This window comes from Ochotona curzoniae, unplaced genomic scaffold (genome assembly GCF_017591425.1).
Source record: "Ochotona curzoniae isolate NIBS_2020 unplaced genomic scaffold, NIBS_Ocur_1.0 contig_3498, whole genome shotgun sequence".
Classification (NCBI taxonomy): Eukaryota; Metazoa; Chordata; class Mammalia; order Lagomorpha; family Ochotonidae; genus Ochotona; species Ochotona curzoniae.
The window spans coordinates 28390811-28447067 of record NW_024465885.1 but is presented as its reverse complement, the minus strand read 5'-3'; the positions used below and the strand labels follow the sequence as shown (position 1 = coordinate 28447067).

At 40.3% G+C, this 56257-nt stretch overlaps 1 protein-coding gene across 2 annotated transcripts; it reads right to left on the bottom strand.

Moving 5' to 3' along the window:
* Positions 1–17180: 17180 nt before the first annotated feature.
* RBM11 (RNA binding motif protein 11) lies at positions 17181–37479 on the bottom strand. Of its 2 annotated transcripts, none has more exons than XM_040980857.1 (5): positions 37394–37479; positions 22348–22520; positions 20950–21022; positions 19939–20035; positions 17181–17486 (listed from the first exon to the last, which is right to left on the bottom strand). In XM_040980857.1, the coding sequence occupies exons 1-5, from the start codon at positions 37477–37479 to the stop codon at positions 17181–17183; spliced, it is 735 nt and encodes a 244-aa protein (XP_040836791.1). The 2 variants fall into 2 exon arrangements, with proteins under 2 accessions (XP_040836791.1, XP_040836792.1); XM_040980858.1 differs by having other exon boundaries at positions 17181–17465.
* Positions 37480–56257: the final 18778 nt, after the last annotated feature.

Genomic DNA, 56257 nt, shown 5'->3' with positions numbered 1-56257 from the left:
TGTAAGTCTTTCTGCTATTAACTGTATCATGGCATTGTAGGTATAGGCAAAAGTAGACCATCAGGAAGAAAAGTTGGTCTCTTGAACAAATGCTATTGGTATAATTGGATATCCACTTGCAGAAGTAAGAGAAAAGACCCTCGCTTTTAACCTTAAACATAAATCAGCTCTAAGTGAACCAAAATCCTAAATTTGCACCCAAAAACCATCAAATTATTGAAGGAAAACATAGACAAAACTCCATAAGATATAAGCATAGGTAAAGAGTTCTTAGAAAAGACACCAAAAGCATAGAGTTTAAAACAAAATAAACGGGGGTGGTGCTGGAGTCCAATGGCTATATCCTCAGCTTGCAGCCCCAGGATCTTATGTGGGCACTGGTTCATTTCCTAGCATCCCTGCTTCCAATCCAGGTCCCTGCTTGTGGCCTGGAAAAGCAGTAAAGGATGGCCCAAAATCTTGGTACCCAGCACTCATGGTGGGGGCCTGGAGGAAGCTCCAGGCTCCTGGCTTCAGCTTGGCTCTGACTGTTTCAGCCACTGGGGGAGTGGGCCAACATATGGAGAATCTTTTTCTCTCTCTATCCTTCTCTCTGTGGATCTGTCTTTCCAATAATGAATAAATGAATGAATGAATGAATAAATAAATAATCTTTTAAAAATGCAAAGTTAAGCAAATGTAATTACATCAAACTAAAATGTTTCTATACAGCAAGGGAAATGACTAACAAAATGAAGAGAGAGCCTACAGAATGGGAGAAAAATCATTGCACACTACACAATAAATTGGGGACTAATAGCCAGGAGTTACAATTTTTGTTTTTTAGGAAATTTAGGATAGCTCACATATAGTAAGTTTTAAAAACACTCAAAATACAAGTCTATTTAAATGCCTGTTATTATCCTCAAATTATTTGTCATTACACACATGGCTTAGATAATAAATATTATAAAGAATAGATAACCCATCTATTTCATTCAAAGGTCTGTATGTCCTCCCCCAAAACAGCAGTAACCCAAAAGATAGCTTTTCTTTAGGATGCAAGGCTGCAATTAAAAGAACTCATTAGTAGTAATGTAATTTTTGCAAGATGTTCACTGTTTCTGTTTAAATTAATTGTGCCATTGTACATATTTAAATGCTTTCTCTCGTAAGAGATTATCTAAATGGCAGAATATTTCAGTAGTTTAAATTCTCCTCAGGGATAATTTGAAAACAAAATCAGTCTTCCGCATGTGATTTCTTCTCCACCTGCTTGCTTTAATTTTCTTTATAGACCTCATGAATAACATTTGATTGGTTACTAACACTTTGTCTTTTTTTATGACTAATTCATTCGATTTGCTATAGTGAATGCAGACAACGTAAAATAGCAGTCATCAAAGTCAACTTGCCTGAAACAGGGAAAAGTTCTATGAGTTGTTAGATTGATGGAAGTGAGCAACTAATCAGTTTCCTCGGGTATAGGCAAGGCCTGCTTCCTCCATGCTCTCTATTTTATTCCTATTTTGAAACTTGCAGATTTTCATCAACTAGAGGTCTTTGCAGCTCTTCCTCTATTTGCAAGAAGTTATTTATCATATGAGCATCTCCATCCTAAGCCGTCCTTCCTTGCATTAAATTAGACATACAAATTTCCCTCATGTAAATGGAAGAGAATATGAAGATACCTTAAAAATAACTGATGGTGATGGGTGATCATTTTCTGCAAGTCATAATGTATACAAATGAAGTATTAAAAACAGAATTGGGACCAGGAAGACCTCCTATCATGGTGAACATTAAGAGTAAAGGTCCATGTGTTTTACTTGTTGTCGATGTTAAAAACCTGGTTGGAGAATGCAGACAACTCCATTTCATTTCTGCAGGGACAAAAAGATGCAAGATTGAGGTTAACAAAGGACGCATGCACTCCACAAATGCTCCTGACAGCAATCTGACGCAAGAAGCATCAGACTATGGGCATAGTTCATTACTCATTCAGTGTAGCTTTGTAAACATTGGGGTGAGTTCTTGTGTAAGAATGACTAAACTTCTAGAAGAGCATATATTAAATGTATGATAGCAGCAGTCTTTTAGAACAGATTATAGTAAAATGTGTGATAACAGAGAGCAAATCATCATGAGATTTTACAAAAGGGGCGGAGATCACTCACTGCAAGAAATGGGCCAATGAGCATTTATACACTTTTTAGAACACAATATGTATGAACCTTAATTAAAAATGGGCAGCAGATGCAAAAGAAAGTACAGGTTGGGATGAAATTGAAGGAGATCTGATTTTGTCAGATGAACAAGGAAAGGGATGATTTTATGGAGCCCATATGTGAAGTAAAACAGAGGAAGGAGAAGAATATTTGGTGGCAGATTCAGAGGCCTCAAATCAATTTATTTATAGTTTTAACCTTAGAAGTGATTGTTGGAATGCTGGGGTTCCTTTCTCTCCGTGTATTTTGAGACCCCCTATACGTAGACACTTCAGTCTCTAACATGGAGCCTCAATACTTCAAACATTTGTGTTCTGAAATGTGGAAAAGACAAATATTATTCTTTTGTAGCTGGAGTCCAGAGACCTGTGCAATATCAAGCTCTGTATTCTGTCTGCCAAAGCACTAATGAGACCATTCAGATAGGGGACACATTCCCCAAAACTCCTTGGAAGGAATGTCAAACACACTACTGTCATTGTTACTGTGTCATGGTCTTTTGATTACACACAAACACACAACATACTCAGTCCTCACCCAGGGCTCTGAGTTATCACTACATAGTAGCAGTGTACGCAGGCTGGCTCCCAGAAGTCATCACCCAGTTCAGTCTCTTCCACTGCGTTAGACATGGTTTCCCTCTATCTGCTAAGCTGTGAATTAAGAATTAAGTTTTTCTAACCGCACACTGTACTGAGAGGCACAGCAGCTACTTAAGTGCCACAGTGTAAAGAACCAGAGACAATGTGCCTCAGTGAGAAATTTTGTTTGTAAGAGTAATGAAATATCATTCAGCCTGAAAGAACAACGTTGTTTTACATGTTGATGCTGAACCTTTAAAAAAAGATATATTGATTTTTATTGGGAGGGTAGATCAGATTTACTGAGAAAAGGAGAGGCAGAAAGAAAGATCTTCCATCTACTGGTTCACTCCCCAAATAGACACAATGGCTAGAGCTGAGCCTATGCAATTCCAGGAACCAGAAGCTTTTTCCTGGTCTTCCATGTGGGTGCAGAGTCCAAAGGCTTAGGGCCATTCTCTATTGCTTTCCAGGCCATAGGCAGGGAGCTGGATGAGAAGTGGAGCAGTCGGGACACAAACTGGTGCCCATACGAAATCCCTGCACTTTCAAGGAGAGTATTCAACATTTGAGCTATCAAGCCTGGCTCTGTGGTGGAAATTTGATCGCATTATTCTAGCAACATAAGCCAGACACAAAAGCATATATACCATATTGTTCTACTCCCACTAGGTACCTAAAAATAAGAAACTTCATACATGAAATTGATTAGAGATTATGAGGTATGGGAATGCAGGGATAATGGAGACTGACTCCTCAATGCACAGAAAGTCTGTGTGCAACGACAAAGCACTTTTGCAAATACCTGGTCGCGATTGCTGCAACAACAATGCCAACATAACGCCATTGAATTACACATGTGAAAATAGTTAAAGTGGCAAACTTTGTGTTCAATATATATCACAAAGATAAAGTGTTTTAAGGTGGAGATTAAGCTATTCTCACATAACAGGAGTCTAGAAATCATCTCCAGCTGAGATGTCAGCTGGCTGAAATGAGAGGATGCTAGACTCATGCAAATCCACATGAAGAATTAAGGACTGCCAATTAAAAATACACAGATAAATACAGAAGGTTCTGTAAGTAACATTTTTTGCCTTTAATTTAATTTAATTTCAAAGACAACTGTACAAAGCAACAATTGTTTAAACTGCATTGTTGGGCTTATATAATATGAAAAACCCTTTTGGAAAAGATGTGGTGGTTGAAGCTTTGTGCATGGGGTTGGTGTTTACGCATGCAGCACCCTAGAGAGAACAGATAATTCTGTCCCATTTGGTTTGCTCCAGTTTCTCCATTTTTGAACCTGTAACTTTCATATACCTCTTCACTTGCAGGACAGTTTCTGTAAATGCTCACCTATGTTACAACCACCTGAATATCTTCAGTAACATTCAGTATTTCTACTCTCGTGCCAGAGGTCTGGTTGTACGAGTGGCACAGTAGGGTTTTTTGGTTATCTGAGTCCTCTAAGGTCTCACCCATCAGCTCTCTCCAGGACACAACATTTCTTGCACTGATGGACTTCTGAGGGTTAGGGTTTATTCAGGTGTTTTTAAAAGTATGAGAGTCAATTCTTCTGGGAATAGAGTGGACATGTCTTTATAACTAGTAAAGAATTGGTAGGAAAAAAATAACTCTTCATGTCACCATAGCTATCAGTTAAAAAACTAGGTTATTCCTTTTCCTTGATATTTATTTTTAATAATTTATTCATATGTATTTTCAAATACACTAATTCTGTTGTATCTTCTTCACCTTGAATAACATTGACTTAAAAATGCCCATCAGCAGAAGATTGGATAAGAAAGCTTTGGTTCATCTACTCCATGGAATACTACTCAGCTATTAAAAAAAAACAAAATGCAGTTCTTTGTGGCTAAATGGGCCCAACTGGAAACTATAATGCTAAGGGAAATGAGCGAATCCCAAAAGGTTAGATACCACATGTTTGCCTTGATTTAACCTGTAATTTTTGTTTGGTTGTTTGTTATTTTTTTGAACCTGTCATTGATACTGTCTCAACCCAGATGTTTTGAAGAATTGAACTTGCATTATTTTTAACATATTGGTTACTCAATACTATGTCAATTAATTCCATAATGTTGTATATTGATACTGAGGTTTTGCTGGGGCTTTTAACTGACCGGAACTTTACTCTGTTAGCCCTATCTTCAGACCAGAGAAGGTCTCCCCAAGAGGCCACTGAACTTATCTGGACAATAAGATGCTGGACTTTATGCTAGGTATATGCTTGCAATGAAGGAATCTCAACTGAACTTGAACTGTGGTTATGCAGCAAGGTGGAGGAATCCACTATGGGGGGAGGTGTGTGCGAGGGGTGGGGGGAATCCCCAGTGCCTATATAACTGTATCACATAATACAATGTTAATAACAATAATAAAAAAAGTAATATTATTGTGAACAGTATATCTTAAACTGTCACAAGAGGGCAGCCTTTTCATATTTTAAAACAAATTTTGAGGCGTAATTCAATGTGGTAGATACTTTACAAATTCTAATAAAGAATTTAATAAAAACAAGGTCCCTCATGGTGATTATTTTTAGATGCTTTTTTTGAAAATGATATGGTAAGTAGGTCTTATGTGAAAGCTATTCTGTTTCAGAAATAATTAGCAGAAATTTCTAATTGCAATTCCATTTCCGTAAATGATTTAAGGAGATGCTACAGTCTTTGGAAATAGTACATCTTACTGTAAAATCAGAATAATCAAAACAGTAAAGCATGGCTTTAACTACAGAGACTTCAATGGAATAGTACCGGAAATTAGTAAGCAAGCATTCATTACATTGTGAAGAAATCATTACCAGTAAATTATTCAGAGAAAAAAAATATGACTATATCTTTAATTGAAACCACACAATAACATTTATTCTAAATAGATTAAGCATATAAATATTTAATGTTCAGTGAAAGACAATATGAAAAACCAGAGATCATCAAGTAATTTAATAAATGCAAAGCTTCCTGAAGATATCACGTAACACAGAAACAATAATGAGGGAAAAATATTTGAGTACAAACTCCAAATTGTCCAAATCAAAGATATCTAAATAAAATTGGCAGCAAATAACAAACAGGATTAGAGTATTTGTTATGAATACAATGGCAGAGTTGTTACTCCTCTACAAATACCTTTTTTTTTCTTTTTGATATTTTATTTTTATTGGAAAGGAAGATTTATGGAGAGAAGGAGAGACAGAGAGAAAACTATTGCATGAGCTGGTTTACTCCTCAAGTAGCTAAAACGGCTGGAGCTGAGCCAGTCCAAAACCAGGAACCAGCAACTTCTTCGAGGTCTCCAACGCGGGTGCTGGGACCCAAGGCTTTGGCCCAACCTCGAGTGCTTTCCCAGGCCACAAGGAGAGAGCTCGAAGGGAAGTGGAGCAACTGCGAGCTGAATCGATGTCCATAAGGAATCCTTGTGTGTGCAAGGCAAGGACTTTAACCACCAAGTTGGCTGGCTGGTCTGTATAAATAATTCCTAAAAATAATGCAGGAGCTGCTCTTGTGGCACAGTGCATTAAACTACTGTTTGTGGTGCTGGAATCCCATGTGAACATGGATTAAAGTCCCAGATGTTCACATTTTGATCTGGTTCCCTACCCGTACATCTGGGAAAGCTGTAGTCTCTGGGAGCTCCTGCCACCCATGTGAGAGAGACCCATATGGAGTTTCTGGCTCTGAGCTTCAGCCTGACTCATACTCAGCCCCTGCAATCATTTGCTGACTAATACAGAAGATGGAAGAAGGTTTGTCTCAATTTTTTCTTCCCTCTCTTTCACTCAGCCTTACAAATAAATTCTATGAAACTTTGAAAAATATTAGTCTCAAATAGAAAAGAAAGATAGACAAATGAATTAACTTACATGGAACATCTGGAACCTGAGGTGGGTGGGAAACGGGGTGGGGCTTCTCCCTTAAGATCCCCTTTTACCTCAGATATATGAAGGAAACTATGGAAATAATAGTCTTAGCCACTTTCCTATAACCCTTGAACCTTTCCCCCTAAATTACTATGTAAAGATTATAAAAAATACAATGAAAAAATGGCCAATACAAAAGAAAATATGCAGTTTTCCCCTTATAAGTTTCTGTCAGCAAGACAACTTACTGGCTTATTGGGTTGTTGGTCAATAAATGCTGGAGACATTTGAATATCTGGTAAGGCTGTAGGTAAGTGATGAAAAATGAACTGCAATATACACTTCTGGTATAATTTTTGAAGAACTGGGTTGGATATGGTGGCAAAGTGGATTAAGCCACTAATTAGAATGCAGTCATCTCCTGTCAGAGTGCCAGTTTGAGTCTGGGCTGCTCAGCTGCCCATCCAGCTTCCTCCCCATGCACCTCAGGAGCAGGAGATGCTAACTTGGCTAGTTAGTTAGTTGAATTCCTGCCAACCAAGTAGGAGACCTGAATGGATTTCGAGGGATCTGGCAATCTGGCATAGCTTTAGCTGCTCAAACAGCTGAGGAATGAATATGAAGATGGAAGATCTTTCCTTTCTCTTTCTTTTGGGCATGTAGTCTCTCTGTGTGCCACTTGGCTTTTCAAAATTAATGACTTCTTTAAAAAGAAGGGAGAAAACCCAAGATGTACCAAATTTAAAGCTCAAACCATGGGCATGCAAGGACTTGAGCCATCTGCTGCTCCCTTGGAGAATTCACCTTAGCAGGAAGGTGGAATTTGAAGTAAATTTGAACCTGTGAACCACAGAAGAGACACAGTATCCCAAGAAGAACCGTTACTGTGCCAAAAGCCAGCTCCCAGTACTATGATCTTTCTGAAAAGAAAGACTTGCAGACTGGGTAGGACAGAATCCACAGATTATTACCAACTGGGCTGATGATCATTATTTATAACAGAAGTTCTGATTTAATGAATATATTGTTTAGAATTTAAATCAAAAATTTAATAAAAGAAGTGCTGCTGTGGTATCTGTCACTGCAACACCACACCATTGTGTCAAATGGTTTGCTGTGTCTGTCAATCTCCAGGTACCCCTCTGCTGTTGTTCTGTCTTCTCCTGACTGCTAAAATGTGCCCCCTTTGCTTCACACTGGTTAATGTTGCTCCATCCGTGTAAACTTGTCCTTACCCTATTCCACCATCTTGATTGTCTTTAGATGTGCATGTGAAAAAACATCAAGTGACATATAGAGGAATGGCAATTAAGCTCACAGGAGACCTCTCACAGGAAACTCTACAGGCCACAAGACAATGGAGTGACATATTCCAGATTCTAAAAGAAAAAAGAATTGTTGGCCCAGGAGAATGCACCCAACAAAGCTTTCCTTTGTCTTTGAAAATAAAATAAAATTCTTTCACAGTAAAGAAAAGTTGAAAGAATATGTCTGTTCCAAACCTGCCCTATAAATAATACTTGGAGGAATAGCACAACCAAAACCAAAAGCAAATGCGAAGAACATCCCATTAAAATAACAACAGAAGACTAAATCAATAAATAACCCATTGCTAAAATGACAGGACCAAATTACCACCCACACAGATTAGCCCTGAATGTAAATGTCTTAAACTCATTAATTGAACCTCATAGATTAGTAGACTGGAATAAAAAAACAAAATCAATCTATCTGTCGCCTGCAGGAGACATATTTCACTAACCAAGATCAACAGAAACTATATCTCATGGATTTTAATTATTTTTTGTGAGTTTCATCTCTTCAAAACACTTTTTTCTCATTAAATTTTTCACTGACTTATAGGTCATATAGTAACATCATTTTCTTCAAGAAGATTCTTGATTTTCTTTGTCATTTCTTCAGTAACATACTAGTCATTCAGTAGCATGTTATTTAACTTCATGGTGCTGTTAATTTCTTTTTTCTTTCTGTTGGTGATTTTGTTTTGTGGCTTATCATTTAAGGGGATGGATAATAACTGTGTAACGGAGACTATTATATCCAGATGTGAGGATACAATGCAGTATGCATTTCTGCTTACAGACTAAAGATGGATTCCCAATAAAACTGTTCAGTATATCTTCACAATAGGATGCTGGACTCTCTGCCATCATCCATGCCTACAATGATGGACATATGACTATTTATGAAGAACCATACTATAGTAATAATATAGGGGAACCCCGGGAGGGGAGACAAAGTTGGGGAGGGGATAAGGCAAATCCCAGGGCATATAGAACTGTATCATAAAATGATAATAATAATAATAGTAAGTAAAATTAACAAAAAAGAAAATAAGTGGTAATTTATTATAAAAGTACCAGGTTTTAGAAATGCTTTAACTGCTTACTACTCTTTCTGTTTTTCTGTGCTTGTCTGCATTAATCCATTCTGTAATAAATTTCATAAAACGTGTACAAGCAAACTAAAAACTAAATGATGGAATTTAAAAATTGTGGCATATCATTGCCAGTCATCAATGAGGAAGTGGCTAACTGCATCTATCAAGAGGGAATTTAAGTTTCACCCTATTGTTTCTCTTTAATTTGAAAATCAGAGACAAGGGGAGTGGGGGAAGAAGAGAAAGAGAGGAAATCCCCATCACTGCACACTTTGATTGGGACCAGGGCCAGGCTGATGCTAGATGAATTCCAAAGCATTCTAATTACTAACTTAAGAATCCCTGATTAAAGAGACAAGGCAATTTTTTCTGAAAAAAAAAGTATTGTACAGGCAACTTAACCATTTATTAGAAGTGTGATATATGCCTACATGCAGCACACGAGTGATTGTTAATTCAAGCAAAATGCCTTAGCTTATCCTCCTAGCTAAAAGTTCAGTAAATTAAGAAAAATCTTTTTTTATTCAATGTTTATTACTAAAGTCTTTACATAAATATAAATCGTCAAGTATATTTGCTATTGAAGGGCCCTGTGGTGTTCTAGAATAACAGTAGCAGTGATTTCCTTTAAGCATTTTAAAAATTCATTTGAAAAGCAGTGAGACATAAAAAAAAAAAGAGGCAAATCTTCCATTCTTCCATTCCATGGTTCAGTCTCCAAATATCTCTAACACCTAGGACTGAGACAGGCTAAATCAAGGAGCCAGAAACTCAATCCAGGTTTCTCAGATGTGTGATAGGCACTCAAGTTCTTCAGCTTCACCTGCAGCCTCTTCAGGTATGTATTAACAGGAAGCTAGAAGTGAAAGCTGAGCTAGAACGCGAACCCAGGTTTCTCTCTACATGGGATGTGGGCAGACTAAGTGATGAAAGCCTTCCTAAAGAGTACTACAAAAAAAGATTGGAACAAAAAATAGTTATACAAATACATCTTAACTCAACTTCCTTTTCTCGCTTAAGCCAAGCCTTCCTAACACAACAGCTGTTGTAAATAAACCTCTGAGGGACTTTCTTGTTTATTAAATTCCTTTTCTCAGCACTCAGATATGACAGTTCAGGTCCCATAAATCAGTCTTTTGGGAAGCCTTTCGCCGAGAATATTGTTCATCAGTACTGAGACAAAAACTGTGTAACAAAGACCAATACAAACTCTAATACTCCCCAATGAAGCTTGACCTTCCTTCCTTTGTTGAGCTGCCAAGTGAAGCCTCTCTCCTAGCTACTTTGTTTGGAGTACCCCACACATAAGTGAATTAACTTTCGATCCTGTGTGATCACAAAATTTGTGGCCACCTCACTTGACCACATGGAACCCAGATACTTAGTCAAACATTCTCTAGTTGGTTCTGTCAGAATACCCTGGGACCTATTTGCTACTTAGATTAACTGAGTAAATTAAGCTGCCATTAATCAGTGGGGGAAGGTGAGATCGGAACAAAGGTTGATCATTCCTCATACATGGCAGAATTCTTCCTGGCTGGGTGGCTGAAACTGCGACTTCAGGTTTCAAACTGGAACCATTCCGTCACATTTCCTGGGTTTCCAAATGGCAACTTTGGGATTTGATTTGTTAGTCTTCCTAACTGCCGATCCCCTGTTATTTCTTTGTCTTTATTTTGCCCTCTTCATCATTCCTTCTCCCTACACACACACACACACACACACACACACACACACACACACTCTCTATTGGTTCTCTATTTGTTGTTTCTGGAGAACCCTAACACATAGCGTGAATTAATCTGTTGCTAAGCAATTTGACCAGCTGTAAATAATTTGATGTAAGAAAACTGTTCCTTCCAAGCCTTTTTGAGAATAAGGATGCGATAGTCAAGACTTCTTGCTCATTCTGAAGATTGCATTTAAGCTTGTGTGCAGTTGCCTCAGATATCTCCCAAATTGGTGGGTCAGTTTCCTCACTTGCTTCCCTTATTGCATCAACAATGTGAAGAGGCAACTGAAAAAACGTTTAAAATAAAAAAAGAAGGAAGGAGGGATGTGACGGAGTTATGTATGATTATCTTAGAACTGTACCTACGAAATACAAAAAAAAAAATCTGTTTTCTTTAATAGTAATAAATATGTAAAATATAGATTAATTACAAAGTACTTGACAAATAAGGTATCAAAAAAGAAGATATTTTGCACAGCTTATTATTATCAAAAAATGTCAAAAATTTTAAAAATGATGTTCATAGATTGGAAAAGTTATGGTAAAATTAATATGTCATTTAAATAATAAAATTTTGAAAAACTATAGTATACAGTATTGATGAGCTCTACAGTAGTCTGTACTCATGACGTAGACATTTCCATTTACTAATTATCCATTATACTGTCCCAGAAAATCTTGTTGTCCTGCAACCTCCAGTTATGTTAAATGCTATATACAAGTAGATCATCTTAATAAATTTTATGCTATACCTTTACTGTATCTGCTTGACTTAGATATACAAATATCATTGCAATACAATTACCAAGTGTATTTTACATGATAGCCTGATTAAAAGTCTTTTAACCTCAGGATACATTCACCTAGTATATTTTACATAATAACTTGCTTTATAGGTTGTTAGCCTAGGAGCAACAGAACTTAGGTACATGACACACTATTCCATCTAGACTGGGTCTGTATAAGCTAGTTTTACGATGCTTTCACAATACCAAATTACCTTGCTATGCATTTCTCAAAATAAGTGAGGAATGACATGTCCAAATTTATAAATACATTTCTCTGGGGAATCATGATTAATATACATAATAACTGCTTATCCATAGTTTTCCAACATGAAGCAGTTAGGGCATGCCTCTCACACACTATAAAATCTGCTCAACTCGCAGAAGCAGTTGTTACTAGAGTTTCTGCTTATTCTGGATGTGCTGTGCATTCTGTCATGCTGCTGACACAGTCTGAAGGTCTCCACTCTGTGATAGGCTGCATACTGAAGAATCTCTCTGAACGCTCAAGGTATTCATGATGTCCTATGATAAAATTCAGGAAAATATTCACCTTAGCACAGAGAAGTTGCAGGATCTGCTAAGGGAACATAAAATAGTGCTGATCTTTGCTTGCCTTCTTCGAGATCAGAAATATAGGCGAGTGGACTTGAGATTTGGAGAATACTGGCTAGGTAACAGTGCCAACTTATCTTTGGAAAGCAAAGCAAAATCCTCCTCTGTGATTTAGTTTCCTCCTTGTTCTCTGCATGTAGTCTGACAGACACATGTGGAAAATGGAAATACCAAGATGCCTACACAACTAATGACATTGGTTATGAAATCACTGAATCCCAACCCAGTGTGTGATAGGCTTGACTCTCTTCTTGTCTAAGAACAGCATGGATTTATTGTTTTAAATGACAATAAAGTATATAAAATGGTTCCATCTAAATGAACAGAGCAATGCAGACTCTGATACCTGGCATACGTTTTCTCAGCAGATATTCCATATTAAGTATTAAAAAATTGAAAAACTTGATCTCCTTTGTGCATAAAATAACACAGCATGTATGTCACAGATGCAACATTAGAGGAAACTTACTTGCAGACAAACAGCATGAAGTTTTATTCAGTAATGTTAATCACGTTTCTGAGTATGTGAACTTAATGAATTAGAAATGACACTTTTAAGCATTTACACAGGAAGCATTCAGTCTTGTCTATAGACCTGAAATGCACTCAGAAGTTAATCACTTAGCCTCTAACATCCTTTAAGATAATCATATCCATGTCAATGGGTATTAAAACCATGTTCCATCTAACTAGCTCAACTGTCCAGCCTTCACGGATGTTGTTGGGTGACTAGCAAGCCACCCCAGCCCCTACCCTAGTTTTCCTGCCCTTCAGTGGGGAGTGGTAACCCAAGAGAGAGGAGCCCACTATTTCCCCTCAGGCCACTCCCACTCCCAGATTATGCACTCTCCAGGTGGATCTGTGGTTGAATTTGACAGAACTAGCCCCCAGTGCCAGCTTCCACCAGCTGATGCTGCGGCTAAGCCCCAACAACCATCACCCACTCCAATTGTAGATTGCACCAGTAGGAATAATCAGCCCAGCCTGATTTTTCCCTGATCTGGTCCACGTGAGGTGCACAGGTGCTATCGCCCTGCCTAGTCCGGTCTGTCCCTCATGCCAACACACGTGCTCCAGTGGGAGTAGCTGTGCAGCAGGGGAACCACCCCTTATTCCCCTGCTGGCTCTGCCCCTCCGTTCCTGATTCTCATGCGTGCTGGTTGGGTGCTGCGGTCACATCTAGCACACGCAACCTCAACTTGGCATTCCATGTTGTGCACTGCTTTTGATGCGACTGAACCTGGCTCGGCCCACACTCTGCTCCAGTGTTCAGATTTGCCAGTGGATGACGTGAACTGATTCAGCCTGGTCGGCTTCCGACCCATGCCAAATGTATGCCAGTCAGACACTTTCCATGACCTCTTCTGGGCTGTTTCCATCCATGCTTCTTGTGCTTACTTGCCAGGTTTGTGTCCTGTCAGAGGAGTTGCCCAGGTTCCCCCATCAGAACCCATCCGAGTGCCAGGTTTTGCACATTGCGGTAGGTCCATGAGCCAGACTGGACTAGTCTGCCACACATACTGGCAAACCAGGGCAGGGGGCGGGCCTGGTGAGGGTTATAGTGGATCACTTCGACTAGGCTGCAGCTCCCACTGGTTTATGCAAAGGCCGAGTATGTGCTGGGCAGAACCAGGCTGGACTGCAACACCCATTGGTTCCAGTGGAAGACAGGGATGGAAACAGAACTAATCCAGCAATTGCAACCAGCTGATCCAGGCAATGGACTGTGCCGGGCCCTGTGCTTGCTAGTACATACAAGAAACTGGTCTGGGATCACCTCAGACAAAGTCACTTTGGGGATCCCCCCAATCGAGCTTCCGGACTCAGAACCCTAACTATCAAAAGACAGAGGACAGAACAAGTCAATCAACCACCTCAGCTATATATTGGCAGTGAAAAACTAGGCAAACGGAGACTCTATGATGGAATATGTCAATCAGTGGATTCTTAAACAGCCTCATCATGCTTGGAGTGGTGAGAGTGGCAGCAATTCAGAACTGTTGAACTATCAAAACCACTTGAGCAAGACCCTCGGAGCATACCCCACATCCGGGACCTGGGGTGGGTGGGAGACTGCATGGGGCTTCTCCCTTAAAATCCCCTTCTACATCAGATATATGAAGGAAACAATACGGAACTAATTGCCTTGCCCATCTTCCTATAGCACTTGAAGCTTTTTACCCTAATTATGGCAAGATTGCTAAAAAAAAAAAAAAAAGATAATCATATCCAGGATACCAAAACATGCAAAAGAGCATCTTGGACCATCATTGGAGAGATAGAAAAAGAGTTTCCCTCTGCTGGTTCACTCCCTAGATGTCATCCTCAAGCTGTATACTTCTCCCCTTAGACTATTACAGATCTACATGCACAAACTTCTCAGGACCTTCTCCCAGATATCTAGTTTGCAAATCAAGACCAACATGTCCCTCAATATAATCTGACTTGCCTCCAAAACCTGTTTCTAGATATACTCAATAAAACTCTTATTAGAGTTACATAGACTCTATTTTCTTTCTCAGTATTAGCCAGTGCAGTGGTGCAGCAAGCTAACTCTCTGCTGTAAGTGCTAGCATCCCATGTGGGTTCCAGTTGTGGTCCCAGCTGCTCCACTTCTGATCCAGCTCCCTGATTATGGCCTGGGAAAGCAGCAGAAGATGCCCCAAACCCTTGGAACCTTGCATCCACATGGGAGAAACAAAAGCAACTCCTGGTTCCTTGGGTTCAGGTCAGTTTGATTCTGGCTATTGCAACCATTTGGGGGTGTGAACCAGTAGATGAAGGGTTTTTTTCTCTCTTTATATGTAAAATCTTCCTTCCAAATAACAATAAATAAATCTTTTAAAACCTCAATGAGCAATCAGTATGAGGATAGTTAGCTGACAGCTCTGCCTTCAAACTACATTCAGAACATGAAAGCTTCTTATACTTGCAGTTTTATCACTTAGATCCAAGCAACTTCCCTTGTCTGGAAGATTTCAATGACCTCAATAATCTGAACCTTGACTCAGCCTCACTACATATTCCCATTCACAAAGCTCCCTAAGTGTATATATGTGTTAAAGTTTTCTCAATGAAGTCTAATGATGTCATTCTCTTAAAATTTCTTCTTTCCCTTAATCAATTCCTTTAGTCATGCTGGCTTGCTGGCTTGCCTCATGCGAAGCTGGCTTTTTCGATAACATCTGCTGTTTGATCTGTTTACAGTGTTCTTAACCTCATCTAGCCCCATGGATGACCTCTCCTAGTGTGGCTCTTCCATATATTTAATTTTAATTTTACTCGAAAACCACAGAGACAGAGAATGGACCAGATCAGAATTAATAGCCAGAAACCAGATCAAAATCTCCAACCTTAGAGGCCAACACCTGCTGCCTCTCATTAGGATGTTAGTTACACAACAGTAAATATGAGTTTGCTTTTCTTCCTATACCCCAGGGCCCTGTATTGCTAAGGCGATGAAATTATACAGACCGGTCCCAGACCATTTTACTCTGAGCTGCTTAAGACTTGAAATACCTTGAAACAAAAGAGGAGTACTGAAAACTGTCGAGAACAGTAGAGATTCAGTACACAAAGCTGTGGAACTTTCGGCTTTTTGCTGCCCCCAGACTTCATTTTTTTGAGAGCTGGAGCTTCACATTCACTCGTTTCACACGTTGTGCTTACTGCAATCATTACGTTACAGCAGTGTGCTGAAATCATCTTCTCTTTGTCTTTTCTCTTTGCAAATGTGACATTCCAATAAAAATAAATACATCTTTAAAAAAACACAAAAACATTCTCCTCCAACTTAAATTCTTATACACTATAAAGTTGCATAAACGATCACATTTTATTATGATCAAATTAGAAGAAACTAATATTTGTTTCAAATACAAAAGAATTAAACTCAGTTTTATATGGAAGAATTAAACTCAGTTATTCCATTTGTTTAAAATGTCTCTTTAAATAATAAACACTTATAAAGTATCATGAAACATGCAAAGAAACACTTAATCATAGTATTTCAGCAGGACTTGGTTGTTAACTTCATGACACAATCAGCTTTAGTAAACATGATTTTCCTCATTTCAGTTTACAGTGAGTGTCAACAATAATTGTTAAATTTAGATGCATTATTTTATCTTTTAAAATAAACAAGCAGAAACTGAGAAATAATTTGGACAAATTATTAAATAATCACACATTAATGGAATAGCACTATTTCATTTACATATTCACTATCAAGTCTTAAATGTTAAATATATTTTCTTAAATTGTCCTTGCAGGACAAGTCAATATAAATATGACTCAGCTAATTTCAATGGTACACAATTACTAAGAAGAGATATATATGCCTGTCTATATAAAATCAAGTGAAAAGAGAATGATGTAAAGCTAATCCTGTGCTAATTATGTCTCCTGTGGTGTCATAGTCTGAGGTCCCAGTTTAATGGAGAAAAAAGGCTGAAGAAAATGAAGGCTCAGAAACAACACACTTAAACTTAAAAAGTAAGCATTTTTAACAAAAGGAACAATCTGATTATTCTATCTCCATAAGAAACAACATGTGACTTTTAAATATATGCTTTTGTTTGGCAGAAAATCCACTGACCCACAGCTATTTTCAATATATTTGTAGCTGAGTATTTTATATGACAATTTAGGAAGGGCAATTCCAGGTTTGCAAGTGTACTTTAAGCATCTTCTGGATAATAGTTCAGTAAATTTTTATAATCCATACTAAAAATGTTGCAAAGTATATTCCTTGTTGATAATAGGACAAAAATCACAGCAAATACAAAATGTAATACATCACATTATCTTTAGAAATCTTTAGACATTCAGGGAAAATGTTGAATAGTCTTTCGGATATGTCATATTGCTATTTATTTTTTAAAATGACAAAGACATCCATGAAATTGGTTATTTGGCAGAATATTGTGAGAACTAAGATGAGGGTTGATAAGGCTCATTTTATGGTAATACTAATATTTTTTCTTTTTCTTATACTTCCGGAACTTCTGGCTGTATTCACTTCCTCTATTTTCTGTGCTGCTGTCACTATCACTCGTTTGCTTTTGCCTCTTTCGTTTATTCATCTGGTAAAGGTCAGAGTCACTTGGTTGCTGATGAGTCCATTCGTAAGAGCTGGGGCCAGCCTCCAGGTCTGCGGCATGATCTAGAGAGGAAGACACCGAGGCAGTACTAGAAAGAGGAGCTGTCATCTCATAGTAAGGGAGCTGAGGCACTGGACTGTGCGCATACCATTGCTGTGAAAAGAAGACATCCATCTACCAAAACAAATCCAAAACATTAAAAAACAAACCCAACATATAACATAGGTCAGACAAACAGCTACAAGTAAACCAACATGTAATTTTGCATGGTAGTGATGTGGAAGTTTCCTTAAGTAGTTAACATAAAGATTCAACGTAGTGTACAGCTTGAGCCAATATAGATTGGCAGTAGCAGAAATAATTGAAAAAAATATATCTATACCCATAGTTTGAATACTTCCATTAGCTACAAAACAATGGTAGAAGGAAGCATCAAATATTGTCATTTTAATATGTAACTAATATGAAATTATGATAATAATTATCTTTAAATTTTTCATTTACTTATTTTGTCTTCAGTTCTGGTGTATATTTTAATATGTTTAGCACATTCTAATTTGGACGTTAAAAATTGGTTAAACGTGAAAGGAAAGTTGCAATTGAGCTGAAGATAGATTTTAAAATTTTAATTTGAATGAACTAAAATTATATAAGAATTAAAAACTCAACCTCAAAACTGTATACATGGTCCCATTGTTACTGGCTGTTAAAGCAATAGGGATGCTTCCTTTTCCCAAAAATAAGCTGTTACGTCAAATTTCTAACTACTCAAAGTAGATCAAAAGTTTAATTCCAGGAAAATTCCAGGAAAATTCCTTCTCTACTAAAAGGTACAAAATGCTAGGAAGAAGTCAGTGACAAGTTTCAGGTCGAAAATGTCTTTCTAAAAATATTTCTGTTTATTAGATTTTACTATAATTCAAAACACCAAAAAGGTTAACTATTATCTTACCAGAAAATTTGTTTAAACATTGAAAACAGCACTAAAAAAATGTAAAACTCATATCTATAAAATGAAGCGCTGAAGCAAAAATAAAAAAGAAGAAAGTTCTTGCTTAACAAGAAACCTTATTATGACTTCATTCTCTGATATAAGGCAACCTTCATGTAAAATACAAGATAAATAGATATATACTCACACACATATCTATGTATATATATATATATACGTATATATATATATATATAGACACATATACTCTCGTAGATGAGCTGTATAACAGAGACTAGCATACTGGGAAGTGAAGATACATTGCATGTATCTCTATTCGAAATGAAACTGTTTAGTATGTATCTCTATTCCAAATGAAACTGTTTAGTATACCTTGACAATAAAATCCTGGCCTTTACACCATTGCCTATATCCACAATGACATGATACACTTAAAACAGCAGAAGGTTGGAATTGTAAGATTTGCTGAAGGACTACACTATGACAATAATATAAGGAGAAAACAGTGGGAGAGGCAAGGTAAGAATAGAAGAGAGGAAGTGTGGAGAGGAATCCCTATATTGTATCATGGAAAATAACACAAATAAATTAATAAGTAATAATAATTAATACTTAATAATTAAATAATAATTATATAACCATATAATTATATATTTTATATTTATTAATTATATATTATATAATACAATTATATATATTATATTATATAATTATGCAATATAATAATTATATTATAATTTAATTAATAATTAAATAATAATTAATAATACAAATAACTTAATAATTGCAATTTCCTTGGGCAGGTGCTGCGATGCACACATTCCTTTCCTGGGGGATGTTCTGAGTTCTGCCTACTATACGCTTTCCATCCAGGTTCCTGTTTTGGGTACCTTAGAACCCCCCAATTGAGTTTCTGGTGCTGGCTTTGATCTGGCCAGGCCGTTGTGGCATTTGAGGAAGCAGCTGGCGGATGAAGCTCTCTCCTTTTCTCTCGTGTGCTTGTTTTTCTTTCTCTTTCTCTGATTGTCTCTCTTCCCCTCTCTCTGGATTTCTCTTTCTCTCTCTCTCCCTCAGCTTTTTATATACAAACATATAAAATTTTAAAAATAAGTAAACTTGTCTTTGAATTGTTTTTTTAGACCAGAACCAATTTTTGAGATTCATTTTAAGTTAAATCCAGAACTGGTGACACAATTTTGCCATTAGTTAAATATATATGTATATAATGAGTGTATATAATATATGTGTGTGTATATATATATATATATATATATACATATATATATATATTTGTTTTAAGTAATTCATGTCCAATAGCAGTCCATTTTGGTTGATGATAAAATGTAAAAAGACTTCAATAATGTTGAATTGTTAGATTCCAAAACCATCTTTTAGAGCTGTCACTGAAATGAGAATTCTCAAGTATCACTTGCACTACAATATAGAATCCCCGCCATCCGCCCCATTTCCACTGACGCACTGGCTGTTCGGTGAGGTACTGTATCTTGGGAATGAAGTGAATGGGTAGAGCAGTGCATCACTGAAGCACAGTGTTGGGGCATCATTCACGTTCATGGTAGATGAAGATTTGAGTAGCAGATATTATAAATAGTGATGGTGTTCATCAGAGTTTGCACCACATTATGTACTAGGTCAAAGGTATATCAAACTTACCATCTTTTGAAAGAAAACGGGCTCCTGAGACACAGCAGCATTGCTGATCGGGAAGAATGGCACCGGAAAGGATGATCTGCCCAGCGTTTCTTCACTCCTTTATGGAAGTAAAAGAACAAGCAACACAATCTTAAAACTCCTAAGTACAAATATCATTTTCTCTGGAGAAAAAAACTTTTCATCTGTCCAAGCAGAGACAGATTTTATTATATATAAAAAAGTTTTTTTATATAAAAAAGAGCATTTATTTAAGATTAAATGACTTTGATGTAACATACCAATACATTACATTGATAAGATGCCAACATAACAACATTTGGATTATTTACCTAATTTCTGGGTACTGGAATCTCAATATTAACAGCCACATTTGATGGGGAAAATGTTAGACAGTGCTGCATTTGTATTAAAATAATGAATACTAGTTATCAGTGGAGAAAACTGAATCATTAAGAATCACTAAAGGGACACTGATCTTTTCTAGTTTGCCAGACAGAATACTTTGAAGTTAATATTGCTTCAAGAAATCAGGCTTTGCAAACGTCTATAACAGTCTGAAAAGGCACAGAGGAGCTCTAAAAATAGTGAATAGTTTGACAGCCTCGTTTCAGAAGGCTTAGTTTCAAGGCTGGCATGGCATCCTCCATGTGACCTTGAGAACTGATTAACATTTGCATCCGTATGGATGTACTCCAATGTAAAATATGGATAAAAGTATTTCTATAATCCATCACAGTAAGACCTTGTATGCGTAAGTGATTTGGTAACTATGAAAAGCATATGAGAAACTATAAAGAACACAATGACTGTAAATCTCTCCTGCTTACCACTGAAAATATTGAGGATGAACTTTAAACCCAAGTATTTTTCTGTCATTTTTCATGAGTTCAGAAAACAATGAATTCCTTAATCTTATCCAATATCTAAATAGTAAAGCTTTATAATAGCTCAGGATATATATCAATATATCGATTTGTTTTACCTTTATTTAAAAATGAATTTTTAAAGTACCTGTAGCTATGTGAACATATCTTAGCACAGTTCTCAAAACTTTGGTTAGCTGGTTCAGAAGAGCGTGAACTTCCTTTAAAAGAGAAAAACACAGGACATTTTGTGGTGAGATTTTTGGTATTATAATAGAAAACTAATTAACTAAATTAAATCATTTAGGGTATAGGATTGATTTAAAATTAACAAAAGATGCATGCAAATTAGAGTTCTCGACTAGTGTTTTCTTACTGTTTATATTTCTATAAATGAATTGATTATAATCAAGTTTTATCCAATACAGTGGGCTAGTATAAGCGTCCACAAGAATTATGATAATCTGGGTCTATATGAATATAAGATACATGGAGTAGGCATGTTACCCATATGGCACAACGGTGGTGAAAACCTGTATTATTTGTGCAAAGTGCAGATCTGAATTCTCTACACTGCATACACAAAAACCAATTCCATTTTTTAAAGGATGGATTAGAATATAGTATGTCCTTACTGATTTCTACCAGCCCATTTGAATTAACCAGTCAGTACCAGACAGCATGATAGAATCAGACTTTTTTTTTTAGGCAAAGAAAAGCACTTTTTTTTTTTTTTGGCAGAAAGCATTGTTTTTATTGTTCTTACATGTGCTTTGTTTTGTTGTAATATAGCACGAGTAATGATAAGTAAGTGAGTGAAATACGCAAATAAGCCTGGACTATTGAGGGGAGATGGCGTAAGTATTACAAGGCACTAGCGGGACTGTTATCAGTCTCCCCAGATGTTAAAGAGTGGGTATCCCTATAACATTGTCAGGTCATGTGCTCACAGATGATCAGTTCCTGCCATGTGCTCAGGAGCAGGTGTCTGAGGCCACTCACGTCAGGCCACTCAGGCTACAGATGTTTTTACTGCTGCCTTTGGGTAACAGGTATAGGACTGCTTCCACAGAAGATGGAATCATACATCTATCTTATTTTCCAGATACCTGACATTTCGTATCATACATTAACAGACACAAACTATCAGCAGTCTTTTTATATAAATGCTAGAGTTGCGTATCCTAGATCATTTACATGTGTTCAATTTATAACAGCCAAGAGCAGCTATCAAAGCTACTTGCTGGCTGATACTAAAATGCAGCATTGTAAATTTTAATCTACAAGACATTATATAGTTGTAGCAAAGTATTTACAATATTAACTATGTAATATTATGAAATATATACATGAATTTACAGTATGTCACACACCATTATAAAATTATGTAATAGTATGTGTTCAGGGAAACTTGAACAGTGAGTGACCACAGAACGATCTTTTCGTTGGGGAGGGGTGGTGTCTTATGGAAAGCAAAAATGCCCAACTTTGGAGAACAGCAGCAACCACTACATACAGTTGAAGACTCAGCATTGATAGTACCTACCAAATCGATACTGTACGTTAATTGGCCTTCCATATAAACGAATTCCATTGAGCAATGCTATGGCATATGACACTGATTCACGGTGTTTAAAGCAGACAAATCCAAAAGACTTTGGCTTTCCTTCTCTGTCTTTGCATATAGTCACTTTGGTTAGTGGCCCAGCCTGTAAGAAACTTAAACATTATTTTCTCATAAAACCACCGATTATTTTTGTTTGTTTTACACTCAGACAAATCAAATGAATTCAATTTCACACCCAAATCAGCCCATTAGTAATAGTTTTATGAATTTTTGTCAATAAAGAATGAAAGTCTAGGTGATCAATCAAAATCGTAAAGGGAAGACATGCCACATTATTATCAGGGTTAATCAAAATAATTTCAAGTACCTTTAAATCTGAGGTTAAAATACTTCTCTGTCTGCAAATATGGTAGCATGTTTAATACAAAAATAAAATGGAATGATGAACCAATATTATTTATCCTTGAAAAGCTCCTGGCAAAACTGTATCATATTCCATTTAATTTATTTGCCAGAAGATACAAAAAAAACTTTATCAGAGAAACTAAATCTATCATATACTTTGATGTAATAATCCTCTTTGGTAAATAATCTCAAAACAAAACTATTTTAATATGTTTAAGATTTTAAGCAGTTATGACCAAAAAGAGTGAAATATTTGACTTTAAATGAAATGAATGGATACAGTTCTTGGTGTACAATTACAATGGGTTAAACTATCATAATTTCTCAATATCCAGCATGTATTGACAGAAAAGCCTAATACTGTAGAGAAGTGTTCATTCAACTGGGAAAAATATTACATCAGCATCATAAAAGCAGAATTTCTTACAAGGACCTAAACATAGCATGCAACAGTGTTTAAGTTGTAGAGGTGGATAAATGATTTTAAAGATTTATTTTATTTTAATTGGAAAGGAGGATATCCATAAAAGAGACACAGAGGAAGATCTTCAGTCTGATGATTCACTCCCCAAGTGAGCGCAACAGCAGGAGCTGAGTCAATCCGAAGCCAGGAGCCTCTTCTGGGTCTCCAACACAGGTGCAGGGTCCCAAAGCTTTGGGCCGTCCTCTACTGCTTTCCCAGGCCACAGGCAAGGAGCTGGATGGGAAGCAGAGCTGCCGGGATTAGAACTGGCGCCCATATGGGATCCCGGGCGTGCAAGGCGAGGACCTTTACCACTTGCGCCACCGCGCCGGGCCCGATAAATGTTTTTAAACTAAAAAAAGAAATAATAATAATAACAACAGTGTTTATGCCTCGCCAGGGACTAACTCATCCATCTTTCTGACCTCAACAAACAGATGTATCAACTGGGTGTTCCAGTACTTCAAACTCAACATACTTGAAATGAAATTAGTTATCTGTACCCTCCAAATCTGTACTCTAGACTTAAAGTTAAAATTACAATGATCATAAATATGAGTTTCTCTCTTCAAACAGTAGATCCACATTTGAAGGAAGCCAATAAAAGGTAAGTATAAAGGAACAATTATACATTTTCTTTCATTGAAAGGTGAGGGTGGGGGAGAGGGAGAGAAAAGGTGAAAGAGAATGAAAGGGAGAAAGAATGGGAAATGGAAGAGGAGGGGAAAGAGAGAAAAGGAGAGGAGAGGAGTAGAGAGAGCTTCCATTTGTGGGTTCATTGTCCAAACGCCGGTAAAAGGCAGAGGTCAGGCTGAGTTCCAGGAGTCAGGAATCAAACCGGACAGGCCAGGTGGCTGCTAGGGTTCAGGCACCAGAACCTTTCATTACTGCCCCCCCCCCAGGGTCTGGATTAGAGTTCTTGGGTTTCAGTCCAGGCTGTATATTCAACTCCACCTTCCTTCTATTGTGCCCTTTGGGAGACAGCAGGTGTCACGCCCAAGTCTGCCGTGCCTGTTCCCACATAGCAGACCTGGATTGAGTTCTTAGTTCCCATCTTCCACAGGGGCCAGCCCTGGCTGCTTGTGGGAGTTTGGGGATGTGAACCAGCTTGTGGGAGATGTATGGTTTCTCTGCCTTGCAAATAAATACTAACTTTAAAAAGCCCATGTATATATAAATATATAACTCAACAAGATTTGTTTACAGCAGCAATCATATCCACACAAAATGAAAAAAACAAACTTGTGAGACAGCTGTGTTTTGCTAGTTTTAAACCTTTCTGTAAGATACCTTACTTGAACAAATACTTCAACATGTAATTATTTCCTGATCCATTATATGTTATTTCCTTCCCTATTCTATGTGATTTAAATTTTGTTTAGGTGGAGATTATAAGAAATGGGAAGATAATACACAGGTAGGCTGTAGATCTACACAACTGGTTGTATTTAACCTTTACAGACTCCAAACATAGATTTGATATGAAGCCACCAAATCAGCAGTATGACCTCTCTCCTTTTTTGGAGACCCACAATGAAAAGTATTTCAGAAAAAAAATCTAAAAATTTTTACTTTGTTTACAGTAATAAGTTCCAACTGATGCTCAGTTTTAAAGAAATAACTTGAAGAGATTTCTTTTTTCTTTTTTCATAAAAGTCAAGGTTAAAATGTTAGTATGTTGGAAGGATAAACATAAAGAGACTTAAACCATATATTTTTAATAAGAAAATGTTTTACATCCAGGAGAGGAAATATTACTTTCCTTGAGAATTCTCTCTACCAAAATGTATGCATTAGTCCAACTCAATGTAATTCTTGTGCCGGTATGTGTTGGGAGAGATGTTAGTAAAATTTCTAGAGGTCGTTTGAAAGCTAATACAAAACCCCTTTTCTTTTCTACACAATTCTCTGGTACTCTAGAAGGTTAGATCTGCAACAAGCTCTACTGGAATTTTTCCTTGTTCTGATCAGAGGAAATCAGAATCTTGATTCCCACTGATGTCTGTGTTATCAATGATACAAATTGAGCATCATTAATCTGTAAATCCAACAGTTGCATTTCCAGAGTATTTCCAATTTCATATTTTTTGAATCATGAAGCTCAATTTGTTAAGCAAAAGCACCCCTCCTTTTGTAGTATCCGGGCTCCCAAACATCTTAGGATCTCAAACATTTCAGATAAGGGAAACTCCAGCTGCTCCTGCTGGTAGTGACAAAGGCGACAGGCTCAGCGTTCCCGGCTGTTTCACCCAGGCTGACTCCTGTATCCTCAGCACCAGCACATTTTCAATGTTAGTGCTCTCATTTGACATTTGCAGAAATTGGTCCAAAGTGACATCACCGACTTCAGAGCTCACACTCCAATCTAGAATCACGCACTCTTCCCTTTCGTAGATGATCGTCAACCAGGGTGATTAATGTTGCTTTTCTTCTGAGGACAATCAGGAGTGTGTGTTGAATTTGTGTGTCCAGATCTGAATTTACTTCTTGCCCTGCAATTTTGGATCATTAACCTAAACCGTCCTTTTGGCGAGACCTGGGGGTATACAATAGGTAAGTGTGTCTACAGGACTCTGGGAGCCTAACCCTGCAACGAGGCGTTCTCCTTAGAAGTTTCCCAAGGCCTTAATGTATGAAATCACGAGGGCCTTGGTCAGAGCCATGACAAATTGGCTGCCTCACCATCAAAAAACTCATTTAATCAGGCTACAATAAAAATATGCCGAGAAAAGTGTAAGGACTTATTCCACTATCCCACCCTGGACCCTGAGACATTCCTTCTTCCTCACTGCTCACGGAATTCGCGCCAGTCCAGCCATCCACCAATCAGACGTAACCTGGCATTCCACCTGAGAATCCCACCCCCAATCTCCCAGCCCCTTCCCCAAACCCGCCCACTCGCCAATCATCCCCAGGCATTCACCTGCAGGCACCAATCCCCTGAGGCCTTGACCTCAATCCCTCCCAATCCCCGCCACCCCCCCACCTGGCAGACAAAAAAAGGCCCCCAGGTGCGGTTCGCTTCTTCTTCTTTCTTCTTGCTCTCTTGTTCTCTCTTGCTCTCTCTTGCTCTCTCTCTTCCTCTCCTTGGTTCCTCTCCCCTGCTCTTACCTCCCTTCCCTCCCCTTCCCTGTTCCTGCCCCACTCGGTTCTCTCTCTCTCTCTCTCTTCTTCCTTGCTCTCCCCCTCCTCCCCCTTTCCCCTTCCCCTATTCCTGCCCCGCTGGAATAAACCTCCTAGGATAATGTCGTTGCGTCTGGTGTTTTCAGCTCACGGTAAAGAACCAGGTTGCGAGAATTAGCTGCGCGTAAAGTCTCTTAATATCCTATAACCTAGCACTAGAACTCTTACACTCTTTTAAATAACTAACATTTGGTGCCGTGACGGGTCGGTTTCCCCCGGCACTTGGCCACGTGGCCCTCGGGCCTTTGGCCACTACCGGGACCCGAACCGTGAGAACTGTGATCTGTGTTAACTGTCTTCATCTGCGCCACCGAGACTCGTCAGCAGCCATCAGAATCTGTCTCCATCCGCCCGATGGTTCGTGAATTCATCTCCAATGGCCTGTACCTGATTTTGCCTCTTCGGCCTGTTCCTGATTTCGCCTGCTGGTTCCAGAATTTTCTACCTCCGTGTGGCCGTTCCTGAGTTCATCTAACTTGACCGTGCTGGCATCTGCATCCATCCAGCAGCACCATTGCCCAGACGCGTGCTCCCCGGTACTCCATCTCCACATGGAGCACACGAGGTATTCCCCATCTTTCCGAATGCCAAGTTGTTGCATGCATACACTGTTGTAGATAGGGTTCCCTTCCTCAGCCCTTGGAGTTTTGGGTTTGGCTTGGCATATTTGTGCTCCTCCAAATAGGTCTGATTTTCCACTTCTGAGAGTTTTTGGGAGACCGGTTCTGTAAACCCCGGCCGAGTGCCGTGTCTCTTAGCCACTGGGCTGAAGTCCCCCGACCACTGGGTCACTCTGGGGGCCCCCCTGTCCCTCCGAGTCGGGCCACTGGGCTGTTAACGACTTCGGATACAGGTGGTGTTTGGGGACCTGGCTCGCCCCTTACGTAGGGGGTGACGACCTTCTAGGAGAGCCGTCTTCTCCTGACCACTGGGTCGTTTTTACGGACCACTGGGTCCACCTTGGTAAACCCCAGCCGGGTGCCGTGTCTCTTAGCCACTGGGCGGAAGTCCCCCGACCACTGGGTCACTCTGGGGGCCCCCCTGTCCCTCCGAGTCGGGCCACTGGGCTGTTTACGACTTCGGATACAGGTGGTGTTTTGGGGACCTGGCTCGTCCCTTACTTAGGGGGTGACGACCTTCTACGAGAGCCGTCTTTTCCTGACCACTGGGTCGTTTTTATGGACCACTGGGTCCATCGTGGTAATCAGTCCTGACTTGTAATAATGGGAGCTATTTTTTCGTTGCCAGTTCCTCCCAACACCCCTTTGGGCTGTCTTCTAGCAAATTTAGACACCCTTCAATTGGCTTGTTATCTAAAACTTTAATACGCCTCTGTGATGTGGATTGGCCCCTGTATTCCCTAGCTAACTCCTTCAAGTTGCCAGTTAATGGCATTTCGCATCCGGACATCTTTCGGAACCTAGCTCATTGCTGCATGCATTCGGAAAAATCGGGGGAAGTCTCATTCCCTCTTCACTCTCGGCTTTCTGTCTGTCTTTTCCGTAGTTTTCTAGCCATGAAGTAGGAAACCCCAGTGCCCTCTTCCAGGGCTCTGGCTCCACGTGCAACCGCCATCTTGTCCTCCATGTGCAGTCGACCCCCACCCTCTCCCTCTGTCCGCCATCTTGCCTTTTCTCTCCCTGCCATCCCCACACTGGTTGAAGGTCTCCATTTGCTCCCCACTGGGAAGCAAAGATTTCCTGTTTAAAACTTTTCTGTTTCAGCCCTTCGCCTAACTTGCTCTCCCAGTTTCTTTTGTCTTGACCACATCCAAACACCCTAAGGGCCTACATTTCTGTAGCTTTCCCTCCCACCCCTTAGCAGAGAGGGGTGGAGTAAGAGATAAGTGATTTATCCTTTCTTTAAAAAAAAAAAAAGGGAAAAGAAAAAATGCAACTCGTTCTGTAACTTAATGTAATGTGAAGTAAATAGATGCTTACATTTGTTTCTAGGTTCCAATAGATACTATTGCATCCATTGCAGATAGAGCTAAAGTTAAACAGTAAGCTACAGGTTCCAACTGAAAGCATCTTTAATTTGGGTTACTGAGAGCAAGATATAATTCTAAATAACTGGTAACTTTAAGCTGGTAACTTTAAAGCATTTTAAAACTTTAAACTTGTTTTTCAAAGGCTGTTACAAAAGCTGTTTTGTTTTATAATCTGTGTTAACTGATATGCATGTACATGTTTACGTGGCAAGCTATGTAGTCTATTTAATTAACATAGATGAAAGTGTTCATAGATGAAAATTGCTAAGTTAAATCTCTTAATTTTGTAAATAATTCCTTGAGACTAGGGCCACAGAGAAATCCTCCAACTTCTTAGAATGCTTGAGGAATGACTGAGTATATTCCATTGGATCCTATACAGAAAAGAATAGGTGCTGTATAGATGCTAGATTCTTAACTACCCTGGACGTTAGGACAGAACTTTAGAAACTTAACAAATGGGACCTGAACATACCCTGATATCCTCTTAAAGGGGTCACTATGGTCTTTTACCTTAAAGACCAGGAGGGGATCCCATGGCAGAGCAGGATGAGAGAGGTGTGTGCTCCTGGTTCCAGTGAGACCCCCGGAGGCCTCCCAAGTGCTCTTCGTTGCAGAAGCAATGGACACCTTGCAAAGAATCATCAGAAAGGACACCCAGGGCCATGTCCCAGCTACCAAGGAGGTCACTGGAGATGTGACTGCCCCTGAAGGCCAAGTACTTCAGGTCAGTCATTTCCCATTGGATCTCCCAAATGGGACGGAAGCAACCCAGGAACCTGCACAGGCTCAAGGCCATCCATGGACTTCGGTGACACCACGGAACAGCACCCAAGAGCCACGGGTGGTTCTCACAGTGGAAGGGAAAACTGTAAGTTTCCATCTGGACACTGCCTTCTCTGTCCTAGCTAGCTTTGGCTTCTTCCCTCTCTTACAGTGACCATCAGGGTCTCTCAGGAGCCCCAAATTAGCTTAGGTGACAGAGTAATCTAGAAGCTCAGAAAAGAAGCCATTTCTAGGGAAAAGTTAGTTAACCTGTAACTGTTCAGCCTGCATCAATGACCAGGCTCCTGATAGACATGTCTGCCATCTCGCTCTTCAGTTTTACTAGACTTCACTGAAGTAGGACCCCTGAACTGTCATAAGGTAGAGTGTAAGAGTTCTAGTGCTAGGTTATAGGATATTAAGAGACTTTACGCGCAGCTAATTCTCGCAACCTGGTTCTTTACCGTGAGCTGAAAACACCAGACGCAACGACATTATCCTAGGAAGTTTATTCCAGCGGGGCAGGAACAGGGGAAGGGGAAAGGGGGAGGAGGGGGAGAGCAAGGAAGAAGAGAGAGAGAGAGAGAACCGAGTGGGGCAGGAACAGGGAAGGGGAGGGAAGGGAGGAAGAGCAGGGGAGAGGAACCAAGGAGAGGAAGAGAGAGAGCAAAAAGGGGTGAACCGCACCTGGGGGCCTTTTTTTGTCTGCCAGGTGGGGGGGGGGCGGGGATTGGGAGGGATTGAGGTCAAGGCCCCAGGGGATTGGTGCCTGCAGGTGAATGCCTGGGGATGATTGGCGAGTGGGCGGGTTTGGGGAAGGGGCTGGGAGATTGGGGGTGGGATTCTCAGGTGGAATGCCAGGTTACGTCTGATTGGTGGATGGCTGGACTGGCGCGAATTCCGTGAGCTGTGAGGAAGAAGGAATGTCTCAGGGTCCAGGGTGGGATAGTGGAATAAATCCTTACATTCCTCCCTTTTGTTATATATAAAGGAAGAGGGGCATTGTTCTCTATGGCTTCTAGGAGCTGTTTTCTCTTGGCAGTGGTTGCAGCCTGGTGGGAGGAATGGGAGATGGACGAACACTTCTAGTCCTGCAAAAGAAACTTGTTAATGGTTTGATTAGAAAAAAATTTTTTACATTTCAGTGGATGGGAATGGAGGGAAGGGTTATTAAGAGTCCCTTGGAAAAGCTGGCTCGAGTTCATTTTCTGTTAGCCAGGCCTTGTTATACTGGATTCTTCATTACTCCTGAACGGTCAATGCAGACAAAGTAGCTTCACCAGGAACCAGAGACCCTGACTGCCTATCATACTAACTCCTCACATTTCCAACAGGAGTGAACAGGGATAACGGGACGACGACCACTCTAGCTTCTTCGAGCTGAAAGGGGGCGTTGAGCAACTGTAGCAGTAGGGGGGTTCTAGAGGTTCCTGGTAGAAGGTAGAAGTCATCAGATGTCTGAAGTACTACTGCCTGGCACTTGAAGGCTTCTCTTTCTTGGTCTAGATAACAAAACATATTAGAATTATTATCTTTCCCAACTTAGCAGGTCTTGAGTTCAGTTAGAAACCCAGATGGAATACTTGGGCTTTCAAGCTTAGATATAAAAGAATTGTCAGGTTTCAACCTTTGTTAGAGGAAACATTACATTAGATTAAAATGATGGACTAGATTTTTATCAGTTAAACTAAGCTTTCACATCCCAAATTTTGAAACATACCCAATGAATGCAATGGAACACATGAAACCTTTTCGGTTGTATAAAATTGTTATCTGAAACAATGAAAGGATTAGTATGTGGCATCAGAACATACAGGTAAATGCAAGCCAACTTCCATTTGGAAATGCTATAGTAGTTTTGCATCTAGCTAGGGAATGGGCAAGTGTTTGATTTTTCTAAACAATTATACTTTACCAATTGTTGTAAGGCCTAAGAGTCTCAGGAAGACATCTAGCCTAGAACATAAAGCACAGCACTTAAAACATTCTGGTACAAGATCTACTGGTCACACTGTAGATGGCACAAGATTTAACTATCTAGTATTCCAACAAGATTTTACGGAACTTTATACACTTTAAGGCAGAGGCAAGCAATCTACTAACTTACAGGCTAATAAACCATGTACTGGCAATTGAAGAATACAAGAATCTTAAGTAGATGAGCTGAGAAATCCGAAATAACTCGGCAAATAAGGAGGACATGAAGTCTACCTTATGACAGTTCAGGGATTCTACACTGAAGAGCGAGATGGCAAACATGTCTATCAGGAGCCTGGTCATTGATGCAGGCTGAACAGTTACAGGTTAACTAACCTTTCCCTAGAAATGGCTTCTTTTCTGAGCTTCTAGATTACTCTGTCACCTAAGCTAATTTGGGGCTCCTGAGAGACCCTGATGGTCACTGTAAGAGAGGGAAGAAGCCAAAGCTAGCTAGGACAGAGAAGGCAGTGTCCAGATGGAAACTTACAGTTTTCCCTTCCACTGTGAGAACCACCCGTGGCTCTTGGGTGCTGTTCCGTGGTGTCACCGAAGTCCGTGGATGGCCTTGAGCCTGTGCAGGTTCCAGGGCTGCTTCCGTCCCATGTGGGAGATCCAATGGGAAATGACTGACCTGAAGTACTTGGCCTTCAGGGGCAGTCACATCTCCAGTGACCTCCTTGGTAGCTGGGACATGGCCCTGGGTGTCCTTTCTGATGATTCTTCGCAAGGTGTCCATTGCTTCTGCAACGAAGAGCACTTGGGAGGCCTCCGGGGGTCTCACTGGAACCAGGAGCACACACCTCTCTCATCCTGCTCTGCCATGGGATCCCCTCCTGGTCTTTAAGGTAAAAGACCATAGTGACCCCTTTAAGAGGATATCAGGGTATGTTCAGGTCCCATTTGTAAGTTTCTAAAGTTCTGTCCTAACGTCCAGGGTAGTTAAGAATCTAGCATCTATACAGCACCTATTCTTTTCTGTATAGGATCCAATGGAATATACTCAGTCATTCCTCAAGCATTCTAAGAAGTTGGAGGATTTCTCTGTGGCCCTAGTCTCAAGGAATTATTTACAAAATTAAGAGATTTAACTTAGCAATTTTCATCTATGAACACTTTCATCTATGTTAATTAAATAGACTACATAGCTTGCCACGTGAACATGTTCATGTATATCAGTTAACACAGATTATAAAACAAAACAGCTTTTGTAACAGCCTTTGAAAAACAAGTTTAAAGTTTTAAAATGCTTTAAAGTTACCAGCTTAAAGTTACCAGTTATTTAGAATTATATCTTGCTCTCAGTAACCCAAATTAAAGATGCTTTCAGTTGGAACCTGTAGCTTACTGTTTAACTTTAGCTCTATCTGCAATAGTATCTATTGGAACCTAGAAACAAATGTAAGCATCTATTTACTTCACATTACATTAAGTTACAGAACAAGTTGCATTTTTTCTTTTCCCTTTTTTTTTTTTTAAAGAAAGGCTAAATCACTTATCTCTTACTCCACCCCTCTCTGCTAAGGGGTGGGAGGGAAAGCTACAGAAATGTAGGCCCTTAGGGTGTTTGGATGTGGTCAAGACAAAAGAAACTGGGAGAGCAAGTTAGGCGAAGGGCTGAAGCAGAAAAGTTTTAAACAGGAAATCTTTGCTTCCCAGTGGGGAGCAAATGGAGACCTTCAAACAGTGGGGGATGGCAGGGAGAGAAAAGGCAAGATGGCGGACAGAGGGAGAGGGTGGGGGTCAACTGCACATGGAGGACAAGATGGCGGTTGCACGTGGCACCAGAGCCCTGGAAGAGGGCACTGGGGTTTCCTACTTCATGGCTAGAAAACTACGGAAAAGACAGCCGAGAGTGAAGAGGGAATGAGACTTCCCCCGATTTTTCCGAATGCATGCAGCAATGAGCTAGGTTCCAAAAGATGTCCGGATGTGAAATGCCATTAACTGGCCACTTGAAGGAGTTAGCTAGGGAATACTGGGGCCAATCCACAACACAGAGGCGTATTAAAGTATTAGGTAACAAGCCAATTAAAGGGTGTCTAAATTTGCTAGAAGACAGCCCAAAGGGGTGTTGGGAGGAACTGGCAACGAAAAAATAGCTCCCATTATTACAACTCAGGACTGATTACCACGGTGGACCCAGTGGTCCATAAAAACGACCCAGTGGTCAGGAAATGACGGCTCTCGTAGAAGGTCGTCACCCCCTATGTAAGGGACGAGCCAGGTCCCCAAACACCACCTGTATCCGAAGTCGTTAACAGCCCAGTGGCCCGACTCGGAGGGACAGGGGGGCCCCCAGAGTGACCCAGTGGTCGGGGGACTTCAGCCCAGTGGCTAAGAGACACGGCACTTGGCCGGGGTTTACAGAACCGGTCTCCCAAAAACTCCCAGAAGTGGAAAATCAGACCTATTTGGAGGAGCACAAATATGCCAAGCCAAACCCAAAACTCCAAGGGCTGAGGAAGGGAACCCTATCTACAACAGTGTATGCATTATGCATGCAACAACTTGGCATTCGGAAAGATGGGGAATACCTCGTGTGCTCCATGTGGAGATGGAGTACCGGGGAGCACGCGTCTGGGCAATGGTGCTGCTGGATGGATGCAGATGCCAGCACGGTCAAGTTAGATGAACTCAGGAACGGCCACACGGAGGTAGAAAATTCTGGAACCAGCAGGCGAAATCAGGAACAGGCCGAAGAGGCAAAATCAGGTACAGGCCGTTGGAGATGAATTCACGAAGCAGCGGGCGGATGGAGACAGATTCTGATGGCTGCTGACGAGTCTCGGTGGCGCAGATGAAGACAGTTAACACAGATCACAGTTCTCACGGTTCGGGTCCCGGTAGTGGCCAAAGGCCCGAGGGCCACGTGGCCAAGTGCCGGGGGAAACCGACTGGTCACGGCACCAAATGTTAGTTATTTAAAAGAATGCTGCCCTCTTCCATGCAATCTGACAATGGTCCGGAGTTTATCTCCCAAGTGACCCAATTAATTTTTCTGCGCCTTAAACATCCCGTGGCACTTCCACATCCCATATCACCCCAAGTCCTCTGGAAAGGTTGAAGGTACTAATAGGACCCTAAAATCTCTCCTCACCAAGCTTACCCTAGAACTCCATCTGGACTGGGTGTCCCTACTACCCCTTGTCCTATTACGACTGAGATCCCTTCCCAAAAAACCGTTACTTATATCCCCTTTTGAGCTTATGTATGGCCGCCCGGTCTTACCCCCCTCACTGGCTGCTGAACCTACAGCCATTGACCCCTCTCTCCTCACCCCCCTTTTAATCTATCTACGACACCTTCTTTGGTCACATGCAGACAAACTCCTTCCCTCGCCTCAACCCCTTAGCTCTTCCTTGCAGCCTGGAGACCTAGTTCTCTACCGCTCTCCCTCCACACCCTCTTCACCCCTCACACCCAAATGGCAGGGCCCCGTTAAGGTTATACTGACCACTCCCACGGCTGCCAAAGTTGAAGGCTTGCCCTATTGGATTCATAACTCCCACCTAAAACTTTTTACCCCACCTCCAGATACATCTGTTAATCCCCCTGCTATCACGGAGATACCCCCGGAGATTGAAGCTTCCTATCAAGACCAATCCTCGGAGACCACATATTCCTGCGAACCTCTGGAGGGACTTAAACTGCTTTTTAGGAAGACTTCCGATAAGTAACTCCCACTTCAGTTCATTACTCTAGCTCTCAGGTAGTCTTGGCTCTGTCATTCTTCTCCCCCAGCACCTCTATAGGATGATTTTCTATTATTGGCTGTTTGCCACCCTCCCCATAGCTAGCCTTAGCCAAGCTCCGATCCAACCCCCTCCTGCCTTGATATGGCAGTTTTACATAAGGGAAACCTACCAGGATGATACCCAAACTATTGGGACCCGTTATTGTCCTCCAACAGGGTGCTCCACTCCTTTGTTCATACCTATTAAGCCTCGATCAATCGGGTTTTGGGCCACTTCCAACCCATATCTGTGCCTGCTGCATGACCAGACACGTGCCTATTGCAAGGCAGATTCTATCTATGGAGACTTTTATGGAGGATGTCCCTAATGGTCATGTACAATCCATTATCCCCATGAGACTGGTTATGTTTTTAGACATAACTCCATGGGTACATACATAAAAATAAGAGACCCATGGGACAGCAGATGGATTACTCCTCAGAAGGGCTGTCTTTACCCCCATAGCTATGTCACTTCTCCCTCCGGAATCATATACATATATAGACAGCTAGACCCCAATCCAGATAAAGTTACTGCAGTAGTTGCCCACATTCTTAATTCTGAAACTTCCCTTTCCAATTCCTTAGAGTCAGATAGCCATCTGAATGCCCCAAACTCTTGGTTCAAAATCTTAACTATTACCTTAGACATGCTCAACTCCACATCTCTTTTGCCCAACCTCACTGAGTGCTTCCTCTGTGCCTCACTGAAGCGACCCATTCTGGCTGTGGTACCCATTATCAATGCAGGCAGCAGTCAAACCCCAACCCCTTCCCAATCAGTTTCTCCTTTAGGTGCTGTTCCCCTATGGGACCCATTAGCTCATAACCTGACCTGCTATAACACTTCCAGGACCTATCATAAGCACCTCCCCTGCTCTACCATAATTCAGGTGACCAAGCCTACTTCCTCTCCTAAAGGTTCGTTCATGTGGTGTAACGGTTCTATATATAACACTATCAATTCCACCTCACCTGGCCCTTGCCTTCCAGTAATAATCGTGCCCCAGTTGTCTTTGGTTAGTGAGGGAGAACTCTCATGGATGCTTTCCTCATCAGAGCGTCAAAGGCGTGCAGTTTTTCTCCCAGTGCTTGTGGGGGCGTCCATAATTGCTTCCTTGTCTTCCCTTGGATTAGCAGCAGGGAGCCTGGGATACTCAATCACCTCAATCCAGCAGCTGTCAGAGGAGCTCAAATCGGCCCTAGATAACACTGCTCTCCCTAGCCTCTCTCCAGCGCCAACTTAACTCCTTGGCTCAGGTAACTCTCCAGAACAGAAGGGCTCTGGACCTTCTTACTGCAGAAAAGGGAGGCACCTGCATGTTCCTCCATGAGGAATGTTGCTTTTACGTTAACGAGTCGGGGATAGTTGAGCAGAATGTTAAACATCTGTTAGACATCAAGGATCATCTCCAACAGTCTGAAACTAATAGCAATTCCTGGTATTCTTGGGCTCAGTCTCCTCTAATGTCTACGCTTGCCCCTCTTCTCACCCCTCTGATAATACTTGTTGCAGGACTCGCTATGGCCCCTTGCTTCATCAATTTTCTTCAAAAGTTTATTCTTGCTCAAATAGAAAAAATCATTAACAACACAGCTAACCAGCTTCTTTTGCAGGGTTACGAGCCTCTCCCAGTCTCTCATTCCTCCCCCGGCCACCAGGAGACCACTGATTAGAGGACACTACGCCCAAATTCAGCTTGAAGAAGTTACAGAAGAAAACTGCGCCCCTTTTCCTTTTATATATAGAAAAAGGGAGGAATGTGAGGAGTGATTTGAAAGTCATCACCGAGACTGATGCCCTGCACCTGCGCCATTTCTTCTTCCTCACAGCTCACGGAATTCGCGCCAATCCAGCCACCCACCAATCGGACGTAACCTGGCATTCCACCTGAGAATCCCACCCCAATCTCCCAGCCCCTTCCCCAACCCCGCCCACTCACCAATCATCCCCAGGCATTTACCTGCAGGCACTAATCCCCTGAGGCCTGCCCTCAAACCCCCACAATCCCCGCCCCCCCTTACACCTTCCGGGCCTACCTGCATAAAAGGCCCCAGGTGTTTCCTTCTGCCTCTTTTCTCCTCCTGACCTCCACTACCTCCACCTTGTTCCTGCCCCGCTGGAATAAACCTCCTAAGATACCTCGTTGCGTCTGGTGTTTTCAGCTCACGGTAAAGAACCAGGTTGCGAGAATTAGCTGCGCATAAAGTCTCTTAATATCCTATAACCTAGAACTAGAACTCTTCCATTCTTTTAAATAACTAACAAAGACCATGTCAGAACTGCTTTCTGTCTTGTCCCAATGCAACTCTGGGGCCCAGGGCTGGGGGTTGGAGGCCCACCACCAGCGTTCCACAACGGGGATGTGGTGAAGACAGGAAGGGGGGTCTCTAAGCTAAATCACAGCCAAGCACAGGAGGGGGCGGGCAGGAACCGGTCTCCCGGTGGTGCAGGTGCGCCCCGCCCCTTCGGTGCCCACTTCCCGCGGACGGTACCTGGAGGAACAGCTCGTAAAGAATCTCTTCCCGCACTCGAGCCTCTAAATTGCCCACAAACACCGTCCTATCGGCCTCCTCCTGAGCAGGGAACATCTTCCGGTCAGGGCCCCGGGATGGATGAGGCGCCAAGACCCCGCCCCTCGGCCGGCGGAGGGGGCCGAACCGGTGACGAGCGCGCCCTGGGCGGAGCGGCTCCGCTGGGCACGCCTCCAGGGGCGCACGGGCTGGGCACGCCTCCAGGGGCGCACGGGCTGGGCACGCCTCCAGGGGCGCACGGCCGCTCACTCCCCGGGCGGATCGGCGAGTCAGGAGAACGCGCCAAGCCTTGGACGCTAATTTTTTTTTTTTTTTTTTAATTTACTTAACCAACGTTTTAAATCAAAACAATACAGATAAGACTTAAGATACACTCGTGGTAACCTCACCAGAAAACCTCCTAGGCTGATGAAACAAGATTAGTTTTGTCTTCAGAGTAAATAAATGAGTCATGAACATTTTATAATAGAATTATTCATAAAATACATTCTGGGGCCTGGCTACATTCTCGCGTTGCAACCGCTGGGATCCCATATGGGATAGGGGGGAGACTCATGTCCCGGCTGCTCTACTGCTTGTGGCCTGGGAAAACAGTCAAGGACGGCCCAAAGCCTTGGGGTCCTGCATCCCAGCATGGGAGTCCCAAAAGATACTCCAGGCTCCTGGCTTCGGATTGGCTCAGCTCCTGCATTGTGGCCACCTGGGAAGTGAACCAAAGACCAGATCTTTCTGTTTTCCCTGTATATTTGCCTTTCCAATAAAAATAAATAAAATTTTAAAAATCTGTAAACATGAATATCCGCATAGATGTGGATTTACGAGAGTACTAGAATTAAAGTTTACACAGGAAGCTTTGACAATAACGGGAAGTTTTAGGTGGACTCCATAAGGCAGTTGAGACTTCCAGAGCAGGCGAGGCCAAGGAATATGAGAAAAAGCACAGCAGAGTTTTGCGACTGAAACAAAAATGCCTAAGGATGGCAACCAGATTGTAACAGGATGTAACATTTTCCTGGGAATTAAGCTATTCATATTTGTACTGGGGTTAAAAGTTGGTTTGAGGGACTGGCATGTGCAACTTAGTAAAGCTGCTGCCTGGAACAATACATCCCATAGGGGTACCTGTCTGGTCAGCTCCTGCTAATGCGCTGAAAAAAACCAACCGCCGGCCCCGAGCGGGAGACCTGGATGAAAGTCCTGGCTCCTGACTTTCCCTTAGCCAAGCGCTGCACGTTCTCATCATCTGGGGGAGTGAAACAGCGGATGGAAGATCTCTTTCTTTTTCTGTGAGACTCTCAAATAAACAGATTTTTTTTTAAGTTCTTTCCTTTTTGGAGAGGATCTTTTTTGTTTGTTTTGATAAATCTTAAAATCAATAAAAATAATTAAATGAAGCATTAAAGAAAACTTAGGATCACAGTAATTTGATAGCCAACTGGTAACTTAGTTTTCTATTGGAAACTTGAGATACTTGAAATACTCCTGTGTCATGTGAGTACTAAGAATCATGTGGCCTTCAGGTTGGTACTCTGAGGATGCTACTCAGCCAGCAAAAAAATAAATACATAAATAAAAATAAAAATCCTGTCTTTCACAACAAAATGGATCAACTAGAAACCATTATGCTTAGTGAAATAAGCTAATTTCAAAATTACAAGTAGGATATGTGGCCACTAACATAGAACACACCAAAAAGTGAAGGGGTGAGATGATCACTTGGGGATACGACTGTGCTAAGCTACGCTCCCACTTCAGTGGAAATTTGGTCCTGTGGTCTTTCTTTTTGTTTGGTGACTCTTACGATTGGTGGAAAATTAAGCCTGTGACCAGCAAGTGGATTCTGTCTGCGCATGCACTGCTGAGGAACGGGAGATCAGGAGACATGGGGGATGGGAAGCAGGGCAACAAGGACAGTGTGACTGCCAGCCTGAAGCTTTGGCTATGCAATGCAAACAATCTGATCTTTTTATATTATTAAAAATGCAAAAAAGAGATTTAGTTTCGACTTGGTTGATGGACCAGAAAAGTAATCTGTTTTAGTCAAAAGGGACATGTGTTGGGACATCTAATTTCTGTTGAACTCTGACATTACTTAGTTTTATGACATGGAGTAATTTCTCTTTGGAATTCTGGTTGTGTTTCTTCAGAATTGATTGAGCTAAAAACAATTATTTCACTCAGCAGGTATTTTCTGCTTACTTATCCTGTGTTAGCCAGAGCCATTAATCCTTGGGAAATAAAACAAAGTGTAAAAATCTACATGGAGAAAAAGACAGAACATCTTTACATACAAATAAGCAATTTGTCTGCAACTTCGATGTTGCTTTTATTTGGCATGACTATAAAACTCCATATTCCTTTTCTTTCATTTCCACTCTCATTAGCGTAATTGCTGTGGCAGAGCAAGGAGTTAAAGACGCTAGAAAATTGTACACACACAAAAGTGTATGGTGATGAAATCAATGAATACATGCAAGCATCTCACATATGTAGAACTCTTGATACATTTGGTGTCATTTACCTCATCAGCCTAATGCAAACTAGCATACTTTCCACTAAACCACTCTTAAGAAACTGCTGAGCTGAGAAACTGTATCTTCAGGTTCATTGTAAAATATCAGTCCATATATATTACTGTGCTTGTGAAAGACTTTTATTTTGTAGATAATTATATGTACATACATATATATAATCATAATGCAATATTTAAAATTTAATCTTTCTTTTTCTAGGAATATGCAATATTATGGTCTCTTTTTGGTTGTGGATAAGTTTATGCTGACTGTGATTTTAAAGTATTCTTCAAAGTAATGAGTTCTGAAAGCTTATGCAGTTGGCTGTTTTGTTCCAACTTTGGCCTCAATACTTCATTTGCTAATGTATGCTGAATGCATGCATGATAATAAATTCAGAAGTAGCCAAAAATGTTTAAACATTAATTTGGAACATATTTACCTGTAAGGTTTTATGAGTAATGTGGTCAGCACACAATAAAAAATAGGCTATTCTCCCCCTTCACACCAGAATGTGTTATAAACTGTCTGATCACCTAGGGCCTGGAACACTTAGTGGCTAAAATCCTCACCCTTCATGTACATTATATATGGGAGCTGGTTTGTGTGCCAGCTGCTCCACTTCCCACCCAGCTTCTTGCTTGTGGCCTGGGAAAGCAGTGGAGGATGGCCCAAAGCCTTGGAACCCTGAACCCATGAGGGAGACCCAGAAGAGGCTCCTGGCTCCTGGTTTCAGATAAGCTTAGCTCTGGTCTTTGTGGTGACTTGCGGAGTGAATCCATTGATGGAAGATCATTTTCTTTGTCTCTCCTTTTCTCAGTATAGCTGCTTTGCTAATAAAAATAAGTAAATCTTTAAGAAAAACACATTATATGAGCACATTAAAATATCCCAATCAAAATCCTAACAGCATTCTTCTCAGAATCAGAAAAGATGATTCAACAGTTCATCCAAAGACGCAAGATGCCTAAAGAGCAAAAGCTATCCTGAAGAACAAAAATCAAACTTGAAGAATCAAAATGTAAGATCATATGCATAACATCTGCGTGAACACACGTGCAAACACATGTGCGTGTACACACACACACACACACTGAGAGCTTCTTCTCTCTGTTCAGCTGACACTTATTCCATAGTGTGCTCACCAGGCAGCACATCTTGTAGTGCTTGCCTGAATTCCCAGTCTACATGAGTTGGCTTCCTCCCCTGCATGGTTCTCTAGCTCCTTATGTATATTTTTCTAAGTCCTCCTCACTGAGAATTACAATAGGATAAATATATTTCAGGACCTAGCACACTCTTTGACTTGTCTGTATGTCTGTAATATTGCACGAGGCAATTGTAGTTATAACAATTTGAGTAAATGCACATCTCTACATGGTATCCTCGATTCTATGCCTGGAATGTTACAGCTGCCTAATAAACATCGCAAAAATGAATAAACAAATGATGGAACTTGGATAGTTATTGTTAAAAGACTGATGAATGCTTTTAAACAATTGCTTCATGTTACCACATTTTGATTTTCCTCATCAATTTTTTCCTAAGCCCACCATTTCAGTATTATTTTAGATGTGTTCAATGTTTATTATAAACTATATTTAGAATGAAAGAAATTATCAAGAAAATAAAAATTAAAAATAAATCTACATCTATTATACAGAGATAAATATTTTGGAAGAAAGTCACCCAAACTTGGAAGTATAGGTACAATATATTTTAGGAAAACGACTATATTGCATGTAGTGTTGTTTTTCTGGCTTGCCCTTTTCTTACTAAAATTGTGACGAAGGCGATCTATACCAATGAATATCTATTTATGTAATTAAGTTTTATATACATTATGTTTGACATCCATTGTTTGACATCCATATTGATTTCATTTTCTGGATGTTATAAGAATGCTTGGAATAGCATACTTGTATAGCTTTATGTTTGTGTGAACTATTACCATAGATAAGCCTTTTGCATGCGTAGAAAACTACTTTCAATATTTCTGTAGAAAAAATATATTCGATTTCTGTAGCAAAGCTTACATTGGTAATTGTTGAGTCATATCATAAGATTAGTAAACATTTTTTTTCCATATTGTTAAAGATTTGTTGCAATGTGTTTTAATAAAAGTGGCACACCTTCATCTCAGTAAATAATTACCTATTATGGTTACCTATAAATATTTTCAAGCATCCCTAGTACATGAAATTCAATCAATTTTACATCATTATAATCACCACTATCATTATTGTCAACATTATCATTACCTTTCAGTTATTTGCGGTGTTTGCATGTATTTATGTTATTTTTAGCTTCTGGAGGTAGATTGACAGAGATGAGGAATGCATGTGTGTGTGAGAGAGAAGCAGAGAAAGTCAGACAGAACCAGAGAGTTGGAAAGAAATTTTTCATCTGTTGATCCTCTCTTCAAATGTGGCGACAGCTGAGACTGGGCTAGTCCCAAGCCAGGTACTGAGGAATCAAGTCAGGGCTCTCCTGTGGGTTGCAAGGGCTTAATGACATGAGCCACCACCTGCTGCCTGTCCTGGTGTGCAGTAGAAGGAGCTGGAATTGTGATCACAGCCAGCACTTGAACCTAGGAACTGTGATGGAGAAGGAGGTGTTCCAAGCTGTACCTTAGTCACTGCCGCCAAGGCTTGACGTACACAATCTTTCATTATATATATATATTCAACCAAGACTAAATAAACACATAAGTAAACAACATCTGTGAAATTGTTGGCATTTCTATAAAATTTTGTGGTATCTATCTAGTGCAGTAGCAGTTCAAAATTAATTTTTTCATTTTGATAGTAAAATATATAGTAAGCAAACATAATTTATGATTTTGAAACCATAGTAGGCATTATATTGTGAAATAGGATGTTCAAATTTTTCAGTAAGAGCTCATTAAAATGGTTAAAATGAAAGTAATCTGCAAGAACATGATGTCACAGAAAAAGCACAGATAAATTATATGTCAAATACCAAAGATTTATGATTTGATTTAAGTATAAATTTAAGAACCCAGATTACTTGCGGTATCTATGCAAATTTTAACAATGACCCCCTTGTAAATGTGAAGTCTCATATAAAACCGCAGCTATCAAATAAGCCAAAACAATGATGTTTCACCATCAGTTACGTTTTCATAATTTAAAATCAGTTTCTTGCTTTGTGGACTTCTGAATCACCACCATGAATTGATATTACTATCTAATGATCTATGATAGAAGTGAAACATTTCTGTTCTAACTGCATTTTGTAATGCTACTGAAACTTGACTCTTTTAAGAAAAACAGCAATTTTCATACTTACAATCCATGTACTTGGTGCTATTTTTAAATTTTCCTTGCTTACTTAAATTGATTGCTGGAACAACAACAACAAAAAAGAAGGAAGCATATCAATGGGAAATCTATAATATTTTTAAGAATGACATTAAGATTTTATTTCTCCTGACAATTTAGGCCTCAGACTAAAATTTTGAATATTAAAATAGCCTCTGTATTATGGTTGCAAAGAGATATAAACATGAAAACCCCCAATCTTACCCTGGACAGCTGGATGCCATAGGATCCCATTATTGATTTTATGGTATATAAAGACAGTTTGTAATCAAAGCAAAACATTAACAACCACCCTTTTTGACTCTTTCCATTTCTAGCATTTCTTAACGACATATCTTCTCCAAGCTTTCAACAAAGATATTTATGCTTCCTAACCACATCTGAAATTCTGAGGTTAGAAGGAACAAGGAGATATAATTAGCTTTTTCATTCCCTTAAATTCAACTTGTGCAACTGCAGGTTTGTTTGTGACTTATTCCTGTGTTTTCAACTTAAAAACCCTTCAAACAACCACAAGCCAAATGTTGAAACCACCTCACCTTTTTTGATAAAGAAGGAGGAGCAAAAGTCAGCCCAGCTTTTATACTGAAACTGCAGACTCTTCCCAGCTTGCTCAAAAGAAACCTGGAGTTACAGGATTGCTTGTTGTAGTGAGCCAGAGTGTTCTGTTCCCTTCTACCAGATTCCAAATGAGAGTGTACATTTTTCTCTGTTTGATGTGCTGGGTAAGAGCTGGTAAGAGACTCATTAATGATTTATTTTTACAACTCTTGCATAATTCAGTTGGTATGGTTTGAATGATACATAAAAAGCTGTAACATCGTGTAAGAAACAAATTCATGAAGTGTGTGTGTGTGTGTGTGTGTGTGTGTGTGTGTGTGTGTGTGTGTGTGTGTTTGCATGTGTTTGGTCAATTGAAGTTTTGTCTTTGTTTTTACTTTCCAGATAGTTAGTAAAGAGAAAATTTTGTAAAAACATGACTTAAGTAGAGATTAAATAGAAACATTCAAGAGAAAGAAAATTTAGAAAAATAAATTCATTCAATATTTGGAAACCCCGACTTAAAGTGTTCTAGTTCACTTTCATTTTTTTCCAAATACCTTTTTCTTGAAGAAAATTTGTACATGGGTAAATGATCAACTGCAAATTTAAGAAAATTATCACACACTACAATTTTTTTTTTCTCATTTAGGATAACAAAAACAAAAATGGCTTTATGGAAATAGGTAGAACCTTTTCCTGGTTTATAGTAATCAAGTTTGCTAATTTTAGTAATATCATTCATTACTTGTGTAATAAAGGAGAACCACTTTGTTCCTTTTTATTATACTAATAAAAGAAACAGTAGCAAGTTTAAAATTCAAGCTGAATAGTTACCTCTTGAGGTTTTGTGAACGTAGACTTTTATATGTTTCAAATTTTGACTTTGAAAGCATTCTTTTCGAGGGGCAGGTGTAAGATTTATTTACGTAAAAGACAAAGTACCCGAGAGTGAGATGGTGAGACACAGAGAGAAAGGATGTGAGAGAGATCTTCTATTGCTCACCTCCAAAACACCACTACAGTATGATGTGGCCAGGTTGAAGCCAGTAGCCAGGGATGTCATTTGGGTTTCCCCTATGGGTGACAAGAATTCAATTATTTGCACCATCACCTACTGCCTCCCAGACATGGTAGCCAAAAATTACATTGGAATCGCAGTGTAACTCAGGTTAAAACTACAGACTTCTATATGGGATGTAAATTTTTCAAGTTGCAGGTTAACTCACTGAGCCACAATGTCTGTTTCTGAAAAGGTTCCTGAATGTACACTAGAATAGCCACAAAATGACAAGTTGGAATTAAGGTTATATCTTCTGTTTTCATGTGAGTATCTGTGAAATCTCTGCAGAATGTGTTAGGATTGGTAAATTTTAGTATCTCTTTCAGAGCCTGTCATTTCTTAATTGGGTCAGATTTCTCCCAATCCCTTCCCAAGCTGACTGAGGATGAATTTGTACCAAAGTGTATTAATGATAACATACAAGCATTTGTTTTTGCTCCTTGTTTTTAAAGATGAGGAAAATGACTTTTGGAGATAAGAGATGAATTTGTATCCCAGGCAGAAGATATGTTTGAAAGGTGCCCCAGGTACTGCAGTCATTTCTGTCTGTTTCCAGGGCATGGTTCATGTCCAAGCCAGTGGGCTGTTTTGAACTATCTGTTCTCATTTTAACAGTCATTGAAACTATAAGGGAGAAACATTTGAGAGACACAACTGAATGAAGAAGAGTTGTGCTTAATTCCCCATAGTTTATATATATATAACGCCAATGCTTTTACTGCTTCTGTAAATTGAAACCTAATAAAACCTGCAGCATTCTTGCTCAGTATACGTTTCTTTGGAGATAACTGTTGACATCCTTATCTTCCTACATAGTTGGCAATGAAATCATGTGACGGGCCCCTACTGCTAAATTGGTGGTCAGGATGAATTTACCTGTCTAGTAAAGATGCTCAATCTGTTCTTTTTCCTACAGAATTAAACAACTACTTCTGCTCTTTCTGTGCCAGATATAATCATCTTTTTTGATGGTAACATTACTTTGACATTTTTGTTTTTAACTAGGTGAAATATATTTAAATTATATTTCTTGTGAATAAAACTATGAAATGAATGTTTTACATCTTGAAAGCTAGGAAGTTATGGAAATGCAGTATAGAAAACCAACAAATGGAAAAAATATTCATTCTAATAACATTATACCCTCTAGCTATACTTAAGTTAGTTTCAGATCCTATGAGTTCTATTAGAATAAATATCTGTATGTGCACTGTGAGGGCTTCAGAATGTCTGGAACATATGCAAAATATTTTTTTTGGGAAATATTAATATCATTCACTTGGAGCTCAGTGAACGTTTGCTTCAAAATATTTCTCATACATATCTGTAATTCCTCATAAAATATTATTTTCTTTTATACACTATAATGTAAACCTTCAATGGTCTTTTTGTCTTTTGGCTAGTTTTATGGGGGTTGTGATTTCTGTGCTATGAAATCAGCTTCATACTTAAATTATTTCCACGTTTTTTATGCTAAAATTCATTCCTTCATCTAAGGTTCAAGTTCGTTGAATTTTACCCTTACATGAAATGTTCCAATATCACAAAAGGCAAATAATTTCCCAACATTGCTTATTTAAAAATTCTTGGCCATTGATTGCTTTTTATTGCTTTAGTTATGGTAAACATTGTATATTGGTAACCATGTCTGTTTGGTTTCATGAAGACATTAGTTCTTTTTTTTTTTTTTTATTATTATTGTTGCTTACATTGTATTATGTAGTACAGCTCCATAGGCGCTGGGGATTCCCCCCACCCCTCCCACACCCCTCCCCCCATGGTGGATTCCTCCACCTTGTTGCATAACCATAGATCAAGTTCAGTTGAGATTCATTGCTTGCAAACACATGCCTAGCATAAAGTTCCGTGTCCTATTGTCCAGATAAGTTCAGTGGCCTCTTGGGGAGACCTTCTCTGGTCTGAAGATAGGTCTAACAGAGTAAAGATCCGGTCAGTTAAAAGCCCCAACAAGGCCTCAGTATCATTATACAACATTATGGAATTAATTGACATAGTATTGGGTAAACAATATGTTAAAAATAATGCAAGTTCCATTCTTCGAGACATCTGGGTTGAGACAGTATCAATGACAGGTTCAAAAAATAACAAACAACCAAACAAAAATTACACGTTAAATCAAGGCAAACATGTGGTATCTAATCTTTTGGGATTCACTCATTTCCCTTAGCATTATAGTTTCCAGTTGTGCCCATTTAGCCACAAAGAACTGCATTTTGTTTTTTTTAATAGCTGAGTAGTATTCCATGGAGTAGATGAACCAAAGCTTTCTTATCCAATCTTCTGCTGATGGGCATTTTGGTTGCTTCCATGTTTTTGCAATTACTGATTGTGCTGCAATGAACATAGGGATGCATGTTGGTTTGTCGTAAAACAGGTGTTTTGGATATATTCCTAGGAGTGCTATTGCTGGGTCATATGGTATGCAGATTTTGAGTTGTTTGAGTGTTCTCCAGACTGATTTCCATAGAGGCTGTACCAATTTGCAGCTCCACCAGCAGTGGAGTAGGGTTCCCTTTTCCCCGCATCCTCGCCAGCAGGCGTCGTTGGTGTTCTTGTTTATGTGGGCCAATCTTGCTGGTGTTAGGTGGTACCTCATCGATGTTTTAATTTGGATTTCCCTTATTGCTAGGGAGCTGGAACATTTTTTCATATGTTTGTTTGCCATTTGGATTTGTTCCTTTGTGAAATGTTTGCCCATTTCCCGTGCCCATTTCTTGAGTGGCTTGTTCGTTTTGGTTTTTTGGTTGTTTTGAAGTTCTTTGTATATCCTGGAAATTAGCCCCCTATCGCCTATATCGTGTGCAAAGATCTTCTCCCACTCTGTGGGTTGCTTTTTTACTTTGTTGATTGTTTCCCTTGCTGTACAGAAGCTTCTTAGTTTGATGAGGTCCCATTTGTTTATTCTGTTCTCAACTGCTATTGCTTTTGGTGTCCTTCTTAGAAAGTTGGGACCTACTCCTAGGTCTTGCAGGGTATTTCCTACATTTTCTTGCAAGAGTTTGAAGGTTTCTGGATGTAGGTTTAGGTCTTTTATCCATGTAGATTGGATCTTGGTGTATGGTGATAGATGTGGGTCTATCTTTTTGTTTCTACAGGCTATCAGCCAGTTGTCCCAACAACATTTACTAAAGAGGCCTTCCCACTTGCTTGAGTTGTCATTGGTCTTTTTGTCAAAGATTAATTGGTTGTATTTGTGTGGGTTCCCTTTTGGAGCTTCTATTCTATTCCATTGATCTTCCTTTCTGTCTTTGTGCCAGTACCAGGCTGTTTTGATAACCACTGCTCTATAGTATGTCCAGAGGTCCGGGATTGTGATTCCCCCTGCTAACTTCTTATTTTTCAGGATGGTTCTAGCTATTCGTGGTTTTTTGTGTTTCCAGATGAACTTTTGAATCATTGTATCCAGTTCCGTGAAGAATGTTTTGGGCAATTTGATTGGAATTGCATTGAAAATGTATATTGCTTGTGGCAGTATAGACATTTTAATGATATTGATTTTGCCTATCCAGGAGCACGGGATGTTGTTCCATCTTTTGAGGTTTTGTTCAATTTCCTTTTTAAATAGTTTGTAGTTTTCTTCGAATAGGTCTCCTACGCTTTTGGTTAGATTTATTCCCAAATACTTCATACTTCTCTCAGCTATTTTGAATGGTATCCTGTTGGTTAGATTTTCTTCCATCTTGGTGTTATTTGCGTACACTATGGCTGTTGATTTTCGTTCGTTAATTTTGTACCCCGCCACTCTGCCAAACTCTCGTATAAGTTCTAGCAGTTTCTGTATTGAGTCTCCTGGTTTTTCTATGTATAGGATTATGTCATCTGCATATAGTGAAAGCTTGACTTCTTCGTTTCCTATACGTATGCCTTTGATTTCTTTTTCTTGTCTTATGGCCTCTGCAAGTACCTCTAGGACTATGTTGAATAGCAGTGGTGATAGCGGGCACCCTTGTCTTGTTCCAGATCGCAGTGGGAAGGGTTCTAGCTTTTCTCCATTCAGTATGATACTGGCGTTGGGTTTTTCATAAATTGCTTTGATTATGTTGTGGATTTTCCCGTCTATGCCTACTTTGGCTAGAGTTTTTAGCATGAAGAGGTGTTGGATTTTGTCGAAGGCTTTTTCTGCATCTATTGAAACTATTATGTGGTTCTTGTTTTGCAGTTTTTGGATATGGTTTATAACATTTATGGATTTCCGAATATTGAACCATCCCTGCATTCCAGGAATGAATCCTACTTGATCCGGATGAATGATCTGTCTGATGATTTTTTGAATTCTATTGGCTAGGATTTTGTTGAGAATTTTAGCATCAATGTTCATCAGAGAAATAGGTCTGTAGTTTTCCTTCTCTGATGGTTCTCTGTCCGGTTTTGGGATTAAGGTGATGTTGGCTTCATAGAATGAGTTTGGGAGTGTTGCTTCCTCCTCTATTGTTTTGAAGAGCTTGTAGAGGATTGGGGTTAGTTCTGTTCGGAATGTTTTGTAGAATTCTGTAGTGAAGCCGTCTGGGCCTGGGCTTTTTTTCGTTGGGAGATCCTTGATGACTGTTTCAATCTCTACCTCAGTTATGGGTTTATTTAATTCTGCAGTTGCCTCCGGACTGAGTTTTGGTAGGTGGTGGGAGTCCAAGAACTTTTCTATTTCTTGGTGGTCCTCAAATTTGTGGGAGTACAGTTCTTTGTAGTAATTTCTAATTATTTTCTTAATGATTGCAGTGTCTGTTGTTATGTTGCCTTTTTCATCTTTAATGCTATTGATTCTCACTTTCTCTTGTTTTTTTTTGGTCAATCGGGCCAGTGGAGTGTCTATTTTGTTTATTTTCTCAAAAAACCAACTTTTTGATTTGTTGATTTTATGTATAGTTTTTTTGATTTCTATTTGGTTTATCTCCTCCCTTGTTTTGATGATTTCTTGTTTCCTATTGTGCGTGGGACTCTTCTGCTGCTGTTTTTCCAGATCCTGGAGGTGTGAGGTTAGTTCCTGTATTTGGCGTCTTTCTTGGGCCTTGACATGCGCTCCGATTGCGATGAATCTACCTCGTAGCACTGCTTTGGCAGTGTCCCACAAGTTTTGGAATGTTGTATCAGAGTTTTCATTGGTTTCCATAAATTTTTTGATCTCATCTTTAATTTCTTCTCTGACCCATTGTTCGTTTAATAGCATATTGTTCAATTTCCAAGAGTGCCTATACTTCCTGGGGAGTTTTGAGTTGTTGATTTCCAGTTTCATCCCATGGTGGTCTGAGAGGGTACATGGTATGATACTAATGTTTTGGAAGTTGTTTAGATTCGCTTTATGTCCTATCATGTGGTCGATTCTGGAGAAGGTGCCATGCACCGCTGAGAAGAAGGTATAGTCTGTGGCCTTAGGATAAAAAGTTCTATATATGTCTACTAAGTCCAGTTGTTCTATTGTTTGTGTGAGCTCTGTTGTTTCTTTGTTGAGTTTTTGTTTCGTAGACCGGTCCATTGTTGTTAGAGGTGTGTTGAGATCGCCTACAAGAATTGTGCGGGTGTCTATGTCTTCCCTTAAGTCTGTAAGTAATTGCTTTACGTAAGTAGGTGCATTAAGATTCGGTGCATAAACATTAATGATGGTGATTGCTTCTTGATGGATCTTTCCTTTCACCAGTATAAAATGGCCTTCCCTGTCTCTTTTGATGTTAGTTAGAATGAAATCTATCTCGTCTGAAATTAGGATAGCTACCCCAGCTTTTTTTTCTCGTCTATTGGCGTGAAATATCTTTTTCCATCCCTTCACTTTCAGTTTCTTTGCATCCTTTCTGGTTAGATGCGTTTCTTGTAGGCAACAGATGGTTGGGTCTTGTTTGATGATCCATTCTATTAATCTCTGTCTTTTGATTGGTGAATTTAGACCATTTGTGTTGAGAGTTAAAATTGAGAGGTTGCAATTTTGTCCTGCCATGTGATTGTGTTGTGTGTGTGTTGTTGCCTATGTAATTGTCTTGTTCGTGTGGCCTTTAGTTTGGAGACCTTCTTATTTGCCAACTTTGTTTGTGATTTGCCTCCTTTTTGTCCGGGACTAGCGCATTTCTAAGGAGACTTTGCAGAGCTGGTTTTGTGTAGACATATTCTTCTAGTTTTTCTTTGCTATTGAAGTATCTGATTTCGTTCTCATATACAAATGAGATCTTTGCTGGGTAGATTATTTTTGGTTGACAGTTGTTTTGTTTCAGGACTTGGAAGATCTTTGTCCATTCTCTCCTTGCTTGTAGGGTCTCTTCGGAGAAGTCAGCAGTGATTCTGATGGGTTTTCCCCTGTATGTGATCTTTTCTCTACTTCGTACTTGTCTCAGGATTCCTTCTTTGTCTTCATTGGAGTAGAACTTGAGCACCGTGTGTCTGGGTGAAGATCTCTTTGGATCATATCTGTTGGGAGTTCTCTGTCCATCCTGTATGCGGGGTGGATTCGTGTTCCAAGTGTTTTGGAAGTTTTCCTGTATAATTTCATCAAGCACTGCTTGCATCCCAGATTTTCTTTCTACTCCCTCGGGGAGGCCGATGATCCGAATATTCAATTTTCTAAGGTAATCTTTCATCTCTTGCATCATTTTATTAGTTTTGCTGAGGTTTGTCTCCAGCTGTTTAATTCGCTGGGCACCTTCATTTTGTGTGTCTTCTGTTTCAGAGATCCTTTCCTCTGCCACATTTATTCTGTTGATGAGGCTTTCAATCTTATTATCTTGGGCATCCAGTTTGGTTTTGATTTGTTGTATTTCGGTGATTATGCGGTTCTGGAAGTCTTCCAGCTTTGTGTCCACGTCTCTGAGAAATTTTAGCATTATTTTCATCAATTCCTTTGCTGGTAACACGTCCATGTCTTCATCTCGTATCGTCGATATTGATAATGGCTTTTGGCCCTTGTTTGGTGGGGTGCTGGCTCTTTCATCTGGAGCACAACTCTTTCTGGTGGTTTTTCCCATTGCGTTGGTGTATTCTGGTGGGGCAAATGGACCCGTGTGTTGAGGGGCCGTCAGGTGCTTTCCTGTAGAGATTGGAGCCTGCAGGCGTGGTGTTGCCAGGCGTGGTAGTTTTCAAGGCACCGTTGGTGCGTTCTCAGGGCCCGGGGCTGTAGAGCACCACCTTGGGGGCCCAGTGGATTCCAGGCACACTCTGGGCACCTCTTCTACAGGTGTGACACCCCAGGGCGTGGAGGGATGGAGGCGCTCTCTGGGTGTGCCCCCTGCACGGGAATCCACAGGGCTTAGAAGGTTTTATGTGCTTTCTCCCTGTGTTCTCCGTGTCAGGGACTGCAGGGTCTTTCAGAGCCCACCTGGTGCGTCTCCCACACACGGGACTGTGGGTGAGGCACTTTCCAGGCGTGGCTCTTGTGCAGTGAATCCACCACTCGTGGTGTGTGGGTGTTCAGAGCCCCTGCTCCCGTGTGGCTCCCCCAGACAGGCCCTTAGCGGAGGAGTGGCCCAGGCGCCCTGTTATAATGACTTCACGGCAGGTTCGCACCGTGTGAGTATGGTGCTGGAGTTTTCAGAGCTCTCCTGGTGGGTCGCCCACACTCAGAACTGCGGGATGGTAGGCGAGGAGTGAGCAGTTCACTCTATGGGAGTGGTACCTGCGTGTCAGGGACACACAGCGCTACACTTCCCAAATCTCAGAGGTCTCCTGACACCTGACACCTGCGCTGCGGAGGCGGCTGCTGCAGGCGGGGCCGCCCAGTCCGCTCGGTGCAGCGTTCAGAGTCCTCCCGGTCCTCCACCAGGCGGGGTGTGGGGGACTCCAGACCCTTGCCAGCTGTCTCTGCGCACCGAGCCGCACTGGCCCCCTCAGCGCAAGAACAACCGAGGCGCCTTCCCAGGGCCCCTTCAGCCACCAACACCACTGAGCGTAGTTCCCAAGGCCAAGACCCGACAGTTTCAGGCTGCCTGCCCCGCGATCTCAGAGGCTGTAACCTCAGCAGGGGTCGAGGAATGCGAAGGCTGCCACGTCAACCCCCCCCCCCCCCCCCCCCCGCTCACCAAACGTCCGGCCGCTGCAGTCTGCCTCCTCCGCTGTTGAGGGCCTCCCGCCGGGGGGCGATCCCCCTGATCTCCCCGCCTCCGAGCTGGCCGCGTCTCCCGTCAGGCCGTTTTCAAAAGTGACTCAGCAGGTCTGGCGTGGGATGTCGGTTTCTCTGCCTTTGCCCTGCTCCGTTCTCATTGTTCTTCCGAGTTGTGTGGATCTTTTTGGCTCCACACTGTCCCAGGGAGCTTCACGGACCTCTCCCTGCGGTTCCCTGCTGTTCCTCTTTGCTGCTTCTGTAGCGTTCTATCCCTCTCTCACTAGACGCTCACTCACAGCCTTCCTCCTACGTCGGCCATCTTCCTCCCCTCCCAAGACATTAGTTCTTGATCCAGTATAATGAGACTGTCTTTAGCTGATTTATAGATGTGCGAAATTTCAGTCATGTTCCTTATTTTCTTCAAAACATCATTCATTTTTCTTGTATACTTTTCTTCTTCAAGATACTTTGTTAAGAGCAATTTAGAACTGCATTGAAGCCATCAAACTGTTAAAATTTATTTCGCAATATTAACTCACCCATTCTGAATCGTAGTATATCTCAGCGCTTGTTCAGGCTGCTCAATACCTCTGTAAATGTTTTCAGGTGTTGAAAAGTACTTGCCTTTTATGGACTTTTTTCTTCTAATCTTCTTTACCATATTCTTTTTTCTTCCTAGTGAATTGCTGCCTCCTGTTTTCTCTCCCCTCTTTTTGTTTTGAAGATTTATTCATTTTTACTTGAAAGGGAGTTTTACAGAGAGAAGGAGAGGACAAAGAAACATTTTTCATCTACCGTTTCATTCCCCAAATTGCCACAATAGCCAGAGCTGAGCTGATTTGAAGCCAAAAGCCAGGAACCTCCTCCGGTCTTCCACATGGGTGCAGTAACACAAGGACTTGTGTCATCCTCCACTGCTTCCCCAGACCTGAAGTGAAGCAGTCGGATTACAAACTGGTGCCCATATGGTGTTCTGGTGCTTGCAGGTGGAGGATTAGCCAGATGAGCCACTGTGTTGGCCCTTCTCTCCCCTTTTAAAAGTCTATCTTGTTTTAAAATAGGGTTTAAAATCTTAAAGTTCTTTTTTCTTCATTTTAAAGAGCTGGTTAACTTGAAAATTGCAGGAATATGATATAAAAAACCACATAAATTATTGTGTTATATAACTGAAAAGTTTGTATCAAATAATGCTATTTTTAAGTACTTAAAAATGACTAGTTTCAGGATGTGCTTCATAAAGAAAAGTTAGAGATCTCTAAAGGAGAAAGTTGTCCTCCCATCAAAGGTCAGGAGTCCAAAAGAATCCTTTAAGGATCTCTTTGAATCACACACCATTCGGTAGTGCTATACTAGCAAGACTGGTTGAGAGTAGTCAGTTTGATCTGGGGTAGAGATTGCATATTGTTAAAAAATGCATATGTGTGTGTTTATGCATTTGTCTATTTTCACTTCTTATTTGAATGACAGAGAAAGAGGGACAAATGGAGTGAGATTCTTAGTCACTGCATCACTCTCCAAATGTCTGCAACAGTTAAAGAAGCCAGGAGTCCAGAACTCAACATGGGTGTCACACACGAGCAGCAGGGTTATAAATACCTGAGCCAGCATGCAAGCTATCAGGAAGCTGAGTGTGAATTGGACTTAACCACTTAACACACACGCAGAAATACTGTACCTTTATGGTGACTTCAAAAGACAAAACAAAACAAACAAAACGAAAACTTACTTAAGGTGGTTGGTAAAAGGGAAGATCACAGGTCTTGAAAAACCATAAGATAAATTTAAAAAATATTGTATGATATTCATTTCCTGGCACTTTGAATACTTTCTTATTATATTTTATGTTTATTTTGCTGATATGAAGCAAGTTGTTACTGTTTATATATTTATATGAAAATCTCTGATTGGATTATTTTTGGTGCTTTCTTTGTTTTTAAGGTAGTTTTATACAAGATGCAAAACAGAATGTCTCCATTCTTATGATTGCATAATATTGTGTTTGTTGCTCAGTTGAAATGTTAAAAATAAAGCAGATGCCTTGCGCTTTCTAATTTAATGAAGATATCTTAACTACCATTTCCTCCTTAGTGTGATAATAACATTGTCATGAAATAGGCGACGTTTTATTATTTTAGCACATTATGTATTTCACCGGGGATTTCAGCATCCCCAAAGAGTGCCAATTTGTGTATTGACTGTTTCGCTTCTGATTCAGCTCCTTGCTAATGGTCTTGGAAAGCAGAAGAAGATGAGCTTTGTATTTGGGTCCGTTTCATCATTATGAGAGACTTACTTGGAGCTCCTGTCTTCTAATTTTGGCCTGGCCCAGCGCTGGCCACTGTGGCCATCTGGGGAATTGATGCAGTGAGTGGAAGATTTCTCTCCATCTCACCTTCTCTAACTCTGAATGTCAAAGTAAATACATAAGTTTTAAAGATACTGTTTATGCATTTTAAAATATTTTCTTACTATAAAGTGAACTGAGCTGGACATGGAAGCACTGGCCACCTGCTAGTAGTTCTGTGAGAACCAGATGCTCTTCCCAATTGAGTGGCTTTGGGGCAGTCACTGCCAAGCCCACACATATGTCTCATGGCCTTCCTAGCCTTGGATTGATTGTCCCAGTTACGCCAGTCATTGCCCAGACCACATTCAGCTTAGGCACCTAAGCCCCAAGGCTCTCTTCCAGCTGGGCCTAAGGACCCCTGGTAATCCAGGCAGGGCTCTGAGGACCCCTGCCCACGTGGCACTTGGATTTCTTCCTGCCCATGGCATAGGCCATCTCTTCTGGGACAGAGAAAGAAAGGAAAAGGAAAGGGATGTAAAGAAAGTGAAGGAAATGCAAGGGAAGGGAATGGAAGGGAGGAGAAAAGAAGGGAAGGGAAGAAAAGAGAGGGGAAGAGAAGGGAACAGATATTATATATTTCAAACATAACATTTTCAGAACATAAGGATCCTTCCTTTAATCACTCCTGCCTCCTTTTTCTTTCTGTTTTTTATTCTAAATTTTGTGGCAGTATAATTTCAATTTACTTTATAATATCAGTCTGAATACTCTGCTAAATATAGTGTTCAACAAGTATTTTAGAAATACCATTCATTGTTTTACAAAAATGTGGCCAAGAGCTATAGATGATCGTCAGGTTATAACATGTCAACATAATTCTCACACATTCAGTTTCTGCCCTCCAAGTCTTAGTTGCTGTAAATCAGAGAAAACTTATGATATTTGCCCTTTTTTTTGGGGGGGGGTGGTCTATCTTATGTCACCAGGAAAATTGGTCTGCAGTTCTTTTCCAATTTACCTAGGACCTGGCAATCACCATTATATTTATTATCC

What these genes read in the sequence shown, in the direction of transcription:
- RBM11 (XM_040980857.1), bottom strand. Translation starts at nt 37,479, where the DNA reads ATGTTCCCTGCTCAGGAGGAGGCCGATAGGACGGTGTTTGTGGGCAAT. An exon ending in TAACGTACAGTATCGATTTG is followed by an intron (nt 21,023 to 22,347) that starts GTAGGTACTATC and finishes TCTCTTTTAAAG; the next exon opens with GAAGTTCACGCTCTTCTGAA. An exon ending in CCGTTTTCTTTCAAAAGATG is followed by an intron (nt 17,487 to 19,938) that starts GTAAGTTTGATA and finishes TTGTTTTGGTAG; the next exon opens with ATGGATGTCTTCTTTTCACA.